The 72,089-nt window shown below is 37.6% G+C and overlaps 2 non-coding genes across 2 annotated transcripts; both read left to right on the top strand.

Annotated features, from left to right (window-relative positions):
* The first annotated feature begins 21,677 nt into the window (after window positions 1–21,677).
* Window positions 21,678–21,751, top strand: TRNAP-UGG (transfer RNA proline (anticodon UGG)). The gene has a single exon. It is a non-coding gene; the product is annotated as a tRNA-Pro (tRNA).
* Window positions 21,752–21,913: 162 nt separating this feature from the next.
* TRNAW-CCA (transfer RNA tryptophan (anticodon CCA)) lies at window positions 21,914–21,987 on the top strand. Its single transcript has one exon. It is a non-coding gene; the product is annotated as a tRNA-Trp (tRNA).
* Window positions 21,988–72,089: the final 50,102 nt, after the last annotated feature.

Here is a 72,089-nt window from a genome sequence, read left to right as displayed (position 1 = left end):
CCCAGTAAAAGGTACTCAAATTGGATCGTTGATCGATTTCTAGGTTTTCAAGAGAAAACCTAATTGGTTACTTCAATTACGTAAATCAATAGTTCAAACCGCACTCAAAGGTAGGGCATTTCCAATTGAGATAGGAACTTCGTACCGAAACAATGGTATCTCCAATTATAGCCCCTCCGGGATGTAAAATATATCTCTTCTCACCATCCCCATAGTGTATGAGACAAATATATGCATTTCGATTAGGTTCAGATTCTATGGTTACGATTCTACCAGATATGTCTTTTTCATTCCGTCGAAAATCGATTTTACGGTATAGACGCTTATGACCTCCCCTCTATGCCTTGCGGTAATGATTCCTCGGCATTACGACCTTTACCACAACGACGCTGTCCATAGATCAAATTATTTAGGTGGATTGGATTTCACTTGACTGCCGATGGATCCATTAAGTGTGCTTTCGGGGTAGAAGTTTTGTATAAATGTATCGCCGTGTTATTAAGTATTTTTATTTAAGTTCTTTTCTTTCTAAGAGGTGGAATAGAATAACCCGGTTGAAGCGTAATGATCATATCGTCAGAATGCATTGTATGTCCCATAATGGGTCCCATTCTTCTACCCTTTCCGAGTCGATGACTATTCATAGCTATTACCTTGACACCAAAGAAGAGTTCGACCCAATGCTTTATTTCTATCCTAGTTGATCCTGATTCGACATTAGAAGTATATTGATTGTTCCCCAATAACCGAATACTTTTGTCTGTAAATCATATTTTGATTCCATCCATAAATCCATTTTCTTCCTTATGAGTTCCAAAGATCGATAAGAATTCTATTTCTTATTGTTCATATGTTATGGTATGAATATACCATACCAATTAGATTATGTATGGATGATGAGATTTCATTGATCTGAGCCAATTCGAATAGGCGTATTGAACGTTCCGTTGGCATGCATCCAGCAGGAATTGAACCTCTGATTTGCCAATTATGAGTTAGGCTTTAACCATTCAGCCATGGATGCGTAATGAGGGATCGTCATTACATCGTGAATAACCAAATTCCAATTGAAATGAAATCCTTAGGAGGAATCAATGAAGCAGGAAGCAGTGAAACGACATCCATTAAAAAAATCCCGGATCTTCGAATTGAGAGAGATATTGAGAAAGATCAAGAATTCTCACTATTTCTTAGATTAAATGGACCAAATTCGATTCGTGGGATCTTTCACTCACATTTTTTCCACCAAGAACGTTTTATGAAACTCTTTGACCCCAATTTGGAGTATCCTACTTTCACGCGATTCCACGAGGGTTCAACAAGTAATCGATATTTCATGATCAAAGGTGTAGTAATCGCTTGTAGTAGCGGTCCTTATATATCGTTATTAACAATCGAAATATGGTCGAAAAGAAAAAAATCTCTATTTGATGGGGCTTCTTCCTATACCTATGAATTCCATTGGACCCAGAAATGATACATTGGAAGAATCTTTTGGGTCTTCCAATATCAATAGGTTGATTGTTTTAAATCTGTATCTTCCAAAAGGAAAAAAAGATCTCTGAGAGTTGTTTCATGGATCCGAAGAGAGTACTTGGGTTCTCCCAATAACTAAAAAGTGTATCATGCCTGAATCTAACTGGGGTTCGCGGTGGTGGAGGAACTGGATTGAAAAAAAGAGGGATTATAGTTGTAAGATATCTAATGAAACCGTAGCTGGAATTTAGATCTCATTCAAAGAGAAAGATATCAAATATCCGAGTCTCCTTTTGTATCCTATACGGATGATCCGATCCATAAGGACCATGATTGGGAATTGTTTGATCGTCTTTCTGAGGAAGAAGCGAAACATAATTAACTTGAATTCGGGACAACTATTCAAATCTTAGTGAAACACTGGATTTGTTATCTAATGTCTGCTTTTAAGTGAAAAAGACCAATTGAAGTGGAGGGTTTCTTCAGACAACAAGGAGCTGGGTCAACTATTCAATCAAATGATATTGAGCATGTTTCCCATCTCTTCTCGAGAAACAAGTGGGGTATATCTTTGCAAAATTGTGCTCAATTTCATATGTGGCAATTCCGCCAAGATCTCTTAGTTAGTTGGGGAAGAATACGCACGAATCGGATTTTTTGAGGAACGTGTCGAGAGAATTGTATTTGGTTAGACAATGCGGTTTGGTAAACAAGGATCGGTTTTTTAGCAAGGTGCGGAATGTATCGTCAAATATGCAATATGATTCCACAAGATCTATTTTTCGTTCAAATAACGGATTCTAGCTAATTGAAAGGATCTTCCTCGATCAATCCGAGATCATTTTGATTCCATTAGTAATGAGGATCGCGGAATATCACACATTGATCAATCAAAAAAGAGATTCAACAACTAAAAGAAAGATCGATTCTTTGGGATCCTTCCTTTCTTCAAACTAAACGAACGAGAGATAGAATCAGATCCATTCGAAATGCCTTTAAAGGGATTCCTCAATGTCCCGCTATTCACTTTAACGTGAGAAGCTTCGGGAAGAAATCAAGAATTTCTTAGGAATCCTACAAGATCAATTCGTTCTTTTCTCTCGACAGATGTTGAACTTCATCCGGGTTCAATCCCATCTTGGGGTCCACTAGAGATCAGAAATTGTTGAAGAAACAACAAGATTTTTCTTTTGTCCCTTCGGAGATCGGAAAATAAAGAAATGGTTGATATATTCAAGATAATTACGTATTTACAAAATACCGTCTCAATTCATCCTATTTCATCGGATCCGGGATGTGATATGGTTCGAAGGATGAACCGGATATGGACAGTTCCAATAAGATTTCATTCTTAAACCAAAATTCATTTTTGATTTATTTCATCTATTCCATGACCGAATCGGGGGAGGATACACGTTGCACCACGATTTTGAATCGGAAGGAGATTTCAAGAAATGGCGGATCTATTAACTCTATCAATAACCGAGCGGATCTGTGTATCATAAGGGATTTGCCTTTTCTATTGATTCCTACAGATTGGATCAAAAAAATTCTTGAATGAGGTATTCAACTCCGGGATGAATCGAAAAGAAATCTTTATTGATTCTACCTCCTATTTTTATGAAGAGAATGAATCTTTTATCGAAGGATCGAGAAAAATTGGTCCGGATCTCCTGTGGGAATGCTTTGGAAGATCCAAAACCAAAAATAGTGGTATTTGCTAGCAACAACATAATGAAGGCAGTCAATCAATATAGATTGATCCAAAATCTGATTCAAATCCATGGGTACATAAGAAATATATCGAATCAATTCTTTTTAATGAATAGATCCGATCGCAACTTCGAATATGGAATTCAAAGGGATCAAATAGGAAATGATACTCTAAATCATAGAACTATAATGAAATATATGATCAACCAACATTTATCGAATTTGAAAAGAGTCGGAAGAAATGGTTCGATCCTCTTATTTCTCGAACCGAGAGATCCATGAATCGGGATCGATGCATATAGATACAAATGGTCCAATGGGAGCAAGAATTTCCAGGCACATTTCGAACATTTTGTTTTACGAAGCGAAGAGCCGTTTTCAAGTAGTGTTCGATCGATTACGTATTAATCAATATTCGATTGATTGGTCCGAGGTTGTCGACAAACAAGATTTTTCTAAGTCACTTCGTTTCTTTTTGTCCAAGTCGCCTTTTTTTCTTTGTGAGTATCGGGAATATCCCCATTCATAGGTCCGAGATCCACATCTATGAATTGAAAGGTCCGAATGATCAACTCTGCAATCAGTTGTTAGAATCAATAGGTGTTCAAATCGTTCATTTGAATAAATTGAAATAATCCTTCTTATTGGATGATCATGATACTTCCCAAAAATCGAAATTCTTGATCAATGGAGGAAGAATATCACCATTTTTGTTCAATAAGATACCAAAGTGGATGATTGACTCCTTCCATACTAGAAATAATCGCAGGAAATCCTTTGATAACACCGATTCCTATTTCTCAATGATATCCCACGATCGAGACAATTGGTGAAATCCCGCGAAACCATTTCATAGAAGTTCATTGATATCTTCTTTTATAAAAGCAAATAGACTTCGATTCTTGAATAATCCACATCACTTCTGGTTCTATTGTAACAAAAGATTCCCTTTTATGTGGAAAAGGCCCGTATCAATAATTATGATCTTACGTATGGACAATTCCTCAATATCTTGTTCATTCAAGAACAAAATATTTTCTTTTTGTCGTCGGTAAAAAAAACATGTTTTTGGGGAGAGATACTATTTCACCAATCGAGTCACAGTGTCTAACATATTCATACCTAATGATTTTCCACAAAGTGGTGACTTAAACATATAACTTGTACAAATCTTTCCATTTTCCAATTCGATCCGCTCCATTCGCTCAGAGAGCTCTTTACTTGATCGCAGACATTTCGAACACCTCTAACGAGGGACAAATAGTCAATTTAAAAAGAACTTATTGTCAACCTCTTTCAGATATGAATCCATCCGATTCGTAGGGAAGAACTTGCATCAAGATCTCAATTTCAATTCAAACATGGGTTTGATTCACACTCCATGTTCCGAGAAATATTTACCATCCGAAAAGAGGAAAAAAACCGAGTCTTTGTCTAAAGAAATGCGTTGAGAAACGGCGGATGTGTATAGAACCTTTCAACGAGATAGTGCCTACGTGACAGATTAGAACTCAAAAAATCCCACAATTTGGTGTATTATTCATTAAATACAAATATATATCTGTAATTTAATCGCTTGATTCGCGAGGAGCTGGATGAGAAGAAACTCTCATGTCCGGTTCTGCAAAGAGATGGCATTGAGAAACAACCATCCACTATAACCCAAAAGAACCAGATTTCGTAAAACAACATCGAGGAAAAATGAAGGGAATATCTTATCGAGGCAATCGAATTTGTTTCGGTGGATATGCCCTTCGTGCACTTGAACCCACTTGGATCACATCTAGACAAATAGAGGCGGGCGACGAGCCATGACACGATATGCTTGGCGTCGTGGTGGAAAAATATGGGTACGATATTTTCGCAAACCTGTTACAAGAAGACCTACCAAACACGTATGGGTTCCGGGAAGGGATCTCCCGAATATTGGGTATCCGTCGTTAAAGCGGGTCGAATACTTTATGAAATGGGTGGAATATCAGAAAGTGTAGCCGAGAAAGCTATTTCTATAGCTGCGTCCAAAATGCCTATATACGAACTCAATTCATTATTGCGAGATAGGGGTGTGGAAACGAAAAAAGGGCCCCCGTGATGCAAAAACAACGGTTTATTTATGGACAAAAATATTTATTCTTTTTTATTTGCCCTTTGCTTTGAAAGAAAAGATAAAAAAATGATATGATTCAACCTCGACCTATTTAAATGTAGCGTGATAACAACGGGGCTAGAGAATTAATGTGTATTCAATCATAGGGGCTAGTAATCGCCCGATATGCTCATATTGGTGATGTTATTGTTGCTTAATCAAAGAAGCGATTACCAATATGCCTCTACAAAGATCAGAAGTGATCGATCGAGCTGTTATTGTGCGCACTGTAAAGAACTCAAACGTGACAATGGTATGATAATACAATATGATGGTAATGCAGTAGTTGTCATTGATCAAGAAGGAAATCCAAAAGGAACTCGAAGTTTTTGGTGCGATCGCCGAGGAATTGAGGCAGTTAAATTTTACTAAAATAGTTTCATTAGCTCCTCGAGGTATTATAAATTAAATTATAAATACTAATAGATGAGAACATAATATAGTGGTGTATCTCAAATACTAGGGTATCTGAATTAGATTAATTTAATTAGTAGATTGTGTCTCATGTATATACCTTTAAAATAAAGAATTCATAAAAAAAGAATAAAAAAGCAGAGCATGTTGATTATATAAAAACTTCGGAGGCACCAATAATTATAGTTCATCATGGGTAGGGACACTATTACCAAATAATAACTTCTATACCTAAATGCTGACATGGATAAAAAAGGAACGGTTCAAATAGCATCTACTAATATCACCGAAAACATTGTTAAAATACTTCTACAAGAAGGCTTTATCGAAAATGTGAGAAAACATCGAGTAAGCAATAAATTTTTCTTGGTTTCAACTCTACGACATAGAAGGAATAGAAAAGGACCATATAGAACTGTTTTAAAACGTATTAGCCAACCCGCCTACTTAATCTATTCCAACCATCAACAAATTCCTAGAATTTTAGGAGGAATGGGTATTGTAATTCTTTCTACTTCTCGAGGTATAATGACAGACCGAGAGGCTCGACTAGAAGGAGTCGGGGAGAAATTTTGTGTTATATATGGTGATCCTTCCGGTATCCGAATTGCATCTGTAACTTCCTCTCTTTTTCACAAATAAAGAGGAAAGACAGGTTGTCTAATATCATTCCTCCCCATTAGTTGATAATTCTAGGGGTTACCCGAATGAAAGAACAAAAATGGATTCATGAAGGTTTAATTCATGAATCACTTCCCAATGGTCTGTTTCGGGTTCGTTTAGATAATGAGGATCTGCTTCTAGGTTATGTTTTAGGTAGGATCCGATGTAGTTTTATACTGGGATACTGCCGGGACGATAGAGTTAAAATTGAAGTAAGTCGTTATGATTCAACCCGGGGGACACATAATTTATAGACTCCATAAACAAAGATTCAACGATTAAGTGGCTTTTCAACATTCCTCCCGTGCGGATACAATTGGAGGTTCCAAATTTCAAGAGACTTATTTTCTTTCAAGGAGTAGATTCGAATTAAGGTAAGGAATGACAAATATGAAAATAAGGGCCTCCGTTAAGAAAATTTGTGAAAAATGTCGATTGATCCGTGGGGGGGACTAATTATAGTAATTTGTTCCAACCCGAGGGCATAAACATAGACAAGGATAGTCTTTTTTTCTTAAAAGGGACTCTCCAAAGGACCCAATATACACAAATAAAGGATTAGTTTTGACATTAAATGGATATATCCAGATATCTTTGACTCATATTTATGAGATGATAAAAATGACAAAAACCATATAAAAAATTGGCTCATGTAAGAATGGACGTCGAATACCAAAAGGAGTTATTCATGTTCAAGCAAGTTTCAACAATACCATTGTAACGGTTACAGATATACGGGGTCGGGTAGTTTAAGTGGTCCTCAGCCGGTACTTGTGGCTTCAGGGGCACAAGAAGAGGGACCCCATTTATGCTCAAACCGCGGCCGCAAATGCTATTTGTACAGATAGTAGATCAGGGTATGCAACGAAAGCGAAAGTCATAATAAAGAGTCCCGGTCTCGGAAGAGATGCAAAGATTACGAGCCATTCGTAGAAGTGGTATACTATTAAGTTTTGTCGAGACGTAACCCCTATGCCACATAATGGATGTAGACCTCCTAAAAAAGACGTGTATAGAAATAAGAATTTAACGGGTTTCAAGAGAAATAAATGATTCAATGGTCTGATCAAATAATATTACTATGCTTCGAGAGGAAGTAGCAATATCTACTCGGACACTACAGATGGAAGTGTGTTGAATCAAGAGCGCATGACAAAGCGTCTTTGTTATGGTCGTTTTGTTCTGTCACGCGCTTATGAAAGGTCAAGCCGATACAATAGGCATCGCGATCGCGAAGGGCGTTGCTTGGAGAAATAGAAGGAACATGTATCACACGCAAAATCTGAAAAGATACCACATGAATATTCTACAATAGTAGGGATTGAAGAATCGATACATGAAATTTTAATGAATTTGAAAGAAATTGTATTGAGAAGTAATCAGTATGGAACTTGCGACGATTTATTTCGCGTCAAGGGTCCCGGATATGTAACTGCTCAAGACATCATCCCACCACCTTCCGTGGAAATCGTTGATACTACACAAAGATATAGCTAGGCTTACGGAACCAATTGATTTGTGTATTGGATTACAAATCGAAAGGAATCGTGGATATTGTATGAAAACACCAAATAACGCCAAAAGGAAGTTATCCTATAGATGTTGTATTCATGCCCTGCTCGAAATGCAAATCATAGTATTCATTCTTATGGGAATGGGAATGAAAAACAAGAGATACTTTTCTCGAAATATGGATGAACGGAAGTTTAACTCCTAAAGATGCACTTTACGAAGCCTCCGTAATTTGATTGATTTATTTATTCCTTTTCTACATGCAGAAGAGCAAGACACAAATTTAGAGGACAATCAAAACGGGGTTATTTTACCCTTTTTACTTTTCATGATGAATTGGATAAACTAAGAAAAACAAAAAAAAAGAAATGGAATTGAAATGTATTTTTATTGACCAATCGAATTGCCTTCGAGGACCTATAATTGCCTCAAAAGGTCCAATATACATACATTAGTAGACCTTTTGAATAAGAGTCAAGAAGATCTTATGAAAATTGAACATTTTCGCATAGAAGATGTAAGACGATATTGGGCATTCTACAAAAACATTTTGTAATTGATTTACCTAAGAATAACTAGAATAACTTTTAAATCCATTGGAATGGTTTCATCTTTTTTATAAAGAAAAATTTAGTTTTTATCTTCAAGACGATCCGTATATCGTATATTCAGAATAGATCCATAATTAAAGGGAATAGATGTATCTAGGGAAGATTCACTTCAAAGTGAATCTTCCCTAGATAACATACGCTAATGGTATTTTATTTCAGAGCGAATCAATTTGAAAAAGACCTAAAGTTAGAGATTTATCAATAGGTAATGTTGCCCCAATACCCAACCAAAGGGCTACTTTAACGGTACCAATAAAAAGACGGTTGTAGCTCTTTGACGGGTGAACGGGTTTTGGAATTTATTAACATTCTCCAACAAGGGTACTGTTAATAATCCTGGCTGGTACTTGAAACCATTAAAAGAACCCCCAATAACTTATTGGGTAATTGTCTGGGCATTTTTGAAATCTGAGGGAAGAAGTACCATTCGGTAATATTTCCAAAGGAGTAGCAAATGGATCTGCCGGTTCACCAATCATTGACGGCTCTAGAACCGCTAAACCTACGTTACATGCAATAGTACCTAAAATTACTACTGGAAAAATATATAAAAGATCATTGGGCCATCGCGGGGTTCGCCGTAATAATTATGACCCATCCCTTTTGCCAATTTAGCTCTTAATACTGGGATCGTTCAAGTCGGGTTTCTTTGTTATTGGGATAGGTGAATTCTTATAGATCCATCCCCCGAAGGAACCGGACATGATAATTTTTCATCATCCGGCTCGAGCAAGAATCAAAGGAATCAAAGAGATGCAATATAAAAAAAAAAATTGATATGTCATGCATATCAACACATATATGACTCTATGTAAGAAAAGATTTACCGATTCAATTTTACGGAGTTGCAACTACCCATCGCAAAGAATTCCATTTTTACAATTACAGGGAAATGCTCAATACCCACGTAGGCTTACAAATTTGATCATGATCAAGTGCTTTTTGGGTCGTCTCGTGCCTTACAATTTGTGTTTATCCCAAACATATCTCGAGTCATCTTACATACAAAGGATTTACTTGTTACTAATATAGTCTAGCCTCTGTTCTTCTTTAGATCCTTTGTTTCACTCCGATAGTATCATAGGTCGAATCGATCTGAGAGGAAATGAATGCATTTCCATACTATTAAGTAAGTAGAATAGATAGAATAGAATCTGGATCATCCCACATCCCTTATTTTACTAGATCTTCGAAGCTTTGTTCATGCACGACATGATTCGGTCCGATCATAGAAAAATTCTCCTCAAAGCGAACCAGCCTATCCTCTGTAAGGGGCTTACGTGGTGGTTGGAACAGAGACACATTTGGTTGTAAATTCCAATGTGGTGGATAAAATTATGGGTCTTTTGCATTTTGGTCCTACTATTAATAGCGAATTTAGGGTTTGGTTCACAATTAATCGTTTATTGCAGTTTGGTCCCAAATTGACATAGGTCCGTCTATACTTTCTTAATACCCAAATTACCCTAACACGTGTACTGCACGTGAAACTAATCAACAGTCATCACTTAACTGGTATTTTGCAGTTTGGTCCTAGTGATAATAGTGATATTAGGGTTTGGTCCTAGTGATAATAGTGATATTAGGATTTGGTCCACAATTAATTGTTTATTGTATTTTGGTCTCGTCAATCCATCTAAAATTTTATAATACCATATTTACCCTTAAAATCATTAGTCATCATTTAATCATTTGATTTTAATCAACGGCTCGTCTTACACCATGTGTATCTCAACTAACCGAGTCCCAAACTTACATTTTATATTCTTCATATCTTACCACCATAACCACTACCACCTTCTTCTCCACTACTCAATTATCACCTCATTCATCACCATTCCACAATCACCGCTATCTAGCTTTCTCAACTTTATACAAAGATAAAAATCATTTGTCCCAAGTAGTCAAAGCCAAAAGCAAGAGAGGCATTTTTTGTGCCTCACCTCAAGGCGTGGATACTAACATGAAATCGCTTATCACACTTTTGTGTGCTTTTAATTGAGGCACAAGGCGCGCGCCTTCTTAACTTTTACAATTTTTTCATTTTTTTTACAATTTTTGCTATTTGTGACACATTTACACTCAATCCAATTGTTGTATGGTACAAGAAATTTTACAAATTTAGTAAGTTTTATTCTGGAGTACACTCGAAACTTAATTTTGACTAGTTTTTGTTAAGTTGTATGGATTGAAAGAAAACACAAAGATGAATTAAATGAAGTTTTACGGGATTCTAAAATTTGAATCACATGTTCTATTTCATAAAGAACTCATTTGGCTCAATTCGATTAGTTAATTATTTTAGTTTATTGAAATTGAGCTAGATTGTTTTGAGAGATACGAGTTTTATTTTGCTTTTTACTTATTGCTTAAGATTTTTCTTTTAAATGACTACAATGGTTTCATGTTTACAATCACATAAAATTAATTTTAAAATTTGGCTAAGTAATTTAGTGATAATTCATGTCATATTTAATTTTTATTTTATTTTTTATTTGATTTATCTATTTTTTTTTATTACTCACTTCAAATCAAGCGTCATGCCACGCTCAGCGTCTTAGCCTAAGGCACAGAGAGGGTATTGCGCTTTAGGTGCGCTTTAACGCCTTGACTATACTGATTTGTCCTATTGAACTTAAAATACTATAAGACTACAAAAATTAATTTTGAATTAAAAAAATAAAAAATAAATAAATAATAAAAAAAAAAAGATTGGGTATTTGAAATTTCAACTTAAACTCCTTAATAAATGAGACAAAATTTTTAACAACTCTTATCTTAACTTTAAAAAAATAAATAAATAAATAAATAAAAAATGAGTAGTTGATTAGTAGTTGATTGTGTTAATGACGGACATTGTTGTTAGATAGTGGTGGTGGTGGCGATTCAGATTGTTATGGAGGGTGGAGGTGGTGGTGGAGTGGTATTCAAGAAAAAAAATGTTAATTGTCTAAAACCGTTGGATTGAATGAATGAGATGATGTCATGTGTAGTTTTTAGTAATTGGTCCCACTTTTAATAGCAATATTTGCAATTTGGTCCCACTTTTAATAACAATATTTGCAGTTTGGTCCTCAAATAAGTCACGTGTACGACATGTGCAGGGTATTATAGGCATTTTAGAAAATATATGGATGGAATAGACGTGGACCGTTCGGTCAACTCACGGTCAACACACTTTAACAGCAATTTGGGACCAAACTGCAATAAACGATTAATTGTGGACCAAACCCTAAATTCGCTATTAATAGTAGGACCAAAATGCAAAAGACCCTAAAATTATATATCTACACGGGCCAATAAATAGTTCAAGTCACACACTCCCATAATCCATCTTCTCTTCGGAGAATCCACTTCAACTATTCGTATTAAATAAATAATACAATATTTCGTAGTTGAAGGGAAATATCCAAACACATGTCTTATTCTTTGCAATAATCCATATTTATAGAAATGAAATACTATTGTTCTTTTCCAAAATTATATATGATTGATTACAAATATCTATGATATGCCTTCTCTATTCTATAAAGGACCAGAAATACCTTTGCTTGCGAATCATTGGGAAGTGCATTAACATAAATACGGCAAGAAGAAGAGGTAATACAAACGTGTGTAAACTATAAAAACGAGTCAAGGTTGATTGACCCACACTAGCACTTCCGCTGCGTAATAACTTCGACTAAGGGTGATCCTATTACAGGAATAGCATCAGGTGCGCTGTCACAATTTTTACTGCCCAATAACCAATTTGGTCCCGAGGTAAGGAATATTACACCAAAAGATGCAAATCAATACAGCCGGAACCACACCCGTAACCCAAGTCAATTCGCGAGGTTTTAAACCCGCCGGTGAGATACACACACACAAAATACGTGCAAGATCATCATTAGGACCATCATACTTTCGCCGACCATCGATGAACTGATCAGATTAACCAACCAAAGTTAGCTTCAGGTCATTATGTATTGAACAGAGGCAAAAGCGTCGGTAACGGTCGGACGATAGTAAAAAAGTCATGGCAAACCCGTAGCTACTTGTACTAAAAACAAGTAAGCGTAATCCCCTAGACAATAAAATATGTTGACATGAGGAGGAACATATTTACTAGTTATATCATCTGCAATCGCCTGAATCTCGAGGCTCTTCGAACCAATCATATACTTTATTGAGATAGGTAAACCAAGGGAACTCCCCCTCCTAGAACTGTATATGAGAATTTCATCTCATACAGCTCAAGCAGAAACACCCCAATACTGGTTGCAACGGATATGTAATAGAAAGTTTTAAACTTCTTCTTATTCTTAGTCCCCGGATTAAATTAAATCTTCTCTCAAGATAATCTGAAGGAAAAAACCCTCAAGCTTTTTTTGTGATGATAATGCCAAAATATCAAGTCGGCTCATTCGTCTTTATGTTGATATTTACAGGCCTCTTGAATCTTCTTTGTCCCTATTTTTATTTATTTTATTTATTGATAGGAATTCTCTTGTTGAGACCCTATGAATCGACTGAAACCTCAGATTCATACTAGAACCACGATGATTGAATAAAGCCCCCAAGCTAAGCCCAAAGGTTCTCTGAGTAAGAACCTTTTTATTATCACTTATTCAATTAATAGATGAAATAACTAAAAATTAGGAGAAACTTTTGTCCGTTCAATCCAAAATAAACAAATTTTGAAGGAAGAAACCCCTTTGATTTATAATTTTATAATTATAAATCTTTGAAATTTTTTTTTTGAGCCCAGTCGCGAGGTCTGAATAGTAGGTATGAATCATAGTTCAAGCATTTCTTGTTTCTTGTCTATTCCATATATTCCGTGCTCCAGATATAAAAATAAATATCCGACGAGGCAGAACCCATCTCTCTCAAGATGACAGACCTATTCTCTGTACTATCAATAGGATCAATTATAACAAGTCACACACTCATATTCCGGAAATAAAGAAACAAAGGAATTCCACGGTCGAACTACCAGAACGGCCTAGAAATCTGAACCCTAAGTGATTCGTTTTGGATTGAAAGGCCAGGACTTACTGATTTTTATGGACCTAATTCATTGAAATTCCATCCAAAGAAACGGAAGAATTATAAATCTCCAAAATAATAGCTAGGAATACCGCAAATAGAGCCATTGCGACTCCCATCAAAGGGGTAGTTCCCCACCCAGGAGCTACTTTCCCATATTCAGAATTCAATGGTTTCAATAAACTCCCTGCACCAGTTCGTCTTGGATGAGATCTAGAACTACCCTCAACGGTTTGTGTAGCTATAAATCCTATTGCATTGGCTGATATTGGTTGACTTTGTATACCATTCCATTGTAAATAAACGATCTTATCATAGATCCATTGTGGTCTTGAAATTTTATAATAATAATAATGGAAACAGCAACCCTGGTCGCCATCTTTATATCTGGTTTACTTGTAAGTTTTACTGGGTACGCCTTATATACCGCTTTTGGGCAACCCTCTCAACAACTAAGAGATCCATTCGAGGAACACGGGGACTAGTTAAAGTAATGAGCCTCCCTTTTTTGGAGGCTCATTACTTTACTTAAATTTAGATAATGTAAGATAATCAAAAATCATTTCGCCTTTTTAGTCGGAACCTTGGGTGGTTCTCGGAAAAATATAGCGAAAAAAATTATTCCTAGAGTCGAGACTAAGAGGAATGTATAAACCAAAGCTTCCATAAATTCGATCGTGGTTTACAATTATAACTTCCACACCTGTTCATTTGGGATCATCTCCCAGATTAAGAAAAGACAAGAGTCAAAGAAAGAGCGGTGATTCAAATCAAGATTTCTCTGGGACTCTATGTCAAAGTTAAATAAAAAAAAAATCCAATGGAGGTGAAAAATACAAGAGCAATGTTGTATCAGACTACCTGTCTCCTTGTAGTTGGATCTCCAAGTTTTTGGAAAGCTCCAAATTCCACTTGAGCATCCAAATCTGGGTCAATACCAGCAAAAACATCTCTGAACAGGGTTCTAGCACCATGCCAAATGTGTCCGAAAAAGAAGAGCAAAGCAAACGAAGCATGTCCAAAAGTGAACCAACCCCTCGGACTGCTACGAAAAACACCATCGGACTTCAAAGTAGCACGATCTAATTCAAAAATTTCACCCAATTGAGCACGTCTAGCATATTTTTTCACAGTAGCAGGATCACTATAACTGACTCCATCGAGTTCTCCACCATAGAATTCAACAGTTACTCCTACTTGTTCGACACTATACTTTGATTCTGCCCTTCTAAAAGGAACATCGGCTCTTACAATTCCATCTCCGTCTACCAAAACAACTAGAAATGTTTCAAAAAAGTCGGCATACGACGTACAAAAAAACTCACGCCCTTCTTTATCTCTAAAGACGGGATGTCCTAACCATCCAACAACTATTCCATCCCCGTTGTCCATTGAGCCCGCTCGAAACAATCCCCTTTGCTGGATTATTGCCAATGTAATCATAAAAGCTAATTTTTCGAATTTTTAGACCAAACTTCTGATAAACTCTGATTTTGGCTAGTCCGGCACTAATCCTTCGATATATTTCTTGCTGGAAGTATCCTTGATCCCATTGATAACGAGTCGGACCAAATAATTCGATCGGGGTAGTTGCTGAGCCATACCACATAGTTCCAACAACAACAAAAGCTGCAAAAAGACAGCAATAATACTACTGGAAAGGACAGTTTCAATATTACCCATACGTAATCCTTTGTATAGACGTTGGGGCGGGCGGACACTAAGATGGAATAGGCCGGCTAATATGCCCAACGTACCTGCTGCAATATGATGAGAGGCTATTCCTCCCGGAACAAAAGGATCAAAACCTTCTACCCCCCACGCAGGATTTACAGATTGTACTTTTCCAGTTAATCCATAAGGATCAGACACCCATATTCCAGGACCATACAAACCTGTTACATGAAATGCACCAAACCCAAAGCAAGCTAACCCTGAGAGAAATAAATGAATTCCAAAGATCTTGGGCAAATCCAAAGAGGGTTTGCCTGTACGTTCATCAGAGAATATTTCTAGATCCCAATATACCCAATGCCAGATAGCGGCCAAGAAGCACAAACCAGAAAACAAAATATGTGCCCCGGCCACACCTTCGTAACTCCAAATACCCGGATTCGTTATAGCCCCTCCTGTAATACTCCAGCCGCCCCACGAATTGGTTATTCCTAAACGAGTCATGAAGGGTATAACGAACATACCTTGTCTCCACATTGGATCAAGGACAGGGTCAGAGGGATCAAAAACTGCTAATTCATATAGAGCCATCGAACCGGCCCAACCAGAAACGAGAGCTGTATGCATTATATGTACAGCAAGCAACCGACCGGGATCATTCAATACGACGGTATGAACACGATACCAAGGCAAACCCATGGAAATACCCCTTTATCAAAGAAAAAAAGACACTATGTAACTTTATCGCATTGGAAAAGACTATTTTATGGACCTCTCCCTTTCGGTGGATTATTTCGGAGCGGGGGTTAATATTTATTTAATTCCATTTCGTTGGTAATAATGGAACAATTCTGTTCGTAGGAACAAAGATAAGCAGATCTATTCTATACCCAATAAGTACCAATACGCAATGGGGGGTTGGTCCCATTTTCTATGAGCGAATGCATCGATACTTGTTCATCATTCGAACAGCCTGACCCATTCATAATAATTTTCCTTTATTCATTTCGTCTTACTCTATGAACTTTCCAATCTAGGGGTAAAATATGACATTACGTTTCCACATCAAAGTAAAATATAGTACTTAAATCCCCTTTCTTTCAGTTGATGCCTATTGGTGTTCCAAAAGTACCTTTTCGGAGTCCTGGAGAGGAAGATGCAGTTTGGATTGACATATAGTGCGACTTGTCAAACATATTGGGCCATATGGGATTTTCCCGTTCTCTCTCCCGATCGAGATACCCTCCGTTTCGCCCAAAAAAGATTGCTTGAACCATCAATAATTTGGAGCGTGAAGTGCAATTCGATCCATTTTTGGGGGGGATCAAGATCAATATTAATATTTTCCATTATAAAAATTTATGGTTGGCTTGGCTGGACCAATAAAATGAAGTATCCAGGCTCCGTTCAGAAAATACCCAACTGCTAATATATGTATGATTACCAGTTGTATCATAAGTAATTACTTTATAGCATATGGGCGATCTCAAACTGCCAATCAATGAAATAATATGATGACTACATCGAATATTTGTCGTAAGAAAGGCATGAAATGAATTGAAAAAAAAAATGTCGTACCAAAAAAAGTGGTATTGGGATCATTTGTCCTATATGTGCAAATTGAAATAGGGAGGATCTTTACCCGGAGTAGAACATAAACCTAAAATAATTGAGGAGGCCTATTCAGGAACAAGAAAATTACATCGTAATTTGGATTTCGATGAAACAATACATCAATGAGAGTTTAATTCGATAAGTTTAGTGGATTCTTTTTTACGGAGAGGCTAGCAAAAAAGAATCTTTCTTAAAAAAATAGAAAGAAAAAGCCCCTTCGTTAGGAAGTAGAAAAGCCCTACTATAAAAAAGAAGGTGGGCTGGAATCAACACATTGATTCTTTTTTCGCAATTTTTTGAACCGTATGCATCCAAAGGTGCGTGTACGGTTCCTAAGGGATAAAATTTTGTCCTAATCAACCGACTTTATCGAGAAAGATTAATTTTTTTAGGCCAAGTGGTTAATAGCGAGATTTCAAACCAAATTATTGGTCTCATGGTATACCTCAGTATAGAGGATGAGACCAAGGATCTTTATTTGTTTATAAACTCTCCCGGCGGGTGGATAACCCCCGGAGTATCCATTTATGATACTATGCAATTTGTGCCACCAGATGTACATACAATATGCATGGGATTAGCCGCTTCAATGGGATCTTTAATCCTGGTCGGAGGAGAAATTACCAAACGTATAGCATTCCCTCACGCTTGGCGCCAATGAGTTTTTTATTTGATAGAAAAAAGAAGACTATGCCTTCGCAATATAAATATGAATAATATATAATAATGTTAAGTAATAATAGCATGGCACTTCGAGTTCGATATGAACAAACCTTTTTTGTTTTTTCATAACATGAGATTATGTATCGGGCGAGTAATATGAGAAAAAGGTTTTCCGATTTGATCTTATCTATCCGGGGTTCATTTCAGCGTCACAAACTTTTTTGTTTTCACACCAGAAGTCTCTTTCCGATATTATGAAAGAGTACTAAAACGAAAAAAAAAAAAAAAAAGAGAATTTTTTACTTATACTTATTTGATTTGATCGGATCAAAAAAAAAACTTTGGGATTGCTGAATCACATCACATACTGGATAAATTCGAAATATAAAAAGCAACGGAACCATCATAGTATTTTTTAACTCTACCGAAAAGAAGGGTGGTAAATGGATCACTTAACAAGATGATTTGGTTCTGATTCCATTCTAGAGCCGTATGCAATGCACAAAAAATGCCCGTACGGTTGTTCAATTATATATTCTTTTTTCTTCGTGTTATTCTTTACCTCTTTCCGTCGTCCGATCGTACGAGATTGAGGAACCATTCATTATGTTATATCATCAGGGTAATGATCCACCAACCTGCTAGTTCTTATTATGAGGCACAAACAGGAGAATTTGTCCTAGAAGCGGAAGAACTGCTGAGACTCCGCGAAATCCTCACAAGGGTTTATGTACAAAGAACGGGTAACCCTTTATGGGTTGTATCCGAAGACATGGAAAGAGATGTTTTTATGTCAGCAACAGAAGCCCAAGCCCATGGAATTGTTGATCTTGTAGCGGTCGAAAATACCGGTGATTTCACGTAAATCCACGATTCTATTTTGATTTGAACCATAATTCGAATGAACCTAAATTTTATCTTCTTGCCGGGGCAAAATAAGGTAAAATGAAATAAATTCAATCAATAGTAAATATAAATAATTCATAATCATCCGGTTAGGATTGATCTAAACCAGCCCATTTTATATTTTATATGTGATTCAGATTCAGAATGCCAACTATTAAACAACTTATTAGAAACACAAGACAGCCAATAAAAAATGTAACAAAATCCCCCGCCCTTCGGGGATGTCCTCAGCGTCGAGGAACGTGTACTAGGGTGTATGTGCGACTCGTTCAAATCATGAACTGGAAAAAAGAAAGGGAAAATTTTTTCCAGTATCAATGACCAGTACCAATGAATAGGATGGAATAATTCCATTCAATATATAAAAAAAACCACTGTGTATGAAATTTATGGTTTCCATTGGTGCAAATCCAATCACCTCAATTGGAGATGAGAAGCAATTCCCCAGTGGTAGCAAATGGTTATCCATTAAGCGGGGGAAATAGTATTTAAGAAGCAAAAGAAACACGCTCCGCTCTTGCAAGAACGGACTAACAGGGTCAGCTACCTAGCCAACCTTTATAATTAAATACCGTTACTGTATGGGTAGATCTCATTGTGAAAAGACCTATTGCTGGATAATTCATGGGTAGAGTCAAAGAATGTGAACTGTACAAGTTACTAATAACATTGATTAAATGAGGGAAGAGGCTCCGGTGTATAGAAAGGACCTCACCGTTTAAGAAGCAACCATAGAAACGAAGGAACCCACTTTTTTTTATCCATTTACCCTTACTACTTTATATTTATAATATACTCAACCTAATTTACAATTTATTATTATTATTTTGTTTAGTATCAATATAATTTCTTTTTTCGAGGTTAAATGTCTGGAAAATCGTGGTTGGGAAGGTCATAGTAGCAAAATCCATTGGAATTTTTTTTATACATTGGAAGAATCCGTTTTGTTATTAATAGACCAGGAAAGGGGAAAAGAATGACTGAAAGAAAAAAATCAATTAGTTATTCATTAAAGTTTAACTTGATTCAATGACTAGAATTAGACGAGGGTATGTAGCTCGGAGACGTAGAACAAAAATTCGTTTATTTGCATCAACCTTTCGGGGGACTCATTCAAGACTTACTCGAACTACTATTCAACAGAAAATAAGGGCTTTGGTTTCTGCTCATCGGGATAGGGGCAGGCAAAAGAGAAGTTTTCGTCGTTTGTGGATTACTCGTATAAATGCAGCAATTCGCGAGATGGGGGTATCCTATATTTATAGTATATCCATAAATGATCTATACAAGAGGCAGTTGCTTCTTAATCATAAAATACTTGCACAAATAGCCATATCAAATACGAATTGTCTTTACATGATTTCCAATAAGATCATTAAATAAGGAGATTGGAAGGAATACACTGTAATGATTTAAACGGGGCCCCGGAGAATGAGCTCCGGGAAGGTAGAGTAAAAATTACTATTTAATATAATTATAATAAAGATAAAATAGTAAAAATGAATGAGCACGTTTCAAAAAAAAAAGGGGGGGTATCTTTTTTACTTTAATTTTTTCTTATGACGTGACAATCAAATCTGGATTCTCTAATTTTTTGAACAAAAAATCAATCTGAGTTGGGGTTCGGAATGGAATTTTTATTCAATTGTAATTGAGGATATAGGTTTATCTATTTATTTCTAGTTCGAGGACCCGCAGTTCTAGGAGTTGACTCAGTTCTCTCAAATTGTTTCTCATTATTAAGAAAAGGTAACAAAGATAAAATACGAGCTTGTTTTATAGCACTAGTAATTAATCGTTGTTGTTTCAAAGTCAATCTATTCACTCGTCTAGATAATATTTTTCCTTGTTCACTAATAAATCTACTAATTAAACTCATGTTTCTATAATCAATTCGATCCCCCGACCCAATTGGGGGCAAACGCCTACGAAAAGATCGCTTGGATTTAAGAAAAAGTCGCTTGGATTTATCCATGGTTTATTCCTTATCTTTAAAATCCTATTTATTAATTCTAATTTTATTGGGGATCCGACCGAAATAGGAATAGTATTGTTTTATTTTTATAGTTTGTTTATATAATATATATATAAATTATGTAATTTTAATTTATTACTGTTCCTTGGAGTGGAGAGGTTACACACGTGTTCCGCTTTATCTATTTCTTTATCTCCCCATGAATCGTATGCTTGTAACAACAGGGACAAAATTTTCTCAATTCCAATCGATTAGGCGTATTGTGTCGATTCTTTTGAGTAATATATCTGGAAATGCCCCGCGATTCCTTATTAATACCGTTTCGGACACAACTGTTACATTCCAAAATAACTATTACTCTGACATCTTTGCCTTTGGCCATAAACCTCCTTTCTTTTGCTTTTGGATTCACTCAACTCTTTTATTTTCAATCCGAAAGGAAGAAAAAAAGAAGTTGCTAATTAGAAATCCAATTCTGAAATATTTCATTGCAATCAATAGAGAATAGAGAAATAATAAGTAATACAATTATTTCTAACTATAAATTAGTTCTAATCTAATACCAGTATAGTATTTCATTTAAGTATCTTGTATGCTTTTGTTGTCCTCGACCCTTAATTTCCATTTCTGTTCTCTGTCTATTAATTCAACCTGAACCCGAATTTTGTTGCGGGCGAATCTTCTTTGATTCTTTCTCTTTCCTTCTTTTTTTATCCTAAAAAAAATGACAGCAAAGAACAAAACAAAGAAAGGGGGAGCACAGATAATTTATTGTATCTCTAATCTTTTTCATCCGTAACTAGAATGAAAAAAATGGGAATGTCAACGCATCTGGGAATAAACGATTGATCTCTATCAATAGACCTGCTAAAGACCCGAACCATAGAGTGCTTAACACAGGTGCCACGGAGAGATATGTTTTTATGTCTCGCATTGAAAATCCTCCTTTTTTTATTGTAATACATATATGATCAGATACATATGTAGTTAAGGATCACTTTTATTTGTACGCGGCATCCCTAACTAAAATGGATATATATAACGACCCGGTGGATGATATTTCCCTTTCTTTACAACAGAAAAAGACGCCACCTTACTTTATTGGGCATTACTGATATAATTTTATTTATATTATATGTTATATGTGTTGTATGAGAATATGTTATATGATACGAAAAAGAATAAATGCCAAGCAAGATAAATTGTATATCAATGGAGGAAATTACGATGTTGAAAACAAGACGGGAATTCTCTACAATGACACTGTAGTCCAATTGAAAGGGATGTAGCGCAGCTTGGTAGCGCGTTTGTTTTGGGTACAAAATGTCACGGGTTCAAATCCTGTCATCCCTATCTATTACTTCTACTATGTGCAGTAATGAAGGATCAATTGAGATCAATGAAAATTGAACATACATAATCTTTTATGATACTATATGCATATGCATGCAAGGTGGGGGTTACAAAAAAATCCCTTTATTTTTTATTTACGGTATTTTATATTGTGATAAGAAAGCGCTCTTAGTTCAGTTCGGTAGAACGCGGGTCTCCAAAACCCGATGTCGTAGGTTCAAATCCTACAGAGCGTGATTCTGTTCTTCTTAGGTCGAATTACAATGAAATAACTTTACTAACTTGAGCAGACGCCTGAATTTGACCTCCTGCGGATTAAAGAAAGGAGGAGGTCAATCAAAAAACGAGATATTATTTAAAAACAGATGTTATTTAATCAAAGGTCCAACTGATCGCCCCGTCTGTATTGCAAATATGCAGTTACGAATAATCCAGCCAAAGTAATAGGAATTAAACCTAACACGATTCCAAATAGTAAAACTTCAATCATTTCAATTTGTTTGAAAGGGTAAAAGGGGGGAGGTAATATCTATCCCTAAATATTAATCCAAATCGCCCATGAATCTCAATAACCAAGAATTTATAATTTACGTAGTAAGGAACTATGGACTACCTGGAATCTTAAAAAAAGATTTCAATTTATGAATTGTTCATTCAATCAATTTCAAATAAGTCGTATCTTGCTCAGACCAATAAATAAAGCTGAGGTTATAGTTGAAGCCGCCAGTAGAAAACCGAAATAACTAGTTATAGTAGGCATGAAGGAACTAAACGGGATACTTTTTATTTATACATATGCTCATCAAACACTTACCTAAGTTTCTATTTTTGAGAAATACAAGATAAGAAAAAGACCAATTGACAAAATAAGACCCAATCCAATCGAAAGCTGTTGATTTATAATTCATTATTCATTTCATTATAGACGGCACAAACAAAGTTATAGTGACAGAAGTAAAAATATATCGGTTCATCATCTTTGACATCTACCGATCCCACGATTCCGACTCAACGGATTTATTGAGCAACTCTTGAATAAAGTAATAGTAAAAAAAACTTTGTCATGTAACTTCATTTACTAATAATATAAATTATAAATAATAATAAAAAAAAGTAAAGAGTTAAAGTAAAATAAAAGGTGTTATGTTATAAGGCCCTCGTTCCAAACAAAATATAAAATGGAGTCGATACAATTGAAAAAGAAAAGAAACGATCCAAATAAAAAAGAAATCTAAAATCTAAATCATTTTAGAAATTTTATTTCGTAGTGATTCAATATAGTATAGAGTTTAATTTGTATTACTAGGCTCATTAATTGCACATCGAATGAGAAGAGCAAAAGTATCGTACGATGGCTCGCAAAAATAAAATTTAATAAAACATGCTATATTTCGCATGTTTTATTAAATTTTATGAATTATGGGAATACAACCCGTCAGACTGACACCTTATTTGATCCTTTGTTTATAGTCCAAAGTTAGTAATGGAAAGAAATCCTATATTACAGGAATTAAATATTGAATGGCAAATGTTTCTGTATAGATTAAGGAATAAGAAGGGAAGAAAAGAATTATGTACCAATTTTTTTAGATACTGGTTGAAATTTAAATTGCATTGTTGTGTCAGAAGAAGGATAGCTATACTTATTTGGTATACTCTAAAGACGCCTTCGGTACACTATTGACGATCTCACAAAGATAAAGGACCAGTGGGTTTTGATTTACTGATCCCATCTTTCACGGAATCGATCCCCTCTTTGACTGTATAAGAATATGTGGAGCTCAAAGATGTCTGGAAGCACGGGAGAACGTTCTTTTGCTGATATTATCACCAGATTCGATCTTGGGTTATTCATAGCATTACTATACCTTCCCTATTCATTGCGGGTTGGTTGTTTGTCAGCACGGGTTTAGCTTTACGATGTGTTTGGAAGTCCTCGCCCAAACGAGTATTTTACAGAGAAACCGACAAGGAATTCCATTAATAATAAGCTGGGCGTTTTGATTCTTTGGCGAACTCGATGAATTTAGTAGATCCTTTTAGGAGGTCCCAATGACTATAGATCGAACCTATCCAATTTTTATAGTGAGATGGTTGGCTGTTCCTGATTTGGTGGCTGTACCTCTACCGTTTTTTTTGGGGTCAATATCAGCAATGCAGTTCATCCAACGATAAACCTAATCCGAATTATAGAGCTATGACACAATCAAACCCGAACGAACAAAGTGTTGAATTGAATCGTACCAGTCTTTTTCTTGGGGTTATTACTCATTTTGTACTTGCTGTTTTATTTTCCAATTGTTTCTTCAATTAAGAGAAGAAAAGAGAATAAATTATATTATCCCATTCGGAAGGATTTCATCTCATAATTATCCATGACTGTTTATGTCTCTAGCATGACCACTTGATGAAATGTGGAGGGAAGTGGGATAAATGGCGATACTCTTGGAAGGATTCCTCTTTGGCTTATAGGTATTGTAGCTGGTATTCTTGTGATCGGTTTAATAGGTGTTTTCTTTTATGGTTCATATTCTAGATTGGGTTCATCCCTGTAGTAGTAATTGTATGGACTTTGTTGTAGACATTAAAAGTAAGAACTCAACGGATCTCCCCTCGAATTCGGGGGTGAGATCCGATGAGTTCTTACTTTTAAATGATACTTTTTTTTTTCATTTCATAACATAAACGTTTAAAATTGATCCAGTCAACACAGTCACACCATAAAAATTCGGATTGAAAAAAAAAATGAATAATATTCTTCGCAACCTACATGCTAGTATATTATTTGCGGTGGAATAGAATACAAGTAAATCCCAATAGCTTGCAGAAAAACAGTATAAACAAAGAAAAGGCTTTTCATTATTATTTTTGACCATATATAATTGCATCGATCAACAAGAAGTTTAGTATTTTTATCAACTTAATGTTTCGAAATACACGGCTCTATAAATTCATTTTGGACAATTGAACCTTCTCGAACTGTTTCTTTTTAAGAACCAAAAAGATTTGTGCGAATAACATATGCCAAGAATAAAAAGACCTTGGACACGTGATGGGTCTTGAAGTACTATTTTGCATCTCCCTAACCAAATCCACCCACATTGGGATTGCTCGTTAATGGTTGATCAAGCTTGATGGATTCACCCTCTGAAAGAAGAAGTTCTGGTCCCGGGGTATAATATCAACGATCGGTGTCCGTCGGATGCATCCGCTATGGTTATTTCATACCCCCTTTTTCTTTACGTACTATTTTGCTTACTATACGATCTTTGTAGCATTATAGACTGTATTGTTACTCTTCCATCGGGATAAATCTGACCCCTTCCCTATTACCGCCCAATATATAGGATATTTTAAGAAGTAAGCGTCTTTCTTAGTAACGGTCCGGAGACAAAATAGGAAAGGTGATTTCACTATATTTCTGACCAGGAACAGGACCTATCACAAGAATATTTTTTTTAGTAGGACGATAACTCTGAAAAGACAGATTGCCCATCTTTTGTTTCATTTCGGAGAAATACGATCGGGGGGGCTAATTCAAACCCCTTGGGTAAAATAAGAACAACACCTACATTCAAAGAACCCCTTTTACCATTAGAAAGAACTTGCTTCAGTTGGATATCATAAGGAATTCTAACAACTGCTACAAATACAAGATGTCGGGAAGTACTTGCTTGTGGAACCTCAATATCCACGGGCTTATTAGCTAAATGACAATTGGCGCATACAATACGCCTTGCTTCTCGTGGATTTTCATAACTCTGTTGTGCAAAAATGGGATATGCATGTGAAATAGATGTCCGAAGTTATTACATATATAAATATAATGATCGATCACGAAATGAATCGATTCATCTGTTCCTTTATCCAAGAAAAAATATTTATATTTTGCATGGTCCAATCATTCATCCCAAAAATTTCTACAATAAATTTGGTAGGTTGCTAGTAGAGTTCCCTATCCACGATTCTGCTATTTTACTGGAATCCAGGAGGAATTTCCTGGATGGGTAGAAACATAAAGAATAAGTAATACTTTTAATGGTTTGTTTATGTACGAAGATCTAGATTCAGATCAACGGATCATTCTTTAGTCATTCATTGAATGATAAATCACTACAAGTGACGGAGATACACGATTTAAATAACGGAAGATCCAATATTTTAAAATTGTATCTAGAATGACTGGAAAGGTGGAAACAAGATCAGATATAATTTGATTGTTATGAGAAAATCCAAAATCCTTGTAGACAAAACCAATCATTAATTCCCAGTCGTGAGGTGAATGGAATCCAATACATAAATCAGTTAATAAAAGAATAAAAAAAGCTTTTATTGTGTCGCTTAAGTTATAGAAAAATTCCCGAACCCAAGAATTAATAATAACAAGTTCTTTATTACCCGAATAGAATAACCACTTAGAATAGCGAAACTTATTATATTAGTCGAAAAATGTAAAATGGTATGGATATAACCCTCATTGTGCATCTTGACCAATTGTATCGTTTCTTTGTGTATTCCTATAGAAAGCGTTTGTATATGTGTATCCGGGTATTCCTTTACCATTTCGTCCAAAAGGAATAGTTCTTCTAATTCTATAAATTTTTCTAGAACGCCCTTTTCTTGAATATCATTTAAAAACTTGGATTGCCAAGATTCCACCAATTAGTCACCAAAGATTCCATACTTTTATTAAATGAGAGAGAAATCCACCAGGGCAAAAATACTATAGATGCAAGATATAGAAGGGGGGTGCAAGCTTTCTTTTTTGACATTTTTAATCTGTGAATTGCTAATGAAACCACCTCATTCCTCGACTCTATCCAATCTGATATTTCCATGAAACACGAGTTCTATAACAAGGTATTGAATCTATAGATCTACTCCCTCCCTTTTTCATTAATTGGTTAGTCCTTGGATCTGGAAACAATATGTTGTTTTATTATTTCTTCATTCAAGCAACTTCATCCTTTCGATGAATCCCTCATCGAGCCACTTAAAAAAAAGCTTTTTGGATTTCGAGGCAAAAGAACCCCTTAGATCAATTATTTCTAAAAATTTAGCGGCTACCCATAGACCGGGAATAATTGAGGGAAATTTCAGAAAAATATGGATATGATAAAATCAAAAACGAGTAGCAAAAAAAGAGAGAAATAGAATGATTATAGTTATAAACGACCCGATTTTTCGATCCTCTGTTTTGAGCGCTCTGAAAAAACTTAAGCTAAGTTGTTATATAACAAAATTTATGAGGTCCTTACTCAATGCTGCGAAAGCATTAATTCTTCAATTCATTTCAAAATATCTTCTCACTATCTGTTCAAGAATATTATATGCCAATTTGCTTTAGAATCAGTGATACTGAGTATTGGAAAGTTGAACTGTATGCCAGATCCTTTCCCATTCCTATGCAGCTGGAACTGTATGTCAATTCTTTCAAACTGCGATTATCCTCGATGGGTTAAGCCTTTAGGGAATCTGACCATACTAACTGTTCAGTAAACTATATGCCAGTTTGACTTGGAGCAAGAGATAGTGTTCTTGAGAGCCTGAATTGTATGCCAGTTCCTACTGCTATCGAAACATCAACATAGGAGTTGTTGGGAAGATCTGGGTTGGATCCAGATCCTAGCACGCAAATCATGGGCCTGGAACAGTATCGGCATGATGGCGCTGAGGAAGACTCCCCCACTGCTGTTCTGGCGATAACCTATTTATTTTTTAAATAAATAGGACCTATCGTTATTAAACACAGTGTCGTGCTCATGGCACCAAGTTACTTTCACAAAGACATATGACTCTATTGCGATCGAACTCCTAATTACAGTTAACTTGAATGGCTCCCATGATATCCTGATTAGATTCTAGTCATGCCTCATTTTAATCTGTTTAGCCTACTAGGGTTACATGTTGTTGTTCCAAATGAACTTTGGGGGCATCAGGGGTAGAGCATGCATAGTAAAACATGTCATAGAACATAAAGTGCTTCTAATGTTTACATAAACTAGAAGAGCTATAGAGCTCAGTAAGTAAATTGCATGTGAGCTACATAGCTCAATATGATAGATCCATAGAATAATTGTTAAAAAATAATTGTTTATGTGAATCATCAACTGAAAAGCTTATGAAGCAGGGGTAGAATCAAACTTCGGTTCACCATCAGTGCTTGCTATTACACCATCGTCAGGAACTCGAGTTTCACTCTCAAGAACAGATTGTGTTGTTAGATTAGCTGGAACGGTTGAAGGCTGAACAGAACACTCACCTGAAACTTGAACTGGCAGAAAAGGAAGTTGAATGGGAGGCATGTCATCATCGGTGTCTTCTTCAGAGGATGAGGAGGCATCAAGCATAAGTTCTTCCTGGATAGCTGAGATACTGGTGTCTAGATCATGAAACAAGATGAAAGGGTTGGTCACTCGCCCCTGAGCATCCAACTGATAGACATATCCAGTAGCCTCAATAGCCTCCTCAAACTTAACTTGTCTGGTAGCATAGAAAGACTCTCGAGAAACATCAAGTACTCTCAGTGCAAAGCAAATGGCATTTTTCAGCTGACCTCTTCTTCACCTCCTTCACCACTTGATAATAGAAATCAGAGGTCTCTACCAGGAGGTCACCAGTCTTCTTATCAGAGCGAAGACGTTTCTCTTTTAGTGCCCTCTCATAACCTGACATGACCTCATTTGCATGGGCAATGGCTTGCCCAAGGGTCCTCATCTCGGTGTTCCTACGGTTAAGTTCCCCTTGGACTTGGTCATGTTTTGCTTGTAGGGTAGTGAAGTGGGTGCGTAGTTCCAAGAACTTCACTTTCCAAGTGGCAGCATCAGCAGCTCTTTTTTGGGCTTTTTCCAGAAGCTTCGAAGGTTGGAGATAGTGTCTCTCATATTCTTGAAGCCAGTATCAAATTTCTTCTCTTTCGCCAAGAGCTGGTCAACCTGGATCTGCAACTCTGTAGTTCTCTTCTCAATAGCCTCTTTCGCCCATATCAGCTCACCGGTAGCCATGACATCAGTGGATGAATCGGCGGAGGCCGCAAAGATGGGTTCTTTCATAGCCAAAAAGTTATTCACTAACTGGAGAAGAATATAGGATGTGTAAGAAACACAATGAGAGAAACCGAACACTGAACAAAGAAGAAAATCTTACCTTGGCAAGGTGAACAGTAGATCAGCAAAAGGACAGGTCTAAGGTCCCAGCTATGTTGGCTTCCACCTTGTCAATAGGAAGTCGCGCAGCTTCCAGAACTCCAAGCGCAATATCAACATCTTTAACAGAGTGCTTGTTGGTAACATGTAGTTCATCAGTTCGTCCCCAATGCCTCACCTCCACAATCATGTCCCTCTCAGGGGAATCTGGAGATCTTGGCGAAAAGGGAATGTCGTCACTCACCCCCTTCCTATCACTGGATCGAGGAGGAGGGAGAGCGACAGTTACAGCAGTGGTTTCAACAATACCCTTCCCCTTGCGATTATCAGGGAGGGAAGTTAGAAGGATATTATCACCAGTTTATTCAGAACCTGCATAAGGATCTGGAACTGATAGTTGTACAACTACATTTTCACAAGACTTAACAGGTGGGGGAATACTAGCAGGGACCTTGAAAAGTGTTTCTTCATTTATAATGAGAGGACGAAATTTTATTTTCTTACCAGATGGGGCAACATCAGAAGCAGTATCAGATCTCTTCAATCTAGAACGGTTGGACGCACACGCTCCCCTTTTAAAATTGCTGGCCACCAGCAATTTATGAGGCAGTTTAGGGCCCCTCCCGCCAGTGATCACACAATCATCACTGATAGCAGGCTCCTGAACTGAACCTAACATCGCAGCATCACTAGAGACGGCCACTAAACTCTTCTCCTTGCGGTTTCCTCTTCTTCTAGTAATCAAAGAGGATTCATCCTGAACTGGAGGAGGAAGAAGTTCGGCATCCTGATCAACAGGAGGAGGAAGTGTTGTGCGCCCAGAATTCACAGTATTTATCCCAAAAGGGGAAAAGCCAAGGACAAGTTGCAACAATTCTTCAGTAGACATATTGAAATATTCAGAAAAATAGGTTGGATTAGGAACTATCACCCAAGGCATCCTCTGTTCCTTGGGGATCTTCTTGATAATTTTCACCGTAGCAGCATTAGTGGCAGTTAGTTGATTCCAGAGGGAAGAGTCATCTAAGGAATAATAGCAAAGATATTCAGTCAAAAGACTCTTATATCAAGTTGTAAAGTACCTGAGTAGGAAGACTTACTGGTTGGAGCATCGGTGTGTTTTCTGGGAACAGGAATTCCCATTGGCTCACCATCAGCATTGGAGGGGCAAACATCCCACGCATCACCCAACACACGAAGGTGGTGATCAGCCCAGCCTTTGTTACTCTGCTTCCCCTAAAAAAAGACGATCGGAGAATTCTTGTCTCTAGTCATGAGGTAATAGTATGATTGGTCTCGAATACGCCGGACCTCATAAAAGTAACCGAACACCCAACGGTTTAGAGAAAATCCATGTCTCTTGGTAAGAAGGGCAGAGTATATAACAGTTCTGTAAAATAGGGGTGCTGCCTGACCAAGAGCAGGATTGAAGTGAATCAGACACTCTCTTAGCAATGGGTGGAGGGGAAGAGTGAGTCTGGCCCTAAGCTGACCAGTGGTGATAAGCACCACCTCCTTGTAGGCTAACTCATCAAATAACCTCCCCCACTCCAGGCCGATATCCTCAGGGATGTGAAATTTTTCGAGGATCAATTCCAGGGAGGAAAGATCTCCGAAGTTTACAAGTGACCAGTTGGGATTCATGATCAAGAAAGAGGAAAAGTTTTAAGCTTTGGTTAAACTCTAACGGGAGATCAAAAGGTTCAGTATGCAAAAAAAAGGTAGCAGAAGAGATAATGAAAGCTCTCTCACCAAATCCCTTATATACAGATAAGATAGATGGTTAGGATGAGCCCAAGCGGTGCGCCTTTTCGGGATGGAATTGCCATCATTACCTTTTTCGGGAAACGGCATGTCTGTTCGAGCCGTCTTTTTAGAGCCTTAATTAGTTGGGTACGTCAGCAGTTCCAACAACAGTTTTGGAAAAGGATTCTCGCACCAAAAGCAGTGTCGCTTCAAGCGCCCACGTGCTAGATGGCACGATAGGGGGCATCTGTAGGGGGGATTTCTCGTCACTGAACAGATGACATGTGTATGGGAAATAACCGAAGACTATAGATGTCCAGAATTAGACGAGAACCATCGGATCAGTTCTGTGAATAAGTGATCTCGTGCTTAGCACGAGTGTTTAGCGGACATGTGTCAGGCACATGAGTGACCGCCTTCAAACATAACAGTTACCCCAGTCGTTAGGAACTGATATAGACAGTTCCTGAACAGAAGGAAGCTGAAGATGGCGATCTTTGATGATAAGGAAGGAATCGTGATGATATATCTTAGGAGTTATCTTTTAGATATAATCTTCCCATACACGATGGGACATTATGATCAACAAAGAAACTTACCTCTCATAAGATATGGTCTAGATTCAGATTTCCATAAGAAGATGAATCCTAATAGGAAGGCAGAGTCCAAAGATGGAAGGGAACTCACAAGTGGTGATGATAGCCCTAACCCTAGGACTCTCATCGCCTTTCCTATATAAACCATAGGGATTTGCTCTTAGGAACTATGAAAAATAGGGTTCGATTCTCCAATAGAACAAAGGAGATACGTAGGCAGCCGTCAGATGGTTCAACCCTGAACTCACCATCATCTCACACCTTCTCTATTCAGCAAAGGATTCCAGATCACAAGGCACAGAGGAAGATCAGGGAATACTCGGAATTTCCCCTACAATATGTTTGACGAAATACTTCTATGAATTTGATGTGTTTAAGAAAATGAGCTATTTATTTATTTATTTGCTCTAAATAATAGGGCATAATAACTGACTACAACTGATTACAATAATAACTAATGCGTCCAATTTGTTTGTTAAAGAAACCCTAAAATGTTTTAAGTGATGCATCCAATTAACTGAAAACTGAGGTTTAAACCATCATTCGTAACCGATTACGTTTTGAAGACAAGAACTATTCTCAGTTACATGATTCAGACTGAACATTTTTGGGAAACTCATCGTACAAAAAAATTGGAGGTTCGCATTTTACTTGATAATTTTTGGAGTAAATCTGAAAGGTTTGACTTGGAAAATTTGTCTGTCGTGGTGGTGTAATCAGACCTTCTCCTAAACAGACATGTTCTTAGAATGCTTATAATAGTTAGTTTTGTTGTTGCATCAAATTGGGATTGTAAGACACTACAATAAATACGCACCAACATTACAAATAAAAAGAACAAGCCTCCCAAAAAATGGAAGTACTCCTAGTGTATAAAAGCTACAAAACTCAGGTGAACTATTTACCTATGTTTTTTATATTAGTCTCCATGTCGAGGAACTCGTGTTCAGTAAAACCACATTCTATAAGGTCCTTTGCCACGGTATTTCGGATGCAATCTCTAGGTCTTCCGAAGTCGAGGTGTTCACCTCTGATTAATTGGTCTGCATATGCAAGTACAAAGGCTCCATAATTCCACCCATCATTTTGTTGAGCACAATTAACATGTTCGATTTTCCATTTGCGCTGCAAGAATGCACGCTCTATACAATTTTTGTCGTGCAATAGGAGTCTGTATGGGAGCAAAGCACAAATCTTATTGATAGTCGGCGTTGGGTTAATTACATTGGATTCCAAGGAATCATAAACATAACATGTCCATATTTTAAAGTTGAAGACAACAAGAATCCAGTGATGGTTGTTTCCCTTATTCAAAGGCATCATCAATCCCTTAGATTTTATCGCATGCGGGATGTGATTGTTATCTTGAACCAAATCTTTTAAGGTCATGCTTAGGCCCTATGGTATTATCGATCTAGTTTTTGAAATATTTTCTTCTGTTGTTAAACTCCAATCATTCAGGGTGCACTCTAGTGTCCCATATAACGCCTCAAGGGAAACCTGGATTAATTGAGACATAAGTAACTGGCACTAATGCATATGGAAATGTGTTACAAATTGCCGCGAAGAGTGTGTCAGTGAGGATAGCATATCTGCCATAAGGTGTCGATTGGAAATCTAGATCCGCAGTTTCATTATTCCACCTGTTAAATAGTTCCATGTACACAGAAACAACCTGCGATAAAAAAGACCAAAAAAAAACATAAAAAATGTGTCTGAGCGGGTTAACGGATTAGTACATTGTCTTAATGTGTTTTCAAACCTCATCATTCATCCATTGTTTGCCACAAAGCAAGTAGAAGCTCCTTAGATTAATGTCTAAGCCTCGGCCACAGCACATCTGACTTTTATATTGTGTGCAACGGCCACCGTCGTTCGATCATCATGCTCCCACCAAGATCTTGTGCAGTGAGATAGGCAGAATTGGTCCATTTTGCAGGATCATAAGCAAGGGTTTCTAGATTCCATATTGTAGAGTTTCACCTTATTAACGGATTATTTTGAAAAGTTTGGCGAATCTTGTCATTGCATTTTTTTGCCACTTCTTCTTCTAGTACACTAAATTTCTTCCACTGGGCCTCCTTTAGTGCTTTCCTTTTGTCAACTAGTAGTGGGCTGTATTGAATGAGCACAGTACGTTCGACTGCATTCTGATAAGTTTAGTTAAGTTAAGTGCGTCCCATATTAGGACAACGCCTTCGAGTACATTGTAAAGAAAGTTGACAACAACTTTCTCTTAAACGGACTGTCCCACGAACATGTCCATTTAAGACACTATATTGACTGTTTATAAACTATTTAGTTCTTCAAGACACTATATAAACTGTTGAACACATTATACTAGCTCAGGAATTCTCTTAAACAGATTATCCGTTTACGGACATGTTATATAGTGTCTTGACGCAGCTATTTAGTGTCTTGAACAACTTATTTATTGTCTTGCCCACGACCATATATATAATAAGCTTAAATGAAAAAGTTATTCAAGACACTAAATAAGTTGTCTAAGACACCATGTCCGTTAACGGATAATCCATTTAAGAGAAAGGTTGTAGGTAGTATACTAGCTGCCCCACGAACATGTCCATTTAAGAGAAAGCCCGACGGTTTGAGGTAACATAAAATAGTGCACATACATTTTTGGTTAAATTCAGAGCACCCATAGGATCTTCAATCTTCTCAGCTTCCTGACAAAATATGGCTAGTGTCAATAAAATAGACTCAAAATAAGACATACCCATCTAATAGCAAGCCAGCAGCAACACATGTACAAGAATCTATTAAGGTTGACCACGCACCTTTCCAGTACCATCCCCGTTGTCATTGAAGTCTAATTCTCGACCACTGGAACCCATAAAAACGTACTCTGCAGGCGTAATTCCACACTCGAACAAATCCTTGGAAATTCTTTGTTGGATGTATAGTTTGCGCTTGGGGTAAAAAACTGGTGGCATATTTCTCAGAAGACGGTCAGCAAAGGCCAACACAAATGCCCCATAACTGTTGTCATCAGTTTGTTTTGTGTAATTAGCAAACACAAACTTCCACTTTGTAGACAATTTTGACTGATTGATTATGGCTATGTCAAAAGCTAACACACCGTAAGGCAATATGGATAGCAACTTCTCCAAAGTTGGTCTCGGGTCAAGCTCGCCCTGCTCAGCACTATCAACAATAGAATAAAAAATCTCAACAAACTAGTCTCTGAAGTTGAGTACAACAAGAATCCAGTGCATGTTTGCGACGTTAACCATCATCATCAACCTCTGGGTCTAGGCTATGTCCTTAACGAACGAAAGGAAACCCTTGTCATGTTGCCCTCCATCAAGAAGCCTCCTAATAGAGTGTCTTCGACATTTTTTATTTTGTCCTCCAAATTGATTGCCTCATCATTGAGTGTGGTTGCCAAACGATCGTGACAATTGCAGAAACAACGTTGTAGTAATGATAATTGATTAGTGGAGGACCTCATAATTGGTGAGAGGAAGAAGTACCAAATAATAAAGTTTTGTACATTACCGAAAAGAATGACGCAGATACAATGATGTACTTTGGTTCATGTCCGCCCGGACCATCTTTGTCGGTGTACCAACGGCGCAACAATTCCATGTACATATCCACAGTCTTCAGACCAGCAAACAAAACAATTAAGCAAAAAATTTAGGGAAGATATTAGCAAATAACCAGGTGAAAGATTAGTGAGAGAGACATACGAGATCATTGAACCACCCATTGTTATATAAGGTGTAGAAGGTACCAAGATTTATGTCATCTCAATTGCCGTATCGTCTAATAGTTTGTACAGGGCTCGTTTCATCTTGATCATGCAGTCTCCAGTAATATGTCACCCTTTGCGTAGTTGTAGTCAACTTCAAATAGTCATTGGGTAGTTTTTTCCTACTCGCAATCCCAGATTGTCTCTCTAGTAATCCTAATCCTTGGTTGAAAACCATGAGAATCTTATGTTAGCAAATACTGGCGACATCCTTTTCAAGTTGTGGTATGTTGGATTTGTCAAATGTTCCAGCTGACCTTCTCACCATATCTTTCTGCCCTGCGGAAGTAGACACTGAGTTTCCTCCCACACCCTCATCATCAATCAAGTAACAATCTGCGTCTTCCCGTCCAATCACCGTCACCTGAATGACAATATGTTCAATCAAACAACTAAAAAGATAAACAAAGGAAAAATAGTAAAATAATTTTGAACAATTATATACATCCTCAAAGTGATACAGGCCGCCTTAATTCTCTGCATCATCTAGCACAACCGTAGAAGATTAAGCAATATCCTTCTTATGAGCATGTTGGAAAAGAAAAAAGAAAAAAACAAAACAAAACAAAAAGCTTCACTTAAATTGGACCTTCACATGCTAAAATTTCATAGTTTAAATGCTAGAGACATTAAAAAGGCCACCGAAGACATTATATAAGTTCAAACTAGAGATTGACTATTGTAAACAAATTTCACCTTTGGAGAAATTTCTTTTAGAATCCCACTATTTGTAGTCACGGCATCATCATCCACATCAAGTTGAACATCATCATCCACATTAAGCTAAACATCATCCTCTACTGTCTTCCCTGCATCATCATCCATTGGCTTCCCTGCATCCTCATTAACAGAATGCCAAACCACATCATCCTCAACCATCTCGTCTCATTCTCCGCTCACTATCACCTGCATAACAATATGTTAAAAGTTCACAGTTCAAATGCTAGCTAGAGACATTAAAAAGGCTAGATAAGACATTATATATGTTCAAACTGGAGATTGTCAGTTCAAATGCTAGAGACATTAAAGCTTCCACATAAGACATTATATATGTTCAAACTGGAGATTGACTATTGTAAACAAATTTTACCTTTGGAGAAATTTCTTTTAGAATCCCATTATTTGTATTCCCGGCATCATCATCCACATCAAGCTGAACATCATCATCTATTGGCTTCCCTGCATCCTCGTTAACAGAATGCCGAACCATGTCATCCTCAACCATCTTGTCTCTTTCTCCACTCACCGCTATCTGTATAACAATATGTTAAAAGTTCACAGTTCAAATGCTAGAGACATTAAAAAGGCCACATAAGACATTATATAAGTTTAAGTACCATGTTTGGAATGTTTGGAGCATCTTCACCAGTAATGTCCATGTCCTTAAAAACTTCATTTTTTTCTGCTTCCGGCCCTCTGCCTGGAGTAATTTGTTTTCAAGAAGTCCTTGCGCATGTGACTGTTACATATGCCTTTGGTTAAGTGATCACCTACTCTTCTCTGCATCTCAGGCTGACTCTGATTGATATGGCAATCTAGGTATTCAGAATCGGATAACTGAGGCACCAAGTTGGGGTTCGGTTGGCTACCATTGACTATGTCATCATTCATATAGTCATCAGCTGCGCTACATAGAGATCTCAGCTTCAACCCAAAGGTGGTGTTAATTTCAGGCACAATGCCCATAACATTTTTTCTAGCTTCTACTTCATTTTCATCACGCGTCTGAAATTAAATAATTGAACAATGCGAGGAATAGTTGTTACTTTAAGTGTCTGCGCATATTAATCAAACCAACTAAGCCCAAATATAAAAATATGGGAAACATACCAGTCCTTCCATGATCCCAGCAGGATCAGCACACGGAATCACTTCATCTAGAAGCAGTAACAGATGTCTCTGGCCCCAATGAAAATCAGCATCCCCTTCATGAAACTCACACAAAGAAGCATAAGGACCTATTAAAGACTCGGTTCCATCCCCCCCCCCCCCGCCCCACGGCTCGTGACAAACTGGTTTGCTGGATCCAACTTTTTCAGACTCGGTTTACGTGGGACCACTTTCACGTTGACATTACCAATGGGGTTCTGAGCAGTTTAACAGTCCTCAAAACTTACACGTCGCTTGGTCCCCTTGATTTTACTCCTCACTTTTACTTCGGCTGGCTTCTTTTTCAAAGCTCCTGACTTCTTTTTAATGCGGCCACGACTTCTACTGGTTCTACCTTCTTCTTCACAGGTGACAGCCTTGTTACTGCTGTTTGTTTCTTTTTCAAGGCGGCAACCACTTTGACTTCGGCTGGCTTGTTTTTCAAGGAGCCTTTCCTTTTTTTTATGGTCTTATTTCATGGTTGATGATAAGTGCTCAAAAAGTGCTATTTAACCCTCGATTATGCCTCTTATTTAGCTATCTTAGTGGACTAATAGTGTTTGTAAGTTATGTTTTATGATTCTACAGGTGAAAGAGAGAGTTTTGTGGAATATTAGAGAAAAAAGGGTAAAACAGAGCAATTCGGAGCATTAAGGATCACATGGGAAGCCCGTGGACAATCATGGGGAAGGCCAAGGAATTGGAGCTATTAAAGATGCAACTTGGACCTATTTTAAAGCCTATTTGGAAGCCCAAGGCCAAAGGATTCGTTGCTTGCACCAAAGCCCGCAAAAGAGGATAGAAGGATAGAGCAGAAGAGACAAAATCGGCTAATGCGTCCAGGACGCATGGATCGGCGATCGAGGCGTTTATTTATCGCGTCGAGGCGCATGCATAATCGCCCGGATGCATGGATCGATCATCAGAGCCAATTTCTTCTCAGTTTTGGAGACAAAGTTGGACTCTGAAAGAAGTCTATTTGTATTAGGAAACAAATGACGGTTTGGAATGCTTCTAGAGCTCATTGTAACCTCTATAAATAGAGGACCTAAGTGCCTCATGTAATGGGCTAATTCACTTATACTCTTGTCTCCTTAACTTGAGGCAGAGAGATTAATAATAAAAAAGATCGGTTTTAACTAGTCGAGTCTTAATAAATTAGTCTTTCTAGTCTTATGTTCTTCGACTATTCTTCTTCTCGTTCTTAGGTGTTCTTCCTTCTCTATGGAAGGCTAATCTTCTCCTTCAAGGGAGGAGATGAAGCCGATGCTTAAGGTTTAATGATTCTTCCGGTTCATGGTGTTCTTCAATCGGTTAGTTCTTTATGTTTTTAGTTATTAGTTCCATTACCCACACCGGGGGATGGAAGTATAGAATAGGGTTTATGTTTTGCAATATTAATATCATGCTAGTGTTCTTTACTTTCTTCTAGTAGTATAGTTCTTTAGAGTTAGGGAAGTATTCTTTGTGTTGCCTTAGAAGGGGTAGCTCGGGGTGTGGCTGCCTAGGGAAGTATTCTTTGTGTTTGCCTTAAGTGGTGATTCATTGAATGGCCGCCCTATTAGGAAGTACTCCTTGATGTTGCTCTTGGTAATACATTGAATGGCTGCCCGAACTTACATTAAAGGAAAGAAGATATTAATAGGATAAACATAGGAACAACCTTAAGTAGAGTTAATTGTTAACGATGTTTTAGTCCAAGGGGCATCGACACTCGATTGCCTAATTGTAGTCTACTTGTAAGAACAACCATGAAGCAGAAGGTCATAGATTAAAAGTATTGGTGGATTCTAATCTCTTGAATTCCCTCTCTTATAAATTCTCAATAGTTTAGTTAATTTAGTTTAGTTTAGCATTAGAATCTAAAGTTTCTACAATCATAGTTTTTAATCCCTTAAACCCCCTTTCCAGTCTTGTCCTTCACATAACATACACTTAAAAGTGGAACGATATCCTACTCATCCTTTACTTATTAAGGGATAATTAGGTTTTGATACGCTTCTGTTTTGTTCAACGACTATACACCATCTACATACACAAAAAAGAGGCTTGTCAGTTGAGCACAACTCTAGCTCTCTTAGGAGGTGGCGGGCTTTCAAACTCATCCTCGCCACTATCCTCGGTTTCGGACTCATCATTACCTTCTTCTTCAATCAAAGTTGTTCTTTTCATAGAAGCCTCAACAATACTCTTGTTCAACATAAGCTGTTGGCGGCTTTCATACAGAACATCCATGCTAAGGTTCTGCTCAGTTTCTTCCTTTTCCTCTACCTGTACAAAATACATATGATCATAATGCTTTAATCACATCAAATGGAAAAAAAATTCAATGTGTAAAACTAAATACCAACACAAAAGACAACTAAAACCAACAAAGGTTAATCCAAGGCATCATGTAAGAGTGACGCGAAATGACAATTTACCTCGAACGCAGCTTTAACAGCAGGACGAGCTGCCACATCCTCTGGTACGTTTAGAAGTTTCCTCACATGCAGTTTCTTCACTTTCACCAACTTTAACTCCCATGTAGTCCCATGCGTGCTTTTACCAGGGAATTTATACCAGCCTAGAAACCATGGGAACTTGTCCTGATGTTCCCTTCGCCCTCCCAGCCCAGGGAGGTGTAGATAAACCCAAAGGCTAAAAGCAAGAGCACAACCATACAAAGGACAACTGAACAGTTCATTCGAGTTTTTTTGCAAGTGCGTTTCCATTCTCATGGCTACATCCTTGGCGTTTTTCTTGAAGCACTGGTATGGAACCCATCCCCAAGGGAACTGATCAAACTTTTCTAAATTTGATGCGATATCAACATGTATAACACTCACTCCTCTGTGTCCCACCGGGAGAAGAAAAACCCCAAGGACATACAACTTATTCATCCGAAACACATCCTGTAGTTTATTAGGATCTTTCGTAGCCTCCTTCCTCACTATCATCAGCTCATCTAATGAAACTGAACCTTTGAACGACTTCCTCTTCTTTTCCAAGCAGGGAAAAAAAATTTCCCGCCATTCAATTGGTTCTAGCTCATTCATATCGAAATATTCCTCGTCCGGATGAGCTGTTGACAGGCCCGTAAGTAGCGTGAAATTCAACTTCTTAAATGTCAATATCTTATCCTTCACCCTATATGTCATCTTACAAATCCTCCTTGACAAAACAGCAACAACTAGATTGTCTATGGTGACCATAGGCTCTTCTATGCCCAGCAGAAAACCAAATAGTGATTTACTAAAATCATCAATCTCATCCTGACTGAAATCTGAAAACAGTTTCTTCTGGAGTGTACCCAATGAACTACGGGTCATTATCTTCACATTATTGACCTTCGTCTTGGCTTTCTCATTTTCTTCTCTCCCATTTGAACCTTTTGGCCCCCCTGTGCCTTCCCAACTGTGGTGGTTGGTTTCAGCTTTTTCTCTGTACCCACCTTCTTCTTTGCGATCTCTTTCTTCATCATAAATAACCAATAATAACATTTATAAGCATGATAACAAACAGTACTGAGCTTTGTTAGACACTATATAAGACTTATAAAACCTCATATTGCCTAAAGATGCATCCTTGTGGCATAAAGATTCATCCTTGTTGCTTAAGATACCCTAGATGACTAAAGATGCATCCTTGTTGCATAACAACTCAAAACCACCATAACAACACGAGCATGAATGACTACAAGGCGTAAAAATAAGCTCATTATTTAATTAGTAACAACATAAAGTGCAGCAACTTCTAGATTAAGAACATGATTTAAACACAATTCTTAAATTCATTTTTGCTCATAACTTTTATCCAACAGCACATTAAGATCCCCACAAATAAAAAATTATACCGAACAAGATACACATTACCATAATTTCATAATACACAATTTTGAAATCCTTCAAATGCATAATTTCATAACAGCAGATGAAAACAAAACTAAAATAAAATACAAATTGTACCTTCAAATTACTTGTTTAAATAGAGAATTAGGATTTTGTTGTTGGAGTTAAGCGATAAATTATGACTTTGGGTTTTTGGAGTTGGGAGTTTTTCGTTTTCTTACAGTTGAGCAATAAAATTTGAACGAGGATAGAGGAGAGAGAGGACAGAGATAAAGGTTTACAGAGAGAGGTGAGAGATTAGATTTGGCTTTAGATTTGACCTTCGGTCTTTACCCGGTCAACTTTGTACTGATTTAACCAGTGTTTTAATGCACGTACGCTTCTTCCCAAAAAAATTTGGGCAAAAAATTTCCCCCCAAAAAAAATGATGACATCAGGCTTATGAAAGGCCAAATATTTATATCACGCATCATATGACCAAACCATATTTCATACCTAACTATTAGGGGTGTCTCTTTTTGCCGAATTTCCAATTTTGCCGAAATCCAACCCAAAATTGGTCTGCCTATGGGTGTAGTTTTCATGGTCCGATATCAGATTTTCCAATTTCCAAAAATTCTGAAAAAAAATTGGATCGGATTCGGATATAACTCTAAAAACCGATTCGATCCATATCCGATCCGAATTTCCATACAAAGGATAGCCGAATTTCCAAAATTGGAAATATATTTTGAATCCGAAAAAAAAATTGGATCGGATTTGGCTAGCATATTAGGTTCCAAAAATATTTGGAAAAAAGTTCTGAAGGAGATTAATCCGATCCGATCAGAAGTCACCTCTACTAACTATATATACTAGTATATTGCATTGTAGTGGGGGACTAAGCGGAGCCCCTACGCAAGCCATGGTTGTTCAATTGAATGTTATTCTCAGCTCGTGTTCAATCCGACTCACGATCAAACGTGGTTTGACAAATGCAACCAATGGTCTCCACGCAAATAATGTATTTAATCACTTAAGTTACCCAACATAACAGAATCAATCGAAAAAAGGTTTTTTAGAAGCAGTCGAGTGAGTTTTTTAGAAGAGAAGAGGAGCAGTCGAGTGATTGAGAGAGAGAGAGAGAGAGAGAGAGAGAGAGAGAGGAGTTTTTTTAGGAGAAATAATATATATATTAGCAATTTTTTAAAACAATAATTTATATGAACAAATTTTGATAACCTAATTTGTAAAACCTAATTTATATAGACAAAGGCGGAAATTAATTTGAGAAAATTAATAATACAATATGCACCATACGCCGTCAAATAACCACTAAAATACATATTATCCTCAAATAACCAACCGTACCTATAGATCCTTAGAATGTGCAAGAAACTTTTGTTATTCGAGGACACTATTTAAGACCCATAAGACCTTATATTGGCTATCCAGAAATAACATATTGTACCCAAAAAAATATAACATATAAGCTTTTCAAGATACTTGTACTATATAGGCATTTAAACATACAATTCTGTCTAAATGGAAACATGTGCCCAAGGATCCACATCTTCTTCACCTATTCAAATTTTCGTCATCTGTACCTTTAGTATCCTCATCTATACCTTCAACTTTTTCTTTTGAGGGTCCAACTTTGATAGGCTGAACTTCAACACTCCAATCCTCACTATTAGAATCTTCAACATACGGAACTAGTCGCACCAAAGGCCTCCTACATTTGTATTTTGCACGTCCAACTTTTGTACCCTGAAAATGGCACATTTCATACGTTAAAAGTTCACTACAGAGTCATACGATGATACTGAAATAATTCAAAACATATGCATGCTACGACAGTAACAGCTTACTTCATGTTGTGTTGTCAACTTGATGATGTCTTCGGCCGTCTTCGGATCAACAGCAGGAACCACTGCTACAAAACCCCCTCCCCTCCATCTTCCTCACCTTCATAGTCAACTTCTTCAGACCTGGTGTTCAATTCAAGCATCAAACTTTTATAATATTCCACTTCAATAGCAGTGACTTCATCTCTACTTTCTTCATAAGGACCAACAACGATACCACCGTCTTCATCTTCCCTTGCTTCAATACACGCCTTCTCAGAAATACTAACCCCACATCTTGGACTTTGTGGCACCAAATTTGTTTCCTAATAAACCAAGTGAAATAGTGTACCTATTGAACTAATTATATCAATCGCGAGGATGAAGGAAAAATCGCTTACTTCCATATCTTCATTATCACGTGGAATATCTTCAAAGTTCAAACCCTAGAGCTGTGCTCGGTACTTGGTCAGTATCCTCCTCCCCAATGCTAGGTACTTAGTCAGTATCCTCCTCCCCAATATTTAACCTCCCACTCCTGTTTGCTGTGCTAGGTTCAACAACGACAACATTATCTCCAGAAAGCTCATCATCGTCCACAATCATCAATCTTCTGCTGCTCTTACCACTCATGTTTGTTGTGCTAGGTTTAACAACCACAACATTATCGTCAGAAACCTCATCCACAATCATCAATCTTTTGGTCCTCTTAGCAGTCCTTTTCGCCGTGCTAGGTTCAACAACAACAACATTATCATCACAAACCCCATCATTATCTACAATCAGCAATCTTTTGCTCCCCCTCAACGGAGTGCCAAGGCTGGCAATATTTGACTTTTTTATGGGCTTCTTACTAACTGATTTCTTACTAGTCTTTGTAATAGGGACAACATTTTCCAAGGCAGTTGCAAGACATGCATGCTTCTTCAAGGGCTGAACATTTTCCACTTGAGTTCTACCCTCGTCAGTCTCCCGATATCTAACAGATCTCATACTACGCCTTGTCACTTGGACAACTTCATTAATAGTACTAGTCTGCCTCACAGGTGGTGTCTTCTTCTGGTGTGTTCTAATTCCCTCTGACACATCTTCCACCTCATTTTCCACCTCTTCTTCAAACTCATTTTCCACCTCTTCTTCAAACTCACCATCATCACTCTCCTCCATCGCTTTCACTTGTCCCACTCGTCTGGTGGTTAGCTGCGTAAAAGGTCGTAACGCTTAAATTGAAAGTTATAATTATACAATAACAATGCAAAAACAATGTGTACAACAACCACTTACAAAAGTTAGGTGGGCTTAATCCGACCGCGATCAATCAGTCAAATGCGCCCATGCTCGATCATTCAATTCCTCCTGTGAATGACAAATACAATTTTTATAACTCTATATAAACTGTGAACAGATCTATATTAGCTTCTCAAGACAATATATAACATGTCCTTAATATATGTGACTAGATACCTTTAACAACTTATATAGTATCTAGAAAGGCTTGTTAATAGCTTAGATACTGTCTTTATCATTTAACCTTATTAACTTGTTCAATTTACAAACTAACCTCGAGCGCATCCCTTATGACAGCCTTAGCTCTCACCGCAGCTAGAAGTTCGACCACACGCTTAACTCTGCAATTTCTCTTTGACAACTTTCTCTCCCAGGTACATCCACGGGTGGTTTTGCCAGGAATCTTCACCCACCCAAGCAGAAAAGGGAAAGTGTTAGGATCCAGTCGGCGAGGCCCCAAGGATGGAATATGGAGGTAAACCTACAGGTTGAAGATAACTGCACAGCCATGAAGGCAAAAATGAAAAGTTTCATGTGGAGTACACTTGAAGTGATGACTAAGTTCAGTGTAGAGCGACTCTACCCCTTCCTTGATACCTTCGAAGACAAGGTATCCCCAAGGGAAATAATCAAAGGTCTGAAGATTGTTAGCAAGGTCAATATGGATTACACTTAGACCCTTCAGCCCCGTTGGAATCAAGAAGACTCCAAGGGCATACAACCGGTTCAATCGGTATAAATTTAGGAGTAAAGCTGGGTTTCCTTCGGATCGGGTCTTCACCCTATCCCTGACTTTCAATATGTCATCCAGGAGAACCCCTGCTTTATGCGTCTTGCGTTTTTCCGCTTCTTTATCCGAAGAAAAATACTTCCTCCTGAAATGTGTGGGATTATCCTCCTTCATCTCGAAGTAATAGTCAAGAGGTTCATTGGTGGCAAGTCCAGTGAATAAAGCAACATCAGACTTCTTGAAATTCAAATAACCATCTCTAATTTTGTACGTAAACTTAGAAATCCGACGGTTCAAAATGGCAGCAATCAAGTTGTTATGGGTAATCAACGAATAGGCCTTGTCATCTTCTGGATTCTATTTGCTCTTGGGTGCGATGCAGGAAACCAAACGGAGATATTCGAAAGTCCTCTAATTCTACTGCATCAAACTTTTCAAACAACATTTTATGAAGCCTACTGTGGTTGCATCGGGTTGTTATGTCAATCCTCGTTCCACCTTCTTCTCCAAAATCTTCCTCGTGTACAACTTTCTTTCTCATCCTATATACATAACAAAAGTAACATAAGGTGCGATTAAAGTGGCCACAATGTCTGTTTTAATTTTTTTTTTCCCCTGTTCCGTTCTCATAAACACCAACAAAATCAACAAAGGGCCAAATCAAACCAAAAAATGCCTAAACAGACATTGTAACCTAACTACTCCAAACAAGAAATCGCTAAGCACACAAATTATAACCTAACTACTCAAAACAGACAAACAAACAAACTAAAGTAACAATTATATATTTTGAAATAGAGTAACAAACTAAACTAACCTTCGATTCGTGGAGCTCCAAGCTTCGCTAAACAGTATGTGAGAGAGTGAAACGGGGGGAGAGAATAAACCTTCAAAATGGAGAGGAAATTAGGCTATCAAAAACTGATATTTTCAGGAGTACCTATTGAGGTGCCATAAGTTCAGCTTTGGGTGCTGTGTAGACGAAACTTGAGATTTGGACGAATTTAATTCAGGAACTTGACCAATTTGTCATAAGTTGACCAGAGTTTCCCCCCCTTTCTAAAGTATTCCAGTACACCGTGTTGCACCTACTATACATTACAACCATCCACATTGTTTCCACCTATCCACAATATTTATGTGATTATATATTGTAATGCAATCGAAATTTCGGAACAATACCTGAAAACCTTTTCAATTACAACTTTTTAAAAAACTGATCAAATAATCGAAAAACGAACCTGTAAATCCTATTTGAACAGATGCGTCCTTTCCATTCAAAAGTAAGCAAACACATGCATTACACAATGGATCACTTGTATCAGATATTTCCTCACCCAGAATTTGTTGACCTTTCCTCCATCGATGTTGCGCTCTTCAAGTGCGACTCCTGGCTAGTGTGGTACAACTTACGTACTAATAAAGTTGTGTCAGTTGAAAAAATAAAAAAATCAGGCAGCAGCACAATCCTACCCACAATGTCAGACTTCATTCCGTATGGAGGAATTTTCAACTAACCAGGGATGGAAACTTGTTAGAAGTATACAGCCAGTACTACAAAATTACTATATATTTTATTTTATTCCCAGTCTTTATCTAATTATGTATTTATATTGAACATTCCAGACTTATTGAATGTTCTCAGTCTTTATGTTATCAATCATGTCCCTATATTAACCATTCCACACACTGTATAATTATTCTATGTTCAATTGTCAGCGTATGTATTTTATCTGGCCTTCTCTTAAATGGATTATCTATTAACATACATGGTGTCTTGGACAACTTATTTAGTGTCTTGAATAAATTTTTCATTTACGCTTATTACATGGTCTTGCGCAAGACATTATATAAGCTGTGCAAAACACTAAATAGCTGCGTCAAGACACTATATAACATATCTTCATCTTCATGTGTATTACATATCTTCATGGTACGTGTTATATCTTCACGTTTTTTTTCCCGATAAGCGTGTTATATCTTCACGTTACGTGTTTAAAAATGGTTCTATTGTCAGACTCAGCCTTGATACGCTTTAATTTTCAATTTGATAGATGCCTTGAACAACTTATATAGTGTCTTGAATAACTTTTTAATTTACGCTTATTAGCTTGTTTGTGGTTAGCTTATATATATATGACACTACATAAGCTATGTAAGACACTATATAGCATGTCTGTAAACTGAAATTCAGTTTAAGAGAAAGCCTGGTTTTTGAGCCCATATCTTCTGTTGCAGTATATTTGAAGCACACTTACACAATAGTGTAGTTAGATAAATGTGTCAGCAAAATAGCGAGTTTAGTACCAATGTCTTTCATTTTTATCCTAAATAAGTACCCGTGATTTTTCGCCATTAAGCACTACCTAACTCTTAATTTGTTTCATTTAAGACTCAGTCTATTCCGTCTCAATCCCTCAAATTTTGCTAACGGCGAGCTCGGTTGATAACACTCAAACCGGCCCAACCCAACTAACTTTTAACCCGATCTAGATCACATAAAACCGGATGCACCTTTCTAACTTGTTGTGTGGAGCACGGTATCCTCATCACCTTCATCACCCCCAACAACACAAAACCTCCACCGATCAGCCACCATCAAACACCAATCTCTATCCACCCTAATCCCATCGATTTTAATCTAAATCAAAAACCCTATAACTTTAACTAAACCACATGTTCGACAAGGGCCACATGTTCTACAAACCTTGATTCATCTGTAATACACGTGGTCTCAACAGACACTGGAATCGACAAGGCTAAGTGGGCTGCGCAGCATAAAAAGTTCCTGGTTCACCCTCGCTGGATCGAAGCGGCTAATTACTTCTGGAAACGTCAATCTGAGCAAAATTTTGCAGTTGATCCGTTCAGAAAAAGTGATGGATACCCAATTTAACAGGAGCATTCTCAGAAATATCAAAGCCACCATTTTTACATGGTTCCCCTGTTGTGTAGGTGCACTTGAAGAGTGCAAAATTTTGTCTAATTTACTCTTCAATGATTCTAACACGTTTCTTTATGCAGACTTTTCTGCTTGTAGCTCACTTTCAGCTGTTGCTTGATGTAAATTTGTAAAGCAGAAATTACACAACTCATAGTTTCTAATTGCCACGACTGAGTGTGATGTTCTATTGTATAATCCAACTATTACAGCTTCTCTTCTCAGTTGTTTAGCATATACCGCCAGCGAATTTCACTTAAGCTATGAGACGCTGTTACAGAGGATCTCTAAATCATTAATCGGAGACTGGTGTGTTGTATAGAAGTCATCATGGATACAGGACATATTTACTAATAACCAACACAAGTACATTATACAGCGACTATTAGAGAAGAAATCTGCAAGTTTTGTGCTGTTGGGGGAGATGAAGGTGATGAGGATACCGTGCTCCCCACAACAAATTAGAAAAGTGCATTCGGTTTTATGTGATCTCGATTGGGTTAAAAGTTAGTTGGGTTGGGCCGGTTTGAGTGTTATAAACCCAGCTCGCCATTAGCAAAATTTGACAAATTAAGACCGAAAAGAGAGTGAGCTGCTAAATTGAAACAAATTAAGAGTTCGTGGTACTAATAGGCTGGAAAAAAAGTATGAGTACTATTTAGGAAAAAAAAGATGAAGGTACATGGTACTAAATAGTCATAAACTCGCAAAATAGCCAAGAACATAGCGCAACATGCAAATCAACCTAGTACGTACATACATGGCGAAATACATATACATAAGCAAAATATCCATATACATAGTTTTTGCACCTACAACAGGAAAGTCAACCTAACTATTAGAGCAATAAGAATAACGAGTAGACCAATAATGACGAGAGCCATGTTCCTAAGTAAAATTGATTGGCTGTTGTGCTCGGTTTGCATGCAAGTCTTCGATGTAGTAGTGTTGATCATGGGTATGGGTTGTACGATTGTCTCTTCTAATGTCTGATTGAACTCATTGTAGTAATTGTTGATTCCTTTCTTTCTAAGCAGTAACTTCGCCTCTTCGATAGAATTACATCCAATGTAGTCTTGGCCAGCAAATTTGTGTACCTGTTCACAAAATGGTTCACAGTCCCGTGTACAAAGGGATTTAGAAAGTAAACGGAATTATGAGAATCTGGTTCGAAAAATATTGGAGGTAGAGAATTTCAGTTACCTGGTCCCTGCAGCTACTCCAGTGCCTGTATATACCTAGTTGCCACCCTCTAATGACCGTGTAGCAGAATTTTGCCATAAGATTTAGAGAAATGGAATGTAATGCTACTGAAAAAGTAGTGCAGAATGAAATTCAAGTATGAAGGATTTTATTTAGTTGGGTGACAGTGAAGCGTCATAGAACATTCACTCACTGCTCTAATAATAATAATAATAATAATAATAATAATAAAACAAAATAATAATGAAAAGTAGAAATTAAGATAAACATCTCGAACAACTAAGAACTCACTCTCTCTCTCTACATTCTTCACCATTTTCACTGTTTTTCTCAAGAACATCACTTGTGTCATATACATTCCATTATACGTATCATAGTTTGTCTTCTGCATTTCTTGAACGGGGAAATTATTAAGTTAAACTTTTAACAAAATGTAAACAGTCACTTCAAATATTATTTACAAAATCTTTTAGACTAAATTTATGGCTACAAAATTGGTAATACGTTTGGCAAATTGGTAAGAAATCAATAAAATTTAGCTTGCCATAAAAATTGAAATTTTTACCAAAATACCGGGAGATCTGGACACGTTGTTCTCCTAAATAGCCACTGCCTTAATCAGTAGCAACCTATTCTTCTCTTACTTCAGGACCAAAACTTTGTTTTTAATTACTGAATTCTTCTCACCCTCTCTCCCTACTGTATGGATCTACACTAAAAGTAAATGAGATCTGAGGTTGTGAGGGGATGGAAGGCAATGTTAGGTCTGAGATTGGCTTAAAAGCAACGGAGCCCTAATAACGATAGGATGGCCCATTTACACAGGGAAGGCCCATTCTCAATGAGAGGGTCAAACTTACCTTTAGCTATAGCTATAGTACTACTATAATAACAGTGACTAATATTCTTTCCACTGTATAATGTCGTATCCAATTTTTGTGACGCCTTGTGTGTTTAAACATCATATCAAGCAATTCCTCAGGTTATTTAGGGACTTCTTTGCATCAAATATCACATCGGGTTATAAACACACAAAATCACTGTTTAGCCACATGCAATGGTGGTAGTCCAACGTGAATGCACTTACATGGCTGCGACACGAATACCATATACCGTATATACCTGCAAAAGAAACAAATGAAAATTCGTTTAGGGTGTCTTGTGTACAAACCATCCAACACATGGACCTCAAGCTCTTCGGTTTGAATGGCATTCCCCTAATACGAGTATGTAATTGCAATCTTCCTTGCAATCCGAAATTTGGCTTCTGTTTGTTTGTTTCACTAGAATCGACATACTCTGATTCATTCCACGAGGGTGACAGTGACAATTGTTGTTGTTTTGGCAGTGACAGTGGGAGTGACGATGAGTTCATTCAAAAAATTTCACTCAATTTAGTTGAGGAAATCGAAGATTATCGGACCTTTTCTACATCAACTCATTAAAGTTTCATTAAAGGTATAGATCAATTGTTTGTTTTCCGTTTTCCCTTTTAAAATTGCTACATTGTAATTTGTGGTTCCTGTCTCTTCTTTCTTCAATGGAACAATATCCTCGATATGTACTAATTTGCAAATTCAAAAATTGGAGTACAAAACAAAAAACAACAGTGCTTTCAACATTAAATTGTTGTTTAAACATGAATGCTCTGATCAAAATTGGTGCTTTCAACAACACAAAACTAGGTTGCCATATGCACATAATTTAACAATGCTTACTAGTATGACATCAAATAGATATCCCATGACACTATACTAGCATTTTGATTATATAATGACAGTAATTACATTACAACATGCGGATTACCAAAACATTAAGCTTAAACTTCGCTTACGATGTCAATCATCTTTTTAAACTTCAAACTCATTGACAACTCCACTTCTACTGTTCCATAGGGGGAGAACATAACTTATGCACGTCTCTTTTGGCTTCGCAGGATACCAAACGCCTTGTACATTTCCTAGTCTTGGCCTTTTCGAAAGCAAAAAAGCATCAAATTCAGTCTCCTCGGCAGTACTCATCTCTGAATCCGTCTCACAATATATTTTTTTCATTGACTGCAAGAATTAACAATAAATTATAACAATCACAACCAAGTGCAAATTACAACAACACATAATATTGAACTTATACGACGTGACTCTGTAATGTCACAAGGGCATAGAAATTACCATCCTTCCAGCAGGGCGTGGTGGGAGATATGGTTGTCGTATACGCTCTGGACGGGGTGCAGAGAATGAAAATTCTTCTGGACTATCGAAATCACCAAGAAAGTTAAACGCCGAAACAAAATCTTGGGAAAGAAGAAACTCCATTGTCAATGCCATTCTGACATTTCGGGCCACACAAAATAACTCAAATCTAATAGAATCTGCTTCTAATCCAAAACGACCGACAGAACATTTACCCAACAGACACTATGTTAAAACTTGTAGGCACCGCAACTTCTCTAATATCAGAGACTTGTGCTTACTTTCGATCTTGCCAGACCAAACAACAAACTCAAAAGAAGGTACATTTAGGCTCCGAAGGTTCCTCTCTATACAAAAAATGTACCCATCAAAAACTTCTTCACAATCGCATACCATTTTCCACAGATATTTCGCCATGAAATTCACGTCAAATCCCCATGACCTGAACAAAACTATGTCCACAACCATCTTGTAGAATTCTTTAGTAACCACCACCTTCATATCTAGCTTGAAGTTGTACAGCTTATTCACCGTCACAATAAAAATCTCCAACAAATGAGCCAAAGTATCTATATTTGGGCACTTTGGTGACTGGGGATGCCATTTCAAGAAATGCTTAAAACTATGATTATTCACATAAGCCACTAGCACCACAGAACTCTTGCCTACTAGCCAGTATTCATCAAAAGTTCCACACTATACATGCCATCTCCACCACTTGTTCGCCTTCTCCAGCCCTTTTATAAAAATCCCTCACATAACTCTTCCCTTCGCAAAAATCATCAAATTCTGCACACAAATCCAAGATAAATCAAATCGTTGGTACCGAATAAAAAGAAACAATCGATCGATCAGTACTACACTATACTTCCATTATTAAATACTACAAAAGCCATATAACAAAACTGAATTGAACAGTCTCATGAACACTGACAATAGGAGACTATATTGTACAACCTATTTTAGACACTAAATAGTACGGTTCAACAACATCTACATATATATTTTACACAGAACAACTTTTTAATTTACAATTATTAACTTGTTTGTAGGCAGCTTGTATACGACACTCTATACATTGTGCACAACATTATATAAACTGATAACGACACCATCAAACATGTCTCTTTCTCAAATAGACATGTCTTTGGGAAGCGTATATAGTGTCATTCACAGCTTACACAAAGTCTTAATACACTTTCTGATTTACGGCTTATTAACAAATTTAACGTACGCCTTTATATAGGCTGTGGGAGACACTATATAGGCTTTTCACGAACGTATTCGTAATTTAGGCTGTCTTAGAGATATATCATAAGTTCTTCAAGGTACAGGAAGGAGAGCTGCAAAAGATTACATTTGAGAATCAGATACCGGTGCTCCTAAAGAAAGGGTCAAAGGACTATCAAAAGTATATCCCTCTAAGGGATGGAGATGTTACCATAACTGTGCCAAAGATTGTGAAAACCTATATATGCTAACAAATCTTTTCTCTTTTTTTGCATACTAACACCTCTAAGTACATCAGTAGGAGAGATCAGGTGATGTCTAATACCAAATCTACGAGATTTATTTAGTGATATACGAAAACATGTACTGGTCTTCTGACACATCCATATCTAAAACATGATCGGGGTCAAACATGATAATCAAAACCAAAAACATTATTTACTCAAACTTAATTATCAAATTGAAAACTTAAAACTTGTTATCAACACCTTCAAATGATTGAAAATTACCAGGAACACAAAGAAATTGTTTCTCCTTCAAATGATTCTCTTTACCCTGCTCCAACAACATTTTTGTGGGAAAGAAACAGATGGCACTGTAGGGAATTGGCGGGGAAAAGATGGGGTACCAGTTCTGATTCTCCAAGAACATATGTGTGGGAAAATAAATAGAGATAAATATAGGGACAATTTGGCGCGAACTATAGGGAAAAGAGAGGGAAATGAAATAAACTTCATTGGAATGCGTGGAAGTAGGAGATGAAGATGAAGTCCTCTTTTCTAACCAAGTACAGAAGATGGCTAGAGAGAGAAGAAGATGAAGTCTTAATAAGGTAATTACACCTGTTGGAAAAAAGGGTAAAACGGTATTAACAAGAGAAAGGCTAAAGGGCAGCACAGTAAGTTTATGTTTTTAGGCTGACACCAGCAAGTGGGTCCGACATCCTATTGTGGAATAAATTAGTGGTCAACATTTTCAACGCCCTAAACTGGTATGTTCACTAATTACACGTCCGATTTTGTACTAAATTCCTGAATCGGACGTTGACTTAAAGATTAGGACAGAGCCGCCCGTTGAGTGGTAGAGAAGATTTATTCCACTTTTGGACGTGGCCCTTACTTGATAATAGTATGAAATACCCCTAATACTCTTCCACAATATTTATATATGAAGATTTTGTATCTTATATGTACGACATTATGTAGTGTTGTAACATTCATATTTGGACTTGAAAATACACGTTTAACTGAACTAAATATGATCATAGTAAGACATTGTATCTCACATGTACGACATTATGTGGTGCTGTTAAATGACACGTTTAACTAAACTAAATATGATCATAGTAAAACATTGTATCTCACTTGTACGACATTATTTGGTGTTGTTAAATTCGTATTTGGATAACCTGAAAATACACGTTTAACTGAACTAAATATGATCACAATAAGACATTGTATCTCACTTGTATGGCATTATGTGGTGCTGTTAAATTTGTATTTGGATAACCTGAAAATACACGCTTAATACGGTTTTCATCCCTATTATCCCTACTGCTTCAGGTCTCTTTCCAATAATCCAGTACTCATCAAATGTTTTCATCTTTACATGATTTTTCCATTAAAAGTTGACTTTAATTTCATTATCAAATAATTCATATTTGGATAACCTGAAAATACACATTTAACTTAACTAAATATGATCTTAGTAAAATATTGTATCTCACATGTACGACATTATGTGGTGATGTTAAGTGACACGTTTAACTAAACTAAATATGATCATAATAAGACATTGTATCTCACCTGTACGACAAGAAATGGTAGTGTAAGTCAACAGAATGATAACGGAAGCTAGAAAATTGTACTTGGGACGTACAATGTAATTTCGTAGACATTGTGTAGAAAGAGAGAGAGAAGTGGGAGAGAGAGTTCGTGATAGAAAAATAAGGAGAGAAAAGACCAAGGGTATAAATGTAACTGTGTTTTTTTCAAAACTATTTTTTGTGTGGAGACCACGTCCAAAATGTGATTAAAACATCTCTGCCACTTTCAATGGTCTGGTTGGGAACAATCATTTTTTAAATGTCCGATCCAGCAATTCACCGTTATTATTATTAGATCTGCCAATAATTGGGCCAAGTCCAAAATTTTCTATAGGTCAATTGGGTCTGACTAACTTGATTTGGATTCTTTTTTACCCGTTTTGGCTTTATTTGTGCTTATCTGGATTTAGAAATGTTATATGCTATTTCCAACTCATTTAAATTGATAAATATTATTTCCACATAAGAACAACTTTGACGTCTGTCAAATTCAAATGAACATAATCACCAAATTGAAAAAAATTGAAAGTAGAGGTCAAATTGAATGAAAAAAAAGAAAGTCGACAAGTTGGATCACTAAGTTGATAGTTAGTTCAAAGACTAATGTTTGTAGTTGAATCAAGTTTGGAGATGAAAGAAGAAGAGGAGCTATGGTGGTAAGTGGAACCTAGAGGTAATGGAAGAAGGGTATATTAGGTAGTACATACTTTTTGCAGGGAAGTTATCATTGTTAAGGGGTGAGAATATTGTCACCCTTAACAATATTTGGGCTTTAACTTTTACTAAAACATGGGTTTATTAACGTGCATAATGTACCTGCTTAGAATTGGCAATTAGAAGTAGGGGTGACTTTGGATAGGATCGGATAAAAGGCTTTTAGGAAATTTTCCAATTTTTTCAGATGACAATATCCTTTCCAAATCCGTTCCAATTATTTTTTAGATGACAATTTATTTTCCTAATTCGAAAAGTTTGGAAAATTGGAAATTTTTTAGAAATTTCGAAATCGGCAAAATTCAAAAATAAATTAGAAATTTGAATTATATAATCGGATTCTCTTTTAGGATAACCATTTTTTATCCAGTTAATATATACATTTATTTAGCAATCATTTTGAAATGTATTAATTTAGTAAACAACTTAGACCTTTTAACACGGTCATTCAACAAGTTTTTTCTTCATGTTAATGCATTAATTAGATGGGAGAAAGAGAGAGATGTACTATAATAACTGTTGGAGGATACAGAAGATACTCATGTGGATTTCTTTCCATATGCAGATTATATGATTTTGTATTGTAGGAAAGTGTAATCTCTACAAATCAATAAATATGGCCACTGTCTTTCCATATGCAGATTATATGATTTTATATTGTAGGAAAGTGTAATTTCTATGAATCAATAAATATAGCCATTGTCTATTCATAAGATAAGCTTTTCTACCCAATCTACTTGGTATCAGAGCCATCTCTATTCCAAATCACAGTTGCCACCACCACCATATCTTTCCTTAATACACCACCTCCATTTCCTAACCACAACACATCAACCATTTTTCCATTTTTTTTTGCTTCGACAATTTTTTGGTGTTCGGTTCTTTGTAATGTGTTAGGCGAGTTCTCTATTTAAATTCGTTATATTCTATGTTGGGGCTACTGTGGTGATCCAAAAGCGTGTTTTTTTTTGGTGGCTGGATTTGTTTTCCGTTCCACCGGTTCTTCGTGCATCACTATTTTTGGGCGTCTTATTCCAAGATAGTCTTATTTGGGGTCCCTCCCTCTTATTTTTTTGATTGTTGCACAGTTTTTCTCCTTTGGTAATACAGTAGCTTCTTTCGGTGGCTGATCTTCCTACCAATTCTTAGTGCAGTAGGATTCATATTTGGGTGTCTTGTTTCAAGACTTTCTCCTTTGGGGTTTTGACCTCATTTTTTTTCACTGCTGCAGTTTGCATTTTTTTTTTTTGGTTCATAATGGCTGGTGAGACTAGATGTATCTACGGTAGTTGCAGATGGATCATCTAATTCGTCAATGCATCATTGCATTACTAATCCATTGCTTCATGGCAGCAATTTTCCTGTTTGGTCACACTTAATTAATTTATTTCTTGGTGCTCGAGGGAAGATTGGTTGGTTGCAAGGGAAGGTACCAAAACCAATTGAGGCTACCAAATTAGCATAATGAGACACTGACCGGTGTAAGATCTTAACCTGGTTGTTTAATTCTATGGAGCTTGATGTTTATGAATTATTTATGTTTTATGATACGGTTGATGGGTTATGGACTGGGCTGAACCAAATCCGTAAGTATGAAATTTATGGGTATGTCACTCATGCTAGTCAAAAGAATGACTCGGTGAAGGTTTATTATGGAAATCTGAAGAAGGGATCGGACGAGTTAGTTCATTACAAGTCTCAATTTCTGGCCAGTATTTATGGTATGACTCTTGTTATTGCTAAGGAACTCCACAAAGCATCGAAAGATGAGCAGGTATACTAATTTCTTTTGGGTCTTCGAGATGAGTATGAGACCCTTCGCTGTCAGATTTTGGGTACTTTTCCATTACCTTCTCCGAGTGAGGCTTATGTTATGGTAGAAAGTGATGAACGTCGTCGCCGTTTAAAAGTCATATCATCTTTAGAGACACCTACTCCCATTGATCAGATGGCATTTGCTGTTAATTTCGGATCTCGGTTTCAGGCTTCTTTTGCTGGAACTCGCAAAAAGGAGCCATTCGTTTGTAATCACTGTGGGAATACGGGACACACTAAAAACCGTTGTTTTAAACTGCATCCAGAGGTGAGATTTAAGACTAGTTCTCATAACTATTCTAAGAACCATGCTCCTCGTATTGCTGCAGTGGCTGAAACATCTTTTGAGACTCCATCAGATGCACCTGCAGACATTAATTAGCTGAGTTCTAGGATTTATCAACTTTTCACTATAGTTCAGAATTCTTGTGTCCAGAATTCTACTATCCCTACAGCTATGATTGCCTCAGGTACTCCTACTGATCTTCATGTTAGATCGGATTATGCTAAACCCACATGGGTTCTTGATTCAGGGGCTAATGACCATATGACTGGTGAGTCTAATCTTTTTACATCCACTGTATCTACTGTCCATCGGTCTGTATGCCTTGCTGATGGGTCATCTACCACTATTCTAAGTAAGGGGGAGGTTTGTCTTTCACCATCTATTACGCTTCAGTTTGTCCTGCATGTGCCAAACCTTTCCCTTAATTTGTTATCTATTAGTCAGTTATCCAAAAATTTCAATTGTGCTGTCATTTTTCTCTCTTCATTTACCAATTTCCTCATAATGGTTAAGACCCAGTATAATGTTACCGTTAGGGGTATTCGATCTGACAATGCCAAAGAGTATGTTTCAAAAGCCTTTGTGTCTCAACTTAATTAACAAGGCATTCTTCAACAACTTTCCAACACCTACACACCTGAACAAAATGGGGTTGCTGAAAGAAAAAATTGGAGTCTTATGGCAATCGTTCACTGCCTTTTACGAGGAATGAATGTTCCCAAATCTTATTGGCATATGGCTGTTTTGACTGCTGGTTATCTTCTTAACCGTACACCAAGTCGTATTTTGCATAATAAAACCCCCTTCCGTCTTCTTCATCCGGATAGAGTCTTATTCCCGATAGCTCCCAAGGTGTTTGGATGTACTTGCTATGTCCAAAATCGTAGTCCAAGTCGAACAAAGTTGGATGATAAAGCAATTAGGTGTATATTTCTGGGATACGCTGTCTTCTCAAAAGGATATCGTTGTTATGATCCCCACACTCGTAAGTTGTATCATACCATGGGTGTGACTTTTTTGGAGGATACACTATTCTTTGTTCTGAAACTCTATTTTCAAGAACAAGAGACCTTTATGGACTCTTCTTTTCCACCTGGAAATGAAAACTCTATCCCTGTTTGTCCTTTACCTGTTTTTTATACTAATTCACAAGTACTTGAGCAGCCTTTACAGGAAGATGTTCATCATTCCCATGTTCCACCCCTGCCAGACTCCTCTGCTCCTGGTGCCTCTTCCCTAGGTAACTCTAGTCCTGTTTCTAAGTCTATTACATTATCTGGTACACATGTTACTCCTCCTCCATCACCACCACCACCACCACCACTTCGTAAGTCTTCACAGGATAGGCATCCAATTGACTGTCTCATTGTTTCCTGTTGCACTCACCATCCTATTAGCAAGTTTGTTTCTTACCAGGGACTACATGGCTCTTATCGGGCTTTTCTGGCTGCAACATCTTCAGTTTCAATTCCGACATCAGTTTCTGAGGCTTTGCGTGATCCCCACTGGGTTACTGCAATGCACTGTGAAATGGAGACCCTGGAACGGAACCATACATGGGATATGGTTTTCCTGCCACTTGGTGAGAAAACAGTTCAATGCAAATGGGTGTTTTCTATTAAGTATTTGGCAGACGGTACTGTGGATCATTACAAGGCTCGATTGGTTGCTAAGGGGTTTACCCAGGTTCCTGGCAAATATTTTGGTGATACGTTTGCTCCAGTGGCGACTTTTGATCTCATTGGCATCTTCTTATTCTTGGCTTCTGTATCAGTTGGATATCAAGAATGATTTTCTTCATGGTGATCTAACAAAAACTATTTATATGGATCCTCCACCTGGTTTTCGCGGTGAGGGGGCGTATGCAGGGAAAATGTGTTGTCTTCGGAAATCTCTATATGGTTTGAAACAGTCACCGTGTGCCTGGTTTTCTCGTTTCAGCCAGGTGCTGTTGTCTCTTGGTTTTAGCCGCTGCCAATCTGATCAAATTTGCTTCGTTCGAATGAACAAGTTTGGACATCGTGTCATCCTTCTTGTGTATGTTGACGATATTATAGTTACAGGTAATGATATATCTGGTATTGCTCAGGTAAAATATGATTTGAGTAAGGCATTTGATGCGAAAGATTTGGGGCTCCTTCGCTACTTCTTAGGTATCGAGGTAGCACATTCCCGACATGGGATTTCTCTATCTCAGAAGAAGTATATTCTAGACTTGCTGAAGGATACATGCATGTTAGGATGTAGGCCAGCTTTGGCACCTATTGATCCTAATGCAAAACTCTCTTCTGAGTCTGGAGAATTAATTTCTGATCCATCTCAGTATCAGCGTTTGGTTGGGAGATTGATTTACTTGACTAACACCAGGCCTGATGTAGCCTTTGCGGTTAGTGTTGTTAGTCAATTTATGCATGCTCCCCGTACATCTCACATGGATGCTGTTTATCATATCCTGAGGTATCTCAAGTCATGCCCAGGACTTGGTTTGTTCTATGCATCAGGTAGACAATCAAGATTGTCTGGTTATACAGATTCATATTATGCTGGTTCCAAGACAGATAAACGGTCAACATCTGGTTTATTTACTTTTTTTGGGTCACACCTGATATCTTGGAAAAGTAAGAAACAAAATGTTATCTCCAGATCTTCTACAGAGGCTGAATATCATGCAATATTAATGGCTCAGGGAACTTGTGAGCTTCTTTGGTTACGTTCTCTCTATGATGAGTTAGGATTTCCAGTGGGGCCTTCTTCGAAGTTGTTTTGCGATAACAACTCAGCTATCATGCTTGTTTATGATTCCGTACTTCATGAGCGGATGAAACATATTGAGGTAGATATACATGAGAGAAAGTCAAAGCTGCTATTATTGTTCTAGTGTTTGTTCGATCTGTAGAACAAACAATCGATATGTTCACCAAGCCAATTGGACCCTCATTGCTCAAGAGTTCCATTGTCAAGCTGGGCTTGATAGATATCTTCGCTCCAGCTTGAGGGAGCATGTTGGAGGATACAGAAGATACTCATGTGGATTTCTTTCCATATGTAGATTATATGATTTTGTATTGTAGGAAAGTGTAATCTCTATGAATCAATAAATATGGCCACTGTCTATTTACAAGATAAACCTTTCTATCCAATCTACTATGACAATATTGATTTCTTGAAGTTGTGAGAGAGACGATTGTTTTATTTCTCTAGGGTTTTTATTTGGTTTGTAAACTATATATAGTTTTAATTTAGTAACTATATGAAATAGACTATATAAATAGACTATATGTTAAAAATCCGGAAATTAATCGGATGGGATCGGATTTTGAAAACACATCCAATTCCGATCAAATTACTTTCCGAAAAATCGGATATCGGATCATTGCCAAGTTATCTGTACGTGTCGACTTCAATCTTGAACTTCACTACTTCAGTTTAATCTTTAGCCCAACCGCCCTTACAACTACAAACACAAATAGACAGTCATAGATATCATCACAAAATAAAAAATAAACACATCTCCAAGTCTTTTTGAGCAACAATACAACACAAATACCCCAATTTCCGACCATGAATCCTGACACAATCCCAATATAAAACCAATTTATCTTCAGATCATCTCCTTTGCGATCATTATGAGATGGAGCGTGAGATTGTTTGTCATGAAGCATTTCTTTTGAAGTGGAAATCTGACAAGTTATGAATTCTCTTTGTAAGAAGAATTATCGTAGGTTTGGAGGTGGCTCCCCGTTAGTATTGGTCCTGACAAGTTGTTGAATGACAAGTCAAGGGTGACAAGAGTTGATATTGCCGAAATAGTTGGTGGAATTGAACCTGAAAGATGATTTGAGGAGAAATCAAGTGATTCCAACCTTTTCATTTGACCAATATTCTCTGGGATCTTTCCTGTCAAATGATTTCTTGATAGATTCAAACCAATCAATCTTGTAAAGATCGTGAGTTCTTCTGGAATATGGCCGACAAAATTATTACCAGAGAGATCGACGTGGAGTTTGTCTTTGGTTCCTGATATTCCATATAGTATTGACTTTAATAGATTTTTTTCGGGTTTATTTGATTTTGGCCCCACTTTTAATAGGGTATTCAGCATTTGGCTTGTGTAAGTTGCTTAATTCATTTTTGGCCCCAGTTCTGTCAGTTGCTTAATGCTTTCATGATGAACAATCTCACGCTCCATCTCATAATGATCGCAAAGGACAAGCGGAAGGAGATGATCAGAAGATAAACTGGTTTTATATTGGGATTGTGTCAGGATTCGTGGTGAGAAATTGGGGTGTTTGTGCTATCTTGTTACTCAAAAAGACTTGGAGACGTGCTTATTTTCGATTTTATGATGACACCTATGACTGGCTATCTGTGTTTGTAGCTATAAGGGCAGTTCGGCTAAAGATTAAACTAAAGTGCAGTGAAGGTCAAGATTGAAGTCGACACGTGTTTCGACCCCTACCTACGTGGCAAACGTCCATTACTAGGGGTCTCTATTTTATTCATTTAATCGACAGGGCTAAAGCCTAATTTGCAATACCATGGATCAATGTACATGCCCATTAACTCATGTGTCTAAGGCTGAACCTTAGCCACATGGCTTGCCACTAATGTACATTGATTTATGTCCAGATTCATTTCTTATCAAAGAGATAATTATCAGTTGAAAGTTATAGTCTATCACAATTACTCAAGCTACAAGATTACTTGAGCTACAAAGACTCTCTACTCTACCTATATAAATACCAAACTATTTTTCATTCAGAACTACGTTCTTGAGACTTGATCCCATTGATAATTTGGAGTGCGTAGGCAACCGCAAAGTCTGATCTCATCATTCCCCGATCACCATCATTTTTTTTCTAAATTACTTTTCTCGTTCTTCGTCTCTTTTATCAACACTTGATGTTTTGATCATATCCGGTCGAAACATTATTGGCGCCGTCTCGGTTCTTATACTACACCCTCGATCCGTTCTGCGAAAGTTATGGCGATACTCGAAGAGCTCAAGGTCCCGATGTGATTCGCGACGATCATCACGAACATGATGGTCAAGGACAACTTGGCGACAAATATAATACCTTCTAATCTTGTTGTTCCACCAATGCGCCAAATTATTCAGGTGGAGGTTATTGCCTCGGCGATTATCTAGTATCGATCACGGATAATGTAAGTCATATGTCTCGAAAGCACTTCTTCAAAAGTTAAAGCCCGGTCCCGCGAAACGAATAATTACTACAAAAGTCATCTTAAACGACTTCGCTCCACTTCGCAGATGATGTTGTATCTGTCACACCACAACGTCACACACGCCAACGATATAATAGTGTGTGGGATCGTTTAAGTGGTGAGGATGAGATTCGCGATATTCGCAAATGCCATCAACGAGTTAAGAGTAATGGGCTTACGAATTCCCGACCTCCGCCGAAAATCTCCACCCACTTGGTCACGTTCTCGGTAGGCAAGGTATGCGCTAATAATCGTCCGACTACACCCCACGGTCCTACAAATTATCGGCAAGTCCCGGAATTCGAAAGTGGCGAAACGAGAATAATGATCGCGCTTAAGATCGGAACCATCGGTTATGGTGAAACACTTCAAAGAACGCGTTCTTATCATTCGAACATTATCGTCTCGAAAGCCCAACGCATTACATCCACAATCATCTCGACACGGAAACGATGAATCTTCATCGTTTTCTTCTCATTCTGTTCGCTCCCATAGGCGTCATCGTGACTATAATTACGATCCAACAGATACGGATCTGATGACTCCTCAACGTGTCAGAGAAATGATTAAAAAAGCTCTTCTGGACAGCGATCCTTTTGAATCGACACTAGAAAATTTGGCAGTTGAAGATGGTATTTTGGACAAATTTTCTCTCGCCATCCAAAGGGCTACTCATAACAAAGACTTCAAACAACTAGAGTTTGATCAATATGATGATGTCGAGGGTTGCCCTATGCATCATGTGATTAATTTCAAAAACAAACTGGTTTTATCGGGAGGTGATGATGCTTTAAAATGCAAACTTTTCCCTTCTACATTAAAAGGGGATGCGTTGGTATGGTTTAGCGAATTACCTCCATGCACTATTCGTCGGTTCAAGGACTTAACCGAAAAGTTTTCAAGACATTTTCATCATAATCTAAAACGTCCAAATGGAGTCCGAGTTCTTTTCAACATCAAGCACAACGTGAGGAAACTCTCCGTAGTTTTATCGCTCGTTTTCGCCAAGCTGCAGCTGAGATTTCTGAACAATCTGATCTAATGGTGGTTTACGCTTTTAAAGAAGCTATCTTGTTTGATAAAGATGGGTTATACAACTCTCTTGTTCGATATTCCATCTTCCCCGCGTCGTTATACCAACGAGTTCAACAATTTATCAATGTTGAAGGCGACCGCGGTACTCGAACTTCTCATGACAAAGATAATAAAGTAAATGATTTCAATGATCAATTAAATAAACGGAAGAATCCGACTTTTGATCAACAACAACCCAAATAAGCCTCAGATATAGAAAGAAGACTCCACGAAAGCGGGACCGGAAAGCCTTTTTACTGATTTTGAATTAACTCCGCTTAATACCAAATATCTTTGTAGTTTACGACAAAATCAAGGATAAGAGTCTGCTCACTCCGCTATTTCCCTTGCGCGACGACACTAAATCAACTCGCGATAAATCGTTATGGTGCAAATTTCATAATGATTATGGTCATGAGACGGAGAATTGTCGGTCTTTGCGGGGAAGAATTGAAAAGCTTGTGCAGAATGGAAAACTTGATCAATATGTGCAGAAGAAAGTAATAACTCAAGCTTTAACTATCACTGATCACAATGTCATTAAGGTTGGACATGCCATCATTGATTCATTGTCCAATACTCAACGAAAAAATGCTCGTCGTTCTAAAGTCAAATATCTGTCTAATTCTTACGAAGTTAACGGGATCAATTTCGTGGAAGGTTTTCACACGGAGACTATTGAAAATGAACCATTATGTTTCACTGACCAAGATCTAATGGGCGTGCATGTTCCTCATTATGATGCTGTCGTGATAACTGCGTATATCGACTATATCTTGGCATAACGATATAATGATCGACATTAATCGGTAGTTCAAATTTGGCGTCATGTTTTCTGGGTGTTATCGCAGTATTCCTTTTATTGATAACTTGGTCACCCCTGAAAATGCGCCTATATTTGGTTTCGATGGTACCGCTACTCATTGCATTGGAAAGGTGTCTCTCCCGGTCACTCTTATGCAGAAGGAAGTCAATATTGATTTCCTATTGATGGATTGTAAATCCCCTACGATTCATCATCCTTGGTCGCGATTGGATTCATTATATGGAAGCTGTCGTCTCAACATATCATCAAGCCATCAAGTTCCCATTCAATAAAAAGTCCGTAAGTCTTGTGAATGATCAACCGCATCTCTAATTTGCCCGCGACAATGTTCTCGATGATTATAAGAAGTCCGTTGTTGGGAAACTATTCTGAGTTCCAACGTCAAATAAATAGCAATTACAAACATCCGGAACCTTCAGTTTACTCTGCCAATAGAAATATTGAAGGACCTCCGACAGTCGATCCACTTTTAGAAGTTCAAATTGGCCAACTCCCTAAAGAGACTACTTTTATTTCAGCCGAACTTCCAGAAGCGGAGAGACAAGAGCTTATTTTGTTATTGCGGAAGAATAATCATGTTTTTGCTTGGCGAATAGAGCAAATGCCTGGTATAGATCCTTCGGTGGCTTGTCATAAACTCGACATTGATCCCAATGCAAAACCAGTTCGACAAAATCCCCGAAGGATAGCCCCCGATAGAAAAATGAAAGTGAAAGACGAAATCGACCGTCTCTTGTCTATTAACTTTATAAGGCCTGTGACTTATCCAACATGGATGTCAAATGTTGTCACAGTGCCTAAAAAGAACGGAAAATTACGTGTTTGTATCGATTTCACAAATCTCAATAAGGCTTGTCCGGTTCATCCGTATCCATTGCCTCGTATATCTGAAATGGTCGATGCAACATCTGGGTTTCAGCGTTTGTCTTTTTTGGATGCTTATTCAGGTTATTATCAGATTCCGTTATTCATTGAGGACCAAGAGTTCACTACATTCATTACAGACCAAGGCATTTACTGTTACCAGGTAATGCCTTCCGGTCTGAAAAATGCTGGAGCCACATATCAAAAGCTAGTCAACACTATTTTTCCTGACCTACTTGGAAAGACAGTCGAAGCATACATCGACGACATGGTTGTCAAATCTACAGAAGCACGATCATCTTACTCGATTTGCAAACTGTTTTTCGACGAACTCTCCAATGTCAACATGTGTTTGAATCCGGCTAAGTGTTCTTTCGGTTTATCATCTGGTAAATTCTTAGGATACATGATGACTAGACGCGGAATTGAAACAAATCCGGATCAGATTCAAGCTATCCTTGAAATGCCTTCTCCGACATCAAAGAAAGAAATTCAACGACTTACAGGACGCTTGGCTGCCCTAAATCGCTTTATCTCTCAGTATTCTGATCGATGTTGTCCTTTTTTCCAAACATTAAAAGACACATCAATTTGGATGGAGGACTGTGAACTTGCATTTCGTCAATTGAAAGCATACTTAGTCCAACCTCCAGTTCTTGCCGGTCCGAGAATGGGGCAGCCTATAGATGCTGTATTTTAGCCGCCACTGATCATCATGCGTAAGTGCCGTCTTATTTGTCAACGGTGGCGATGGTCGCCCTATATTCTTTGTTAGCAAGACTCTTTACAACCTTTTGAAACAAGATATTCTCGAGTAGAAAATTGCATTGGCCTTGGTTCATCTTTGCCCGGCGTCTTAAGCTTTATTTCCAAGGACGAGTCGTTAAAGTTTATACCGAATATCTATCGCGAAAGCTTTTTCGCAATGCTTTCGAGAATCAAATTAAGCCTCGCCAGAATGGGAAAGTTACCTTAAGCTTTATAGCATTGTGTTTGAAACTTCGCACGGTGAGAAAGGACAAGCTTTGGCTTTGCTAATGGTTGATTTTCCATTGAGGATATTCTTATGTCCGACGATTACTAGGCGAAGAGAATGTCGTCGACAACACGCCATTACCTCTTAGGGACGATGATTTGCCAAACTTATCAGATGTATCTGCTGATTGTTGGATTGTTTACACTGATGGTTCACATAATAAGTATGGCTCGGTATTGGGTGTGTAATCTTGCAACCGAATGGAGAAAAATTGAGAAGTCGGTCGTTTGGGTTTTGATGCTTCAAATAATGAGGCGAAAGTCTGAAGTAATTTGTGGCTTCATGCGACCTTTCTAAGCTCTTCACTTTGGGGCGACTAAGCTACAATTATTCACAGATTCTAAGTTAATTAAGCTAGCCAGTTTGGTGGATCGTTATGCAGCTTCGTGGCGATAGAATGGCGGCTTATGTGGACTTAATTCATCGGATTGCTCGAAATTTTGATTCTATCAGTATTGTGCAGCGTCCGCGTCATGACGTGCGACATGCGGATTCTCTCGCATATTTATCCGCAGCAGTTAAGTCAAATAAGCCTCGCCATATTACCATTGAATTTCAAAATTTCAAGTTGCAACTTTATCGCCAAAGGCACAAGTCTTAACCACTATGCCGTTGTCACCAGAGAAGGTTTGCTCGCCCCTGGCGGAAATTCATTCAGGCCTATGTGGGAACCACTCCGGGCGAAGTCTCGCTCATAGAGCAATGACACAAGGATATCGCGGTGGCCGTACATGCAAAAGGACGCTAAAGCGTTTATGCGTGAAGTGTGTTCCTTGTCGAAATATGCTAATATGGGAAATCTTCCAAAGAACGGAACTTCATCCAATCTTAAGCCCTTGGCGTTTGCAAAGTGGGGTCTTGACATCGTCCGGTCCTCTTCCTCGAAAGCTCCCGCGGTGTTAGTTTCTTACTTCGTCGCGAACCGATTATTTTACCAAGTGGGCTGAAGTTATGCCCTTAGCCCGGATCCATGCTTCCGGATGTTAAAAATTCTTATGGCGAGACATTGTTTGTCGCTTTTAGGTATTCCAACATCATTGACTTCCGACAATGGCAAACAATTTGATCTTTGAAGAAATTCGACAATTTTTGTTACGACTTGAGGATTAATCACAATTTCGGCACCATACCATCCTCGAAGCTAATGGACAAGCCGAAGCTACTAACAAATCCATTCTTGCAATGCTCGGCGGCGACTTCAACAGGCCAAAGGAAATTGGGTTAAGGAACTTCCTGCGGTTATGTGGGGTTTATCGAACCACACCTAAGCATTCAACTGGATTTTCTCCGTTTAATCTTGCTTACGGTACGGAAGCGGTCTTGCCTACAGAGTTGATGACACCAACCACACGAACTTCTAACGTGGAATTGGAGTCGAATGATCAAGCACTTGCTCAAGCCAAAGCCTTGATAGATGAGACAAGAGATGTTGGTCTTCAATAGTTAATTCTTTATCAAGCTGATATGAAACGAAAATATGATAAGAAAGTTCGACTTAAAGTGTTTGAGAAAGATGACTGGGTACTCTGTCGAAAGACGAGGTTGATAGATTCCGGTAAATTTGGAGAAAACTGGACAGGTCCATACATCATAGATCGCCCTGCTACCAAAGGATCTTATTTTCTCCGAGATTTAGATGGGAATGTTCTCGATAAGCCGTGGAATGCGTTTCATCTGTGCAAGTTCTAAAAGTAGATTTTAGTTGTGTTTTTTCCATTATCATAGAGAAATAAAATAATACAATATTTAGTTTGTTTCCAGTTCAGGCATGTATTTTCCGTTGTTATCTTTGCATTTTTTAAGACTCAGTAATCAATAAAGAAACAGTTCTTTCACTTCAGTTCCAATGGTATGATTTTGGTTCTAGCGAACCTTATAATCATTACAACAAAATCTGGCGAAATTACCGCGTTTAATTTCGTTAGTCTAAGTTGAACGCTTTTACGCTCGCTCAGTCGTTACTATCGCTACAACAAAATCTGGCGAAATTACCACGTTTAATTTCATCAGTCTAAGTTGAACGCTTTTACGCTCGCTTAGTTGTTACTATCGCTACAACAAAATCTGGCGAAATTACCACGTTTAATTTCGTCAGTCTAAGTTGAACGCTTTTACGCTCGTTTAGTCGTTACTATCGCTCCGACAAAATCTGGCGAAATTACCACGTTTAATTTAAATCGGTCTAAGTTGAACACTTTTACGCCAACTTAGTCATTACTATCGCTCGACAAAATCGGGCGAAATTACCACGTTTAATTTAAATGTCGATCTAAGTTGAACGCCTTTTACGCCGCGCTTAGTCGTTACTATCGCTACAACAAAATTTGGCGAAATTACCACGTTTAATTTAAATCGATCTAAGTTGAACGCTTTTCGCTTCGGCTTAGTCGTTACTTATCGCTCCGACAAAATCGGCGAAATTACCACGTTTAATTTCGGTCCTAAGATGAACGCTGTTATGCTTTCGCTTAGTCGTTATTATCGCTCGACAAAATCGGCGAACTTACCACATTTAATTTACGTGGGTCTAAAATTGAACGATTTTTACGCCGCTTAGTCGATTTCTCGCGCTATGTCAACATCTGATGAAGTTACCCCGTTTCGTTTCGTCAGTTCTGCGTCGGAGCATTTTTTCACTTAATCTAATTTTGTAAGCTTAAAGTTAGTATTGGGGGTGTTACATTCTATTTCGAGTCATCTATATAATTCAACAACATTGTCAATTTTCCACAGGTATGTTATCTGACATCACAATGATATTCAATTGCTAACACATACTTTATTTTATTAAAAAAGAATTTTTAGCTCTATGGTATTACAAACGCACAATCACATGATCATTGGTTTGGGCAAATCCAATTGTTCCTTACAAACTTTTCGCATATACAACTCGTACAAATCTTTGTAATTCATCTTCTCACGTTCTAGTTCATCTCCCATTTCTATTAAAGTATCTGTCAATTGTCTTACGGATGATTCACAATGTGCCATTTGCACGTGATCTTGGCCGAGCCGCTCGTTTAAATCTGTCATTAAACTTGTTATTTTTCTCTGCCTTTTTTTGCGCACGTTTAAGTTCCTGATCTTTGGTCGCCACGAGTGACTTTAATTCTATCACATCTGCTTTTAAGTGTTTGTGTTCTTCCATTATCTCACAGGCTTTCCCAAAGTCTTCGTGACGATCTCGCTTTCGGCTTCTTCCGTCCGGGGTTAAGTTTTTGTTTTCGTCTTCTAACTCTCTGTTGGTTCCGCTTAACGCTTTGTTTGCCTCTTCCAATTTTCGGTTGAGTATCTTCACTTTCTCTATTTCTTCTACGGCATTGACTTCATTCGGAACGATACTTTTCTTCGCAACTTTTTCATGAATTTCTTTGGCCCGTACTACCGCCGTTTTAACCTACGGCGAAAAATATCTGATTTCATCAATCTTTCAGACTTAAACATAAGTTTGCAATAACTGATAAAAAAAAATACTATCATACCTGGTTCATACTATCGAAAATCATTGACACGTACTGCTCTGTCATATTCTCCGATGTTCTCCGTATTCTGATCACAGTTTTGATATTTTTCGAGCCCCTCCATTGGCGTGGTCCCTGGCGATACCTTCGCTTCGTCTTCCAGACTTGAACATCTTTGCTTCATCTACCAATTTCATCAGTTTAGTGTTGAACATAAATTTCTTTACCGTCCTAACGCAATAGTAAAAGTCAACGGTCAACTTCATCATAATAACGATTCTGTGGTTTTCCTCCATGAGTAGTATTACCCCTGGCGGTACTTGCGCGGTGGTGGTTGGATTCTTTGCTCCTGCATTTTGTTTTGCCGTTTGTTTTTTCTTTCACCGACTTTGTGTTCTTATTTGCACTATCTTTTGTAAGTATCAATTGTTTCGTTCTTTTTCCCTACCATTCTTTTCCTCAGATATACCAAACCCGGGCGAGATATTACATCTCACCACACTTTTACATATCTATGTTTTCTCACGGTACATACCTTTTCCTCTTTATGTTGAGAATGTATTATATTTAAATGCGGGATGTTTTGTGCATTGTAGTCTCGTCCCTCGAGGCATCATACATTGTAATGTTGGTTGTCTCTCTTGGTCTCCGTTCGCCCGTTTTCTTGTGGAACATCTTCTTTTGTACAATTCGCTATTTGTGTTTACGCATAGATAGTTAGAATACGTAAAAATAACTTTTATCAAATGGCGCCGCTGCCATCTTAATCTCGTTCAAGACAAGAATTCAATTGCTTGAATCCAAGGGGCAATCCCCCATTCTCTACCCACCCACCCTTTTAATTTTTCATTCTTATTTCTTGAATTTTCGGAACTGTTCACTATTTTAGGCATAGGGGCTACGGATTCACAGAGAAAAAACACTTCACAATCTTTATAAGTGAATAATCATATGTGTTAGTGATAGAGCTAGATGTGCAGGGAGGAAACAATTTGACCCAGGAAAAAAAATTATTTTTTTTAGTTGGTTATACTTTACTAATGGATATTTCCATTACAAAAACAGTTACTAATAAAGTGACACATATATTACTAACGGATATATCTGTGACATAGCAAGTAACTGAAGCGCGCCAAATATTACTAACATTTACATCTGTTAGAAATTACAAATTTAAACGGGCTATCAACAGTTGGTTATCCGTTACAAAGAATTATAGTAATGGATATAACCGTTACTAAAATTAATTGCGGTAACAGTTATATCCGTTACTAAATTTGGCCTAAGTGACAGTGACGCCCTAGAGCTAACGGATATAACCGTTAGTAAAAATATAAGTAACGGATATAGCTGTTGGTAAACGTCTTTTCTGGTGTAATGCATTGTGTTGTGGAGTCTTGGGAACGGGCTGCTCATGACGAATCCCATGACTCTTGTAATACTTTTCAAACGGCCCAATGTACTCACCCCCATTATCTGAGCGAATACACTTCAAAGGTTTTCATGTCTCTCTTTCCACCATGCTATGGAAAGTCTTAAACACGTCAAATACTTCATCCTTGGTCTTCAAACTATATGCCCATATCTTTCTTGACACATCATCATTGAAAGTCAAAAAGTACAAAGCTCCCCCGTGGGACTTCACTTTCATAGGACCACATAAATCTGTGTGTACTAGCTCAAGGCATTCTCCTTTCTATAAGAAGGGAATCTTTGGAAATACACCATGTGTTGCTTTCCAACCAAACAATGAGTGCATCTATTTAAATGCGTACCTTTGATGTTTGGCAATGCCTTTTGCTTGGCAAGAACTTCCATGCCTTTTTCTCCCATATGACACAGTCTCTTATGCCATAGTTCGGAGGAAGCTTCTTCTTGTGCCGCATTTAACACTGTTTTACACAAACTAGCTTGTGTTTTATAAAGCGAGCAAGTTTTCTTCCCTTTAGCTACTACAATGGAATCTCTGCTCAGTTTCCATACTCTGTTACCAAACGAGTTTTGGAAGCCATCATCATCTAACTTCCCAACGGAAATTAGGCTTAGTCGAATGTCAGGGACATGTCTTATATCCTTGAGTGTCAAGGTGTAGTCGACATTGGTTTCTGCATGAACATCCCCAATGCCTCTTATCTTTGAGACTCCACTGTTACCCATCTTCACCTCACCAAAATCACCCGATTTGTAGGTAGTGAAGAAACTCTTTTGGGGTGTGACGTGGTAGGAAGCACCTGTATCTACCACCCACTATGTACCCTAGCATGAAATGCTCAAGCATAACACGTCACCATCTGACATAATACATACTTCATCTTCTGAAGCTATGGCTGTGACATCTCAACCGGTGGTGCTTTCTTTCAACTCTAACTTGTCTTAATGTACGGTACTAGTCTTCTCATCCCTCTCCAATTCTATGCATTCATACTTGAAGTGGCCATGGATACCACAATGATTACACGACAAGCCTTTTTTAGGAGATATGCTCGCTCTCCTAGATTTTCTTTTGTCATCACCTCTAGAATGAGATGGTTTTCTACTTTTGCATCTCTCTTGCTTTTCTGTAACAAGGATCTCTGAGTGACAGGAGCTATTCTGTGCGTCCTTTCTTGTCTTCTTGTAAAGGTCTTCTAATGTCTTCCACAGGATGAAAGCGATGGTCTCTTGTGATACAAGGTGGATTGCATTGTTGTCAATCCATTATCTAATGCACCCAATTGCTTTTTCATCAAGCGTCTTCCACTCAGCCGCGGCAATTGCGTCTGGTTTTACTCCTCCATTCTCAATGGGTTGTGCCAAGTCCTTACAATAGAGCAAGTCTTTCATCCTGACTTTCCAAATAGT

The sequence above is a fragment of the Coptis chinensis genome, chromosome 2 (genome assembly GCF_015680905.1).
Source record: "Coptis chinensis isolate HL-2020 chromosome 2, ASM1568090v1, whole genome shotgun sequence".
NCBI lineage: Eukaryota > Viridiplantae > Streptophyta > Magnoliopsida > Ranunculales > Ranunculaceae > Coptis > Coptis chinensis.
Note: the sequence above shows the minus strand (reverse complement) of the source record. Positions and strands in the feature narration are given on the sequence as shown.